The sequence below is a fragment of the Oncorhynchus tshawytscha genome, linkage group LG08 (genome assembly GCF_018296145.1).
Source record: "Oncorhynchus tshawytscha isolate Ot180627B linkage group LG08, Otsh_v2.0, whole genome shotgun sequence".
Lineage (NCBI taxonomy): Eukaryota > Metazoa > Chordata > Actinopteri > Salmoniformes > Salmonidae > Oncorhynchus > Oncorhynchus tshawytscha.
In genome coordinates this window covers 89,915,355-89,985,718 of record NC_056436.1, presented here as the reverse complement: position 1 = coordinate 89,985,718, position 70,364 = coordinate 89,915,355, and the positions used below count along the sequence as shown (strand labels likewise).

General features: G+C 47.9%; 4 protein-coding genes and 1 long non-coding RNA gene across 6 annotated transcripts; all 5 read right to left on the bottom strand.

Annotated features, from left to right (window-relative positions):
* Positions 1-24,673: 24,673 nt before the first annotated feature.
* Positions 24,674-27,722, bottom strand: glod5 (glyoxalase domain containing 5). Its single transcript, XM_024406787.2, has 4 exons — positions 27,605-27,722; positions 27,025-27,213; positions 25,631-25,786; positions 24,674-25,457 (listed from the first exon to the last, which is right to left on the bottom strand). The coding sequence occupies exons 1-4, from the start codon at positions 27,659-27,661 to the stop codon at positions 25,323-25,325; spliced, it is 537 nt and encodes a 178-aa protein (XP_024262555.1). The 5' UTR covers positions 27,662-27,722; the 3' UTR covers positions 24,674-25,322.
* Positions 27,723-31,645: 3,923 nt separating this feature from the next.
* Positions 31,646-32,918, bottom strand: LOC121846964. The gene is made up of 2 exons (XR_006083968.1): positions 32,160-32,918; positions 31,646-32,127 (listed from the first exon to the last, which is right to left on the bottom strand). It is a non-coding gene; the product is annotated as an uncharacterized LOC121846964 (long non-coding RNA).
* Positions 32,919-32,959: 41 nt separating this feature from the next.
* On the bottom strand, positions 32,960-39,304 carry LOC112238214 (E3 ubiquitin-protein ligase RLIM). Of its 2 annotated transcripts, none has more exons than XM_042326179.1 (4): positions 39,155-39,304; positions 37,344-37,578; positions 36,167-36,274; positions 32,960-35,943 (listed from the first exon to the last, which is right to left on the bottom strand). In XM_042326179.1, exons 2-4 carry the CDS (start codon positions 37,510-37,512, stop codon positions 33,878-33,880), a joined length of 2,343 nt encoding a protein of 780 aa, XP_042182113.1. In that variant the 5' UTR covers positions 37,513-37,578; positions 39,155-39,304; the 3' UTR covers positions 32,960-33,877. The 2 variants fall into 2 exon arrangements, with proteins under 2 accessions (XP_042182113.1, XP_042182114.1); XM_042326180.1 differs by having other exon boundaries at positions 37,344-37,575.
* Positions 39,305-61,595: 22,291 nt separating this feature from the next.
* On the bottom strand, positions 61,596-65,182 carry LOC121846963 (neurite extension and migration factor-like). The gene is made up of 2 exons (XM_042326177.1): positions 63,491-65,182; positions 61,596-62,343 (listed from the first exon to the last, which is right to left on the bottom strand). The coding sequence occupies exons 1-2, from the start codon at positions 65,023-65,025 to the stop codon at positions 62,304-62,306; spliced, it is 1,575 nt and encodes a 524-aa protein (XP_042182111.1). The 5' UTR covers positions 65,026-65,182; the 3' UTR covers positions 61,596-62,303.
* Positions 65,170-68,076, bottom strand: LOC112238223 (neurite extension and migration factor-like). The gene has a single exon (XM_042326178.1). It carries the CDS (start codon positions 67,662-67,664, stop codon positions 65,184-65,186), a length of 2,481 nt encoding a protein of 826 aa, XP_042182112.1. The 5' UTR covers positions 67,665-68,076; the 3' UTR covers positions 65,170-65,183.
* Between the last annotated feature and the right edge of the window lie 2,288 nt (positions 68,077-70,364).

The window sequence follows — 70,364 nt, the reverse complement described above, 5'->3', positions numbered from 1 at the left end:
GGATGGGGAGTAAGAACAGGAAGTCATGGACCTAAGCCTGATGGATGGGCAGTAAGAACAGGAAGTTAGGACCTAAGCCTGATGGATGGGCAGTAAGAACAGGAAGTTAGGACCTAGGCCTGATGGATGGGCAGTAAGAACAGGAAGTTAGGACCTAAGCCTGATGGATGGGCAGTAAGAACAGGAAGTTAGGACCTAAGCCTGATGGATGGGCAGTAAGAACAGGAAGTTAGGACCTAAGCCTGATGGATGGGCAGTAAGAACAGGAAGTTAGGACCTAAGCCTGATGGATGGGCAGTAAGAACAGGAAGTTAGGACCTAAGCCTGATGGATGGGCAGTAAGAACAGGAAGTCAGGACCTAAGCCTGATGGATGGGCAGTAAGAACAGGAAGTTAGGACCTAAGCCTGATGGATGGGCAGTAAGAACAGGAAGTCAGGACCTAAGCCTGATGGATGGGCAGAAAGAACAGGAAGTTAGGACCTAAGCCTGATGGATGGGCAGTAAGAACAGGAAGTTAGGACCTAGGCCTGATGGATGGGCAGTAAGAACAGGAAGTTAGGACCTAAGCCTGATGGATGGGCAGTAAGAACAGGAAGTTAGGACCTAAGCCTGATGGATGGGTAGGCAGTAAGAACAGGAAGTTAGGGACCTAAGCCTGATGGATGGGTAGGCAGTAAGAACAGGAAGTTAGGACCTATGCCTGATGGATGGGCAGTAAGAACAGGAAGTTAGGACCTAGGCCTGATGGATGGGCAGTAAGAACAGGAAGTTAGGACCTAAGCCTGATGGATGGGCAGTAAGAACAGGAAGTTAGGACCTAAGCCTGATGGATGGGCAGTAAGAACAGGAAGTTAGGACCTAAGCCTGATGGATGGGTAGGCAGTAAGAACAGGAAGTTAGGACCTAAGCCTGATGGATGGGTAGGCAGTAAGAACAGGAAGTTAGGACCTAAGCCTGATGGATGGGTAGGCAGTAAGAACAGGAAGTTAGGACCTAAGCCTGATGGATGGGTAAGAACAGGAAGTAAGAATGGGTAAGAACAGGAAGTTAGGACCTATGGATGCCTGACCTGGATGGGGTAGGCAGTAAGAACAGGAAGTTAGGACCTAAGCCTGATGGATGGGTAAGAACAGGAAGTTAGGACCTAAGCCTGATGGATGGGTAGGCAGTAAGAACAGGAAGTTAGGACCTAAGCCTGATGGATGGGTAGGCAGTAAGAACAGGAAGTTAGGACCTAAGCCTGATGGATGGGTAAGAACAGGAAGTTAGGACCTAAGCCTGATGGATGGGTAGGCAGTAAGAACAGGAAGTTAGGACCTAAGCCTGATGGATGGGTAAGAACAGGAAGTTAGGACCTAAGCCTGATGGATGGGTAGGCAGTAAGAACAGGAAGTTAGGACCTAAGCCTGATGGATGGGCAGTAAGAACAGGAAGTTAGGACCTAGGCCTGATGGATGGGCAGTAAGAACAGGAAGTTAGGACCTAGGCCTGATGCCAGTAAGCCTGATGGATGGGGGAAGTAAGAACAGGAAGTTAGGACCTAAGCCTGATGGATGGGTAGGCAGTAAGAACAGGAAGTTAGGACCTAAGCCTGATGGATGGGTAAGAACAGGAAGTTAGGGACCTAAGCCTGAATGGGTAAGAACAGGAAGTTAGGGACCTAAGCCTGATGGATGGGTAAGAACAGGAAGTTAGGGACCTAAGCCTGATGGATGGGTAAGAACAGGAAGTTAGGACCTAAGCCTGATGGATGGGTAAGAAACAGGAAGTTAGGACCTAAGCCTGATGGATGGGTAGGCAGTAAGAACAGGAAGTTAGGACCTAAGCCTGATGGATGGGTAAGAACAGGAAGTCAGGACCTAAGCCTGATGGATGGGCAGGAACAGGAAGTTAGGACCTAAGCCTGATGGATGGGCAGTAAGAACAGGAAGTTAGGACCAAGGCCTGATGGATGGGCAAAGAACAGGAAGTTAGGACCTAAGCCTGATGGATGGGTAAGAACAGGAAGTTAGGACCTAGACCTGATGGATGGGTAGGCAGTAAGAACAGGAAGTTAGGACCTAAGCCTGATGGATGGGTAGGCAGTAAGAACAGGAAGTTAGGACCTAAGCCTGATGGATGGGCTGATGGATGGGATGGATGGGCAGTAAGAACAGGAAGTTAGGACCTAAGCCTGATGATGGGCAGTAAGAACAGGAAGTTAGGACCTAAGCCTGATGGATGGGCAGTAAGAACAGGAAGTTAGGACCTAAGCCTGATGGATGGGTAGGCAGTAAGAACAGGAAGTTAGGACCTAAGCCTGATGGATGGGTAAGAACAGGAAGTTAGGACCTAAGCCTGATGGATGGGTAGGCAGTAAGAACAGGAAGTTAGGACCTAAGCCTGATGGATGGGTAGGCAGTAAGAACAGGAAGTTAGGACCTAAGCCTGATGGATGGGTAAGAACAGGAAGTTAGGACCTAAGCCTGATGGATGGGTAGGCAGTAAGAACAGGAAGTTAGGACCTAAGCCTGATGGATGGGTAAGAACAGGAAGTTAGGACCTAAGCCTGATGGATGGGTAACAGGAAGTTAGGACCTAAGCCTGATGGATGGGTAAGAACAGGAAGTTAGGACCTAGCCTGATGGATGGGCAGTAAGAACAGGAAGTTAGGACCTAAGCCTGAGGAGGCAGTAAGAACAGGAAGTTAGGACCTAGGCCTGATGGATGGGTAGGCAGTAAGAACAGGAAGTTAGGACCTAAGCCTGATGGATGGGCAGTAAGAACAGGAAGTTAGGACCTAAGCCTGATGGATGGGCAGTAAGAACAGGAAGTTAGGACCTAAGCCTGATGGATGGGTAGGCTAGATGGAGGGAAGGAACAGGAAGTCAGGACCTAAGCCTGATGGATGGGTAGGCAGTAAGAACAGGAAGTTAGGACCTAAGCCTGATGGATGGGTAGGCAGTAAGAACAGGAAGTTAGGACCTAAGCCTGATGGATGGGTAGGGAGTAAGAACAGGAAGTTAGGACCTAAGCCTGATGGATGGGTAGGCAGTAAGAACAGGAAGTTAGGACCTAAGCCTGATGGATGGGTAGGCAGTAAGAACAGGAAGTTAGGACCTAAGCCTGATGGATGGGCAGTAAGAACAGGAAGTTAGGACCTAAGCCTGATGGATGGGCAGTAAGAACTTAGGCAGGATGGTTGGGAAGAACAGGAAGTTAGGACCTAGCCTGATGGATGGGTAGGCAGTAAGAACAGGAAGTTAGGACCTAAGCCTGATGGATGGGTAGGCAGTAAGAACAGGAAGTTAGGACCTAAGCCTGATGGATGGGTAGGCAGTAAGAACAGGAAGTTAGGACCTAAGCCTGATGGATGGGTAAGAACAGGAAGAACAGGAAGTTAGGACCTAAGCCTGATGGATGGGTAAGAACAGGAAGTTAGGACCTAAGCCTGATGGATGGGTAAGAACAGGAAGTTAGGACCTAGGCCTGATGGATGGGTAGGCAGTAAGAACAGGAAGTTAGGACCTAGACCTGATGGATGGGTAGGCAGTAAGAACAGGAAGTTAGGACCTAAGCCTGATGGATGGGTAGGCAGTAAGAACAGGAAGTTAGGACCTAAGCCTGATGGATGGGTAGGCAGTAAGAACAGCAAGTTAGGACCTAAGCCTGATGGATGGGTAGGCAGTAAGAACAGGAAGTTAGGACCTAAGCCTGATGGATGGGTAAGAACAGGAAGTTAGGACCTAAGCCTGATGGATGGGCAGTAAGAACAGGAAGTTAGGACCTAAGCCTGATGGATGGGTAAGAACAGGAAGTTAGGACCTAAGCCTGATGGATGGGCAGTAAGAACAGGAAGTTAGGACCTAAGCCTGATGGATGGGCAGTAAGAACAGGAAGTCAGGACCTAAGCCTGATGGATGGGTAAGAACAGGAAGTCAGGACCTAAGCCTGATGGATGGGCAGTAAGAACAGGAAGTAGGACCTAAGCCTGATGGATGGGCAGTAAGAACAGGAAGTTAGGACCTAAGCCTGATGGATGGGCAGTAAGAACAGGAAGTCAGGACCTAAGCCTGATGGATGGGCAGAAAGAACAGGAAGTTAGGACCTAAGCCTGATGGATGGGCAGTAAGAACAGGAAGTTAGGAACAAGGCCTGATGGATGGGCAGTAAGAACAGGAAGTTAGGACCTAAGCCTGATGGATGGGCAGTAAGAACAGGAAGTTAGGACCTAGACCTGATGGATGGGTAGGCAGTAAGAACAGGAAGTTAGGACCTAGACCTGATGGATGGGTAGGCAGTAAGAACAGGAAGTTAGGACCTAAGCCTGATGGATGGGTAGGCAGTAAGAACAGGAAGTTAGGACCTAAGCCTGATGGATGGGTAAGAACAGGAAGTTAGGACCTAAGCCTGATGGATGGGCAGTAAGAACAGGAAGTTAGGACCTAAGCCTGATGGATGGGCAGTAAGAACAGGAAGTTAGGACCTAAGCCTGATGGATGGGTAGGCAGTAAGAACAGGAAGTTAGGACCTAAGCCTGATGGATGGGTAAGAACAGGAAGTTAGGGACCTAAGCCTGATGGATGGGTAGGCAGTAAGAACAGGAAGTTAGGACCTAAGCCTGATGGATGGGTAGGCAGTAAGAACAGGAGGACCTAAGCCTGATGGATGGGTAAGAACAGGAAGTTAGGACCTAAGCCTGATGGATGGGTAGGCAGTAAGAACAGCAAGTTAGGACCTAAGCCTGCTGGATGGGTAAGAACAGGAAGTTAGGACCTAAGCCTTATGGATGGGTAGGCAGTAAGAACAGCAAGTTAGGGACCTAAGCCTGATGGATGGGTAAGAACAGGAAGTTAGGGTCCTAAGCCTGATGGATGGGTAAGAACAGGAAGTTAGGGACCTAAGCCTGATGGATGGGCAGTAAGAACAGGAAGTTAGGACCTAGGCTTGATGGATGGGTAGGCAGTAAGAACAGGAAGTCAGGACCTAAGCCTGATGGATGGGCAGTAAGAACAGGAAGTTAGGACCTAGGCCTGATGGATGGGCAGTAAGAACAGGAAGTTAGGACCTAAGCCTGATGGATGGGCAAAGAACTAGGATGGATGGTTGGGAAGTAAGAACAGGAAGTCAGGACCTAGGCCTGATGGATGGGTAGGCAGTAAGAACAGGAAGTTAGGACCTAAGCCTGATGGATGGGTAGACAGTAAGAACAGGAAGTTAGGACCTAAGCCTTATGGATGGGTAGGCAGTAAGAACAGGAAGTTAGGACCTAAGCCTGATGGATGGGTAAGAACAGGAAGTTGGGTAGGCAGTAAGAACAGGAAGTTAGGACCTAAGCCTGATGGATGGGTAGGCAGTAAGAACAGGAAGTTAGGACCTAAGCCTGATGGATGGGCAGTAAGAACAGGAAGTTAGGACCTAGGCCTGATGGATGGGCTGAACTGGATGGATGGTTGGGAAGTAAGAACAGGAAGTTAGGACCTAGGCCTGATGGATGGGTAGGCAGTAAGAACAGGAAGTTAGGACCTAAGCCTGATGGATGGGTAGACAGTAAGAACAGGAAGTTAGGACCTAAGCCTTATGGATGGGTAGGCAGTAAGAACAGGAAGTTAGGACCTAAGCCTGATGGATGGGTAAGAACAGGAAGTTGGGTAGGCAGTAAGAACAGGAAGTTAGGACCTAAGCCTGATGGATGGGTAGGCAGTAAGAACAGGAAGTTAGGACCTAAGCCTGATGGATGGGTAAGAACAGGAAGTTAGGGACCTAGACCTGATGGATGGGTAGGCAGTAAGAACAGGAAGTTAGGACCTAGACCTGATGGATGGGTAGGCAGTAAGAACAGGAAGTTAGGACCTAAGCCTGATGGATGGGTAGGCAGTAAGAACAGGAAGTTAGGACCTAAGCCTGATGGATGGGTAGGCAGTAAGAACAGGAAGTTAGGACCTAAGCCTGATGGATGGGTAGGCAGTAAGAACAGGAAGTTAGGACCTAAGCCTGATGGATGGGTCAGTAAGAACAGGAAGTTAGGACCTAAGCCTGATGGATGGGCAGTAAGAACAGGAAGTTAGGACCTAAGCCTGATGGATGGGCAGTAAGAACAGGAAGTTAGGACCTAAGCCTGATGGATGGGCAGTAAGAACAGGAAGTTAGGACCTAAGCCTGATGGATGGGCAGTAAGAACAGGAAGTTAGGACCTAAGCCTGATGGATGGGCAGTAAGAACAGGAAGTTAGGACCTAAGCCTGATGGATGGGCAGTAAGAACAGGAAGTTAGGACCTAAGCCTGATGGATGGGCAGTAAGAACAGGAAGTTAGGACCTAAGCCTGATGGATGGGCAGTAAGAACAGGAAGTTAGGACCTAAGCCTGATGGATGGGCAGTAAGAACAGGAAGTTAGGACCTAAGCCTGATGGATGGGCAGAAGAACAGGAAGTTAGGACCTAAGCCTGATGGATGGGCAGTAAGAACAGGAAGTTAGGAACAAGGCCTGATGGATGGGCAGTAAGAACAGGAAGTTAGGACCTAAGCCTGATGGATGGGCAGTAAGAACAGGAAGTTAGGACCTAGACCTGATGGATGGGTAGGCAGTAAGAACAGGAAGTTAGGACCTAGACCTGATGGATGGGTAGGCAGTAAGAACAGGAAGTTAGGACCTAAGCCTGATGGATGGGTAGGCAGTAAGAACAGGAAGTTAGGGACCTAAGCCTGATGGATGGGTAGGCAGTAAGAACAGGAAGTTAGGACCTAAGCCTGATGGATGGGTAGGCAGTAAGAACAGGAAGTTAGGACCTAAGCCTGATGGATGGGTAAGAACAGGAAGTTAGGACCTAAGCCTGATGGATGGGTAGGCAGTAAGAACAGGAAGTTAGGACCTAAGCCTGATGGATGGGTAAGAACAGGAAGTTAGGACCTAAGCCTGATGGATGGGTAGGCAGTAAGAACAGGAAGTTAGGACCTAAGCCTGATGGATGGGTAAGAACAGGAAGTTAGGACCTAAGCCTGATGGATGGGTAGGCAGTAAGAACAGGAAGTTAGGGACCTAAGCCTGATGGATGGGTAAGAACAGGAAGTCAGGACCTAGGCCTGATGGATGGGCAGTAAGAACAGGAAGTTAGGACCTAAGCCTGATGGATGGGCAGTAAGAACAGGAAGTTAGGACCTAAGCCTGATGGATGGGTAGGCAGTAAGAACAGGAAGTTAGGACCTAAGCCTGATGGATGGGCAGTAAGAACAGGAAGTTAGGACCTAAGCCTGATGGATGGGCAGTAAGAACAGGAAGTTAGGACCTAGGCCTGATGGATGGGCAGTAAGAACAGGAAGTAAGAACAGGAAGTCAGGACCTAAGCCTGATGGATGGGTAGGCAGTAAGAACAGGAAGTTAGGACCTAAGCCTGATGGATGGGTAGGCAGTAAGAACAGGAAGTTAGGACCTAAGCCTGATGGATGGGTAGGCAGTAAGAACAGGAAGTTAGGACCTAAGCCTGATGGATGGGTAGGCAGTAAGAACAGGAAGTTAGGACCTAAGCCTGATGGATGGGTAGGCAGTAAGAACAGGAAGTTAGGACCTAAGCCTGATGGATGGGTAAGAACAGGAAGTTAGGACCTAGACCTGATGGATGGGTAGGCAGTAAGAACAGGAAGTTAGGACCTAAGCCTGATGGATGGGTAGGCAGTAAGAACAGGAAGTTAGGACCTAAGCCTGATGGATGGGTAGGCAGTAAGAACAGGAAGTTAGGACCTAAGCCTGATGGATGGGTAGGCAGTAAGAACAGGAAGTTAGGACCTAAGCCTGATGGATGGGTAGGCAGTAAGAACAGGAAGTTAGGACCTAAGCCTGATGGATGGGTAAGAACAGGAAGTTAGGACCTAAGCCTGATGGATGGGTAGGCAGTAAGAACAGGAAGTTAGGGACCTAAGCCTGATGGATGGGTAGGCAGTAAGAACAGGAAGTTAGGACCTAAGCCTGATGGATGGGTAGGCAGTAAGAACAGGAAGTTAGGACCTAAGCCTGATGGATGGGCAGTAAGAACAGGAAGTTAGGACCTAAGCCTGATGGATGGGTAGGCAGTAAGAACAGGAAGTTAGGACCTAAGCCTGATGGATGGTTTAGGACCTAAGCCTGATGGATGGGCAGTAAGAACAGGAAGTTAGGACCTAAGCCTGATGGATGGGTAGTAAGAACAGGAAGTTAGGACCTAAGCCTGATGGATGGGCAGTAAGAACAGGAAGTTAGGACCTAAGCCTGATGGATGGGCAGGCAAGAACAGGAAGTTAGGACCTAAGCCTGATGGATGGGCAGTAAGAACAGGAAGTTAGGACCTAAGCCTGATGGATGGGCAGTAAGAACAGGAAGTTAGGACCTAAGCCTGATGGATGGGCAGTAAGAACAGGAAGTTAGGACCTAAGCCTGATGGATGGGCAGTAAGAACAGGAAGTTAGGACCTAAGCCTGATGGATGGGCAGTAAGAACAGGAAGTTAGGACCTAAGCCTGATGGATGGGTAGTAAGAACAGGAAGTTAGGACCTAAGCCTGATGGATGGGCAGTAAGAACAGGAAGTTAGGACCTAAGCCTGATGGATGGGCAGTAAGAACAGGAAGTTAGGACCTAAGCCTGATGGATGGGCAGTAAGAACAGGAAGTTAGGACCAAGGCCTGATGGATGGGTAGGCAGTAAGAACAGGAAGTTAGGACCTAAGCCTGATGGATGGGCAGTAAGAACAGGAAGTTAGGACCTAAGCCTGATGGATGGGTAGGCAGTAAGAACAGGAAGTTAGGACCTAAGCCTGATGGATGGGTAGGCAGTAAGAACAGGAAGTTAGGACCTAAGCCTGATGGATGGGTAGGCAGTAAGAACAGGAAGTTAGGACCTAAGCCTGATGGATGGGTAGGCAGTAAGAACAGGAAGTTAGGGACCTAAGCCTGATGGATGGGTAAGAACAGGAAGTTAGGACCTAAGCCTGATGGATGGGTAAGAACAGGAAGTTAGGACCTAAGCCTGATGGATGGGTAAGAACAGGAAGTTAGGACCTAAGCCTGATGGATGGGTAAGAACAGGAAGTTGGGTAGGCAGTAAGAACAGGAAGTTAGGACCTAAGCCTGATGGATGGGTAGGCAGTAAGAACAGGAAGTTAGGACCTAGACCTGATGGATGGGTAGGCAGTAAGAACAGGAAGTTAGGACCTAAGCCTGATGGATGGGTAGGCAGTAAGAACAGGAAGTTAGGACCTAAGCCTGATGGATGGGTAAGAACAGGAAGTTAGGACCTAAGCCTGATGGATGGGTAACAAGAACAGGAAGTTAGGACCTAAGCCTGATGGATGGGTAAGAACAGGAAGTTAGGACCTAAGCCTGATGGATGGGTAAGAACAGGAAGTTAGGACCTAAGCCTGATGGATGGGTAGGCAGTAAGAACAGGAAGTTAGGACCTAAGCCTGATGGATGGGTAGGCAGTAAGAACAGGAAGTTAAGACCTAAGCCTGATGGATGGGTAGGCAGTAAGAACAGGAAGTTAGGACCTAAGCCTGATGGATGGGTAAGAACAGGAAGTCAGGACCTAAGCCTGATGGATGGGCAGTAAGAACAGGAAGTTAGGACCTAAGCCTGATGGATGGGTAAGAACAGGAAGTTAGGACCTAGGCCTGATGGATGGGCAGTAAGAACAGGAAGTTAGGACCTAGGCCTGATGGATGGGTAGGCAGTAAGAACAGGAAGTTAGGACCTAAGCCTGATGGATGGGCAGTAAGAACAGGAAGTTAGGACCTAGGCCTGATGGATGGGCAGTAGGAACAGGAAGTTAGGACCTAAGCCTGATGGATGGGCAGTAAGAACAGAAAGTCAGGACCTAAGCCTGATGGATGGGCAGTAAGAACAGGAAGTTAGGACCTAAGCCTGATGGATGGGCAGGCAGTAAGAACAGGAAGTTAGGACCTAAGCCTGATGGATGGGCAGTAAGAACAGGAAGTTAGGACCTAGGCTTGATGGATGGGCAGTAAGAACAGGAAGTTAGGACCTAAGCCTGATGCGTGGGCAGTAAGTACAGGAAGTTAGGACCTAGGCTTGATGGATGGGTAGGCAGTAAGAACAGGAAGTCAGGACCTAAGCCTGATGGATGGGTAAGAACAGGAAGTTAGGACCTAAGCCTGATGGATGGGTAGGCAGTAAGAACAGGAAGTTAGGACCTAAGCCTGATGGATGGGTAAGAACAGGAAGTTAGGGACCTAAGCCTGATGGATGGGTAAGAACAGGAAGTTAGGACCTAAGCCTGATGGATGGGTAAGAACAGGAAGTTAGGACCTAAGCCTGATGGATGGGCAGTAAGAACAGGAAGTTAGGACCTAGGCCTGATGGATGGGCAGTAAGAACAGGAAGTTAGGACCTAAGCCTGATGGATGGGCAGTAAGAACAGGAAGTTAGGACCTAAGCCTGATGGATGGGCAGTAAGAACAGGAAGTTAGGACCTAAGCCTGATGGATGGGTAGGCAGTAAGAACAGGAAGTTAGGACCTAAGCCTGATGGATGGGTAGGCAGTAAGAACAGGAAGTTAGGACCTAAGCCTGATGGATGGGTAAGAACAGGAAGTTGGGTAGGCAGTAAGAACAGGAAGTTAGGACCTAAGCCTGATGGATGGGTAGGCAGTAAGAACAGGAAGTTAGGACCTAAGCCTGATGGATGGGTAGGCAGTAAGAACAGGAAGTTAGGACCTAAGCCTGATGGATGGGTAGGCAGTAAGAACAGGAAGTTAGGACCTAAGCCTGATGGATGGGTAGGCAGTAAGAACAGGAAGTTAGGGACCTAAGCCTGATGGATGGTCAGTAGAACAGGAAGTTAGGACCTAAGCCTGATGGATGGGCAGTAAGAACAGGAAGTTAGGACCTAAGCCTGATGGATGGGCAGTAAGAACAGGAAGTTAGGACCTAAGCCTGATGGATGGGCAGTAAGAACAGGAAGTTAGGACCTAAGCCGATGGATGGGCAGTAAGAACAGGAAGTCAGGACCTAAGCCTGATGGATGGGCAGTAAGAACAGGAAGTCAGGACCTAAGCCTGATGGATGGGCAGTAAGAACAGGAAGTTAGGACCTAAGCCTGATGGATGGGCAGTAAGAACAGGAAGTTAGGACCTAAGCCTGATGGATGGGCAGTAAGAACAGGAAGTTAGGACCTAAGCCTGATGGATGGGCAGTAAGAACAGGAAGTCAGGACCTAAGCCTGATGGATGGGCAGTAAGAACAGGAAGTTAGGACCTAGGCCTGATGGATGGGCAGTAAGAACAGGAAGTCAGGACCTAAGCCTGATGGATGGGCAGTAAGAACAGGAAGTTAGGACCTAAGCCTGATGGATGGGCAGTAAGAACAGGAAGTTAGGACCTAGGCCTGATGGATGGGCAGTAAGAACAGGAAGTTAGGACCTAAGCCTGATGGATGGGCAGTAAGAACAGGAAGTTAGGACCTAGAGCCTGATGGATGGGTAGGCAGTAAGAACAGGAAGTTAGGACCTAAGCCTGATGGATGGGTAGGCAGTAAGAACAGGAAGTTAGGACCTAAGCCTGATGGATGGGTAGGCAGTAAGAACAGGAAGTTAGGACCTAAGCCTGATGGATGGGTAGGCAGTAAGAACAGGAAGTTAGGGACCTAAGCCTGATGGATGGGTAAGAACAGGAAGTTAGGACCTAAGCCTGATGGATGGGTAGACAGTAAGAACAGGAAGTTAGGGACCTAAGCCTGATGGATGGGTAAGAACAGGAAGTTAGGACCTAAGCCTGATGGATGGGTAAGAACAGGAAGTTAGGACCTAAGCCTGATGGATGGGTAAGAACAGGAAGTTAGGGACCTAGACCTGATGGATGGGTAGGCAGTAAGAACAGGAAGTTAGGACCTAAGCCTGATGGATGGGTAGGCAGTAAGAACAGGAAGTTAGGACCTAAGCCTGATGGATGGGTAGGCAGTAAGAACAGGAAGTTAGGGACCTAAGCCTGATGGATGGGTAAGAACAGGAAGTTAGGACCTAAGCCTGATGGATGGGTAGGCAGTAAGAACAGGAAGTTAGGACCTAAGCCTGATGGATGGGTAAGAACAGGAAGTTAGGGACCTAAGCATGATGGATGGGTAGACAGTAAGAACAGGAAGTTAGGGACCTAAGCCTGATGGATGGGTAAGAACAGGAAGTTAGGGACCTAAGCCTGATGGATGGGTAAGAACAGGAAGTTAGGACCTAAGCCTGATGGATGGGTAAGAACAGGAAGTTAGGACCTAGGCCTGATGGATGGGCAGTAAGAACAGGAAGTTAGGACCTAAGCCTGATGGATGGGTGGTAAGAACAGGAAATTAGGACCTAGGCCTGATGGATGGGTAGGCAGTAAGAACAGGAAGTTAGGACCTAAGCCTGATGGATGGGCAGTAAGAACAGGAAGTTAGGACCTAAGCCTGATGGATGGGTAAGAACAGGAAGTTAGGACCTAAGCCTGATGGATGGGCAGTAAGAACAGGAAGTCAGGACCTAAGCCTGATGGATGGGCAGTAAGAACAGGAAGTTAGGACCTAAGCCTGATGGATGGGCAGTAAGAACAGGAAGTTAGGACCTAAGCCTGATGGATGGGCAGTAAGAACAGGAAGTTAGGACCTAAGCCTGATGGATGGGCAGTAAGAACAGGAAGTCAGGACCTAAGCCTGATGGATGGGCAGTAAGAACAGGAAGTTAGGACCTAAGCCTGATGGATGGGCAGTAAGAACAGGAAGTTAGGACCTAGGCCTGATGGATGGGCAGTAGGAACAGGAAGTTAGGACCTAAGCCTGATGGATGGGCAGTAAGAACAGAAAGTCAGGACCCAAGCCTGATGGATGGGCGGTAAGAACAGGAAATTAGGACCTAGGCCTGATGGATGGGCGGTAAGAACAGGAAGTTAGGACCTAGGCCTGATGGATGGGTAGGCAGTAAGAACAGGAAGTTAGGACCTAAGCCTGATGGATGGGTAGGCAGTAAGAACAGGAAGTTAGGGACCTAGACCTGATGGATGGGTAAGAACAGGAAGTTAGGACCTAAGCCTGATGGATGGGTAAGAACAGGAAGTTAGGACCTAAGCCTGATGGATGGGTAGGCAGTAAGAACAGGAAGTTAGGACCTAAGCCTGATGGATGGGTAAGAACAGGAAGTTAGGACCTAAGCCTGATGGATGGGCAGTAAGAACAGGAAGTTAGGACCTAAGCCTGATGGATGGGCAGTAAGAACAGGAAGTTAGGACCTAAGCCTGATGGATGGGTCAGTAAGAACAGGAAGTTAGGACCTAAGCCTGATGGATGGGTAGGCAGTAAGAACAGGTTAGGACCTAAGCCTGATGGATGGGTAAGAACAGGAAGTTAGGACCTAAGCCTGATGGATGGGTAGGCAGTAAGAACAGGAAGTTAGGACCTAAGCCTGATGGATGGGTAAGAACAGGAAGTTAGGACCTAAGCCTGATGGATGGGTAAGAACAGGAAGTTAGGGACCTAGAGCCTGATGGATGGGTAGGCAGTAAGAACAGGAAGTTAGGACCTAAGCCTGATGGATGGGTAGGCAGTAAGAACAGGAAGTTAGGACCTAAGCCTGATGGATGGGTAGGCAGTAAGAACAGGAAGTTAGGACCTAAGCCTGATGGATGGGTAAGAACAGGAAGTTAGGACCTAAGCCTGATGGATGGGTAAGAACAGGAAGTTAGGACCTAAGCCTGATGGATGGGTAAGAACAGGAAGTTAGGACCTAAGCCTGATGGATGGGTAAGAACAGGAAGTTAGGACCTAAGCCTGATGGATGGGTAAGAACAGGAAGTTAGGACCTAAGCCTGATGGATGGGTAGGCAGTAAGAACAGGAAGTTAGGGACCTAAGCCTGATGGATGGGTAGGCAGTAAGAACAGGAAGTTAGGACCTAAGCCTGATGGATGGGTAGGCAGTAAGAACAGGAAGTTAGGACCTAAGCCTGATGGATGGGTAAGAACAGGAAGTTAGGACCTAAGCCTGATGGATGGGTAAGAACAGGAAGTTAGGACCTAAGCCTGATGGATGGGTAGGCAGTAAGAACAGGAAGTTAGGACCTAAGCCTGATGGATGGGTAGGCAGTAAGAACAGGAAGTTAGGACCTAGACCTGATGGATGGGTAGGCAGTAAGAACAGGAAGTTAGGACCTAAGCCTGATGGATGGGTAGGCAGTAAGAACAGGAAGTTAGGACCTAAGCCTGATGGATGGGTAGGCAGTAAGAACAGGAAGTTAGGACCTAAGCCTGATGGATGGGTAGGCAGTAAGAACAGCAAGTTAGGACCTAAGCCTGATGGATGGGTAAGAACAGGAAGTTAGGACCTAAGCCTGATGGATGGGTAGGCAGTAAGAACAGGAAGTTAGGACCTAAGCCTGATGGATGGGTAAGAACAGGAAGTTAGCCTAAGCCTGATGGATGGGTAAGAACAGGAAGTTAGGACCTAAGCCTGATGGATGGGTAGGCAGTAAGAACAGCAAGTTAGGACCTAAGCCTGCTGGATGGGTAAGAACAGGAAGTTAGGACCTAAGCCTTATGGATGGGTAGGCAGTAAGAACAGCAAGTTAGGGACCTAAGCCTGATGGATGGGTAAGAACAGGAAGTTAGGGACCTAAGCCTGATGGATGGGTAAGAACAGGAAGTTAGGGACCTAAGCCTGATGGATGGGTAAGAACAGGAAGTTAGGACCTAAGCCTGATGGATGGGTAAGAACAGGAAGTTAGGGACCTAAGCCTGATGGATGGGTAGGCAGTAAGAACAGGAAGTTAGGACCTAAGCCTGATGGATGGGTAGGCAGTAAGAACAGGAAGTTAGGACCTAAGCCTGATGGATGGGTAGGCAGTAAGAACAGGAAGTTAGGACCTAAGCCTGATGGATGGGTAAGAACAGGAAGTTAGGACCTAAGCCTGATGGATGGGTAAGAACAGGAAGTTAGGACCTAAGCCTTATGGATGGGTAGGCAGTAAGAACAGGAAGTTAGGACCTAAGCCTGATGGATGGGTAGGCAGTAAGAACAGGAAGTTAGGACCTAAGCCTGATGGATGGGTAGGCAGTAAGAACAGGAAGTTAGGGACCTAAGCCTGATGGATGATGGATGGAAGTTAGGATCTAAGCCTGATGGATGGGTAAGAACAGGAAGTTAGGACCTAAGCCTGATGGATGGGTAAGAACAGGAAGTTGGGTAGGCAGTAAGAACAGGAAGTTAGGGTCCTAAGCCTGATGGATGGGTAAGAACAGGAAGTTAGGGACCTAAGCCTGATGGATGGGCAGTAAGAACAGGAAGTTAGGACCTAGGCTTGATGGATGGGTAGGCAGTAAGAACAGGAAGTCAGGACCTAAGCCTGATGGATGGGCAGTAAGAACAGGAAGTTAGGACCTAGGCCTGATGGATGGGCAGTAAGAACAGGAAGTTAGGACCTAGGCCTGATGCATGGGCAGTAAGAACAGGAAGTTAGGACCTAAGCCTGATGGATGGGTAAGAACTTAGGCTATGGATGGTTGGGAGTAAGAACAGGAAGTCAGGACCTAGGCCTGATGGATGGGTAGGCAGTAAGAACAGGAAGTTAGGACCTAAGCCTGATGGATGGGTAGACAGTAAGAACAGGAAGTTAGGACCTAAGCCTGATGGATGGGTAGGCAGTAAGAACAGGAAGTTAGGACCTAAGCCTGATGGATGGGTAGGCAGTAAGAACAGGAAGTTAGGACCTAAGCCTGATGGATGGGTAAGAACAGGAAGTTAGGACCTAACCTGATGGATGGGTAGGCAGTAAGAACAGGAAGTTAGGACCTAAGCCTGATGGATGGGTAGGCAGTAAGAACAGGAAGTTAGGACCTAAGCCTGATGGATGGGCAGTAAGAACAGGAAGTTAGGACCTAAGCCTATGGATGGGCAGTAAGAACAGGAAGTTAGGACCTAAGCCTGATGGATGGGCAGTAAGAACAGGAAGTTAGGACCTAAGCCTGATGGATGGGCAAAGAACAGGAAGTTAGGACCTAAGCCTGATGGATGGGCAGTAAGAACAGGAAGTTAGGACCTAAGCCTGATGGATGGGCAGTAAGAACAGGAAGTTAGGACCTAAGCCTGATGGATGGGCAGTAAGAACAGGAAGTCAGGACCTAAGCCTGATGGATGGGCAGTAAGAACAGGAAGTTAGGACCTAAGCCTGATGGATGGGTCAGTAAGAACAGGAAGTTAGGACCTAAGCCTGATGGATGGGCAGTAAGAACAGGAAGTTAGGACCTAAGCCTGATGGATGGGCAGTAAGAACAGAAAGTCAGGACCCAAGCCTGATGGATGGGCGGTAAGAACAGGAAATTAGGACCTAGGCCTGATGGATGGGCGGTAAGAACAGGAAGTTAGGACCTAGGCCTGATGGATGGGTAGGCAGTAAGAACAGGAAGTTAGGACCTAGGCCTGATGGATGGGTAGGCAGTAAGAACAGGAAGTTAGGGACCTAGACCTGATGGATGGGTAGGCAGTAAGAACAGGAAGTTAGGACCTAAGCCTGATGGATGGGTAGGCAGTAAGAACAGGAAGTTAGGACCTAAGCCTGATGGATGGGTAGGCAGTAAGAACAGGAAGTTAGGACCTAAGCCTGATGGATGGGTAGGCAGTAAGAACAGGAAGTTAGGACCTAAGCCTGATGGATGGGTAGGCAGTAAGAACAGGAAGTTAGGACCTAAGCCTGATGGATGGGCAGTAAGAACAGGAAGTTAGGACCTAAGCCTGATGGATGGGCAGTAAGAACAGGAAGTTAGGACCTAAGCCTGATGGATGGGTAGGCAGTAAGAACAGGAAATTAGGACCTAAGGCCTGATGGATGGGGGTAAGAACAGGAAGTTAGGACCTAGGCCTGATGGATGGGTAGGCAGAAAGAAGGGAAGTTAGGACCTAGACCTGATGGATGGGTAGGCAGTAAGAACAGGAAGTTAGGGACCTAAGCCTGATGGATGGGTAGGCAGTAAGAACAGGAAGTTAGGACCTAAGCCTGATGGATGGGTAGGCAGTAAGAACAGGAAGTTAGGACCTAAGCCTGATGGATGGGTAGGCAGTAAGAACAGGAAGTTAGGACCTAAGCCTGATGGATGGGTAGGCAGTAAGAACAGGAAGTTAGGACCTAGACCTGATGGATGGGTAGGCAGTAAGAACAGGAAGTTAGGACCTAAGCCTGATGGATGGGTAGGCAGTAAGAACAGGAAGTTAGGACCTAAGCCTTATGGATGGGTAGGCAGTAAGAACAGGAAGTTAGGACCTAAGCCTGATGGATGGGTAGGCAGTAAGAACAGGAAGTTAGGACCTAGACCTGATGGATGGGTAGGCAGTAAGAAGAGGAAGTTAGGGACCTAAGCCTGAGTGATGGGTAGGCAGTAAGAACAGGAAGTTAGGGACCTAAGCCTGATGGATGGGTAAGAACAGGAAGTTAGGACCTAAGCCTGATGGATGGGTAAGAACAGGAAGTTAGGACCTAAGCCTGATGGATGGGTAGACAGTAAGAACAGGAAGTTAGGACCTAAGCCTGATGGATGGGTAGGCAGTAAGAACAGGAAGTTAGGACCTAAGCCTGATGGATGGGTAGGCAGTAAGAACAGGAAGTTAGGACCTAAGCCTGATGGATGGGTAGGCAGTAAGAACAGGAAGTTAGGACCTAAGCCTGATGGATGGGTAGGCAGTAAGAACAGGAAGTTAGGACCTAAGCCTGATGGATGGGTAGGCAGTAAGAACAGGAAGTTAGGACCTAAGCCTGATGGATGGGTAGGCAGTAAGAACAGGAAGTTAGGACCTAAGCCTGATGGATGGGTAGGCAGTAAGAACAGGAAGTTAGGACCTAAGCCTGATGGATGGGTAGGCAGTAAGAACAGGAAGTTAGGACCTAAGCCTGATGGATGGGTAGGCAGTAAGAAGAGGAAGTTAGGGACCTAAGCCTGATGGATGGGTAGGCAGTAAGAAGAGGAAGTTAGGGACCTAAGCCTGATGGATGGGTAGGCAGTAAGAAGAGGAAGTTAGGGACCTAAGCCTGATGGATGGGTAGGCAGTAAGAACAGGAAGTTAGGACCTAAGCCTGATGGATGGGTAGGCAGTAAGAACAGGAAGTTAGGACCTAAGCCTGATGGATGGGTAAGAACAGGAAGTTAGGGACCTAAGCCTGATGGATGGGTAAGAACAGGAAGAACCTAAGCCTGATGGATGGGTAAGAACAGGAAGTAGGACCTAAGCCTGATGGATGGGTAGGCAGTAAGAACAGGAAGTTAGGACCTAAGCCTGATGGATGGGTAGGCAGTAAGAACAGGAAGTTAGGGACCTAAGCCTGATGGATGGGTAGGCAGTAAGAACAGGAAGTTAGGACCTAAGCCTGATGGATGGGTAGGCAGTAAGAACAGCAAGTTAGGACCTAAGCCTGATGGATGGGTAAGAACAGGAAGTTAGGACCTAAGCCTGATGGATGGGTAAGAACAGGAAGTTAGGACCTAAGCCTGATGGATGGGTAGGCAGTAAGAACAGGAAGTTAGGACCTAAGCCTGATGGATGGGTAGGCAGTAAGAACAGGAAGTTAGGACCTAAGCCTGATGGATGGGTAAGAACAGGAAGTTAGGGACCTAAGCCTGATGGATGGGTAGGCAAAGAACAGGAAGTTAGGACCTAAGCCTGATGGATGGGTAGAGTAAGAACAGGAAGTTAGGGACCTAAGCCTGATGGATGGGCAGTAAGAACAGGAAGTTAGGACCTAAGCCTGATGGATGGGTAAGAACAGGAAGTTAGGACCTAAGCCTGATGGATGGGTAAGAACAGGAAGTTAGGACCTAGGCCTGATGGATGGGCAGTAAGAACAGGAAGTCAGGACCTAAGCCTGATGGATGGGTGGTAAGAACAGGAAATTAGGACCTAGGCCTGATGGATGGGTAGGCAGTAAGAACAGGAAGTTAGGGACCTAGACCTGATGGATGGGTAGGCAGTAAGAACAGGAAGTTAGGACCTAAGCCTGATGGATGGGTAAGAACAGGAAGTTAGGACCTAAGCCTGATGGATGGGTAGGCAGTAAGAACAGGAAGTTAGGACCTAAGCCTGATGGATGGGTAAGAACAGGAAGTTAGGGACCTAAGCATGATGGATGGGTAGACAGTAAGAACAGGAAGTTAGGGACCTAAGCCTGATGGATGGGTAAGAACAGGAAGTTAGGGACCTAAGCCTGATGGATGGGTAAGAACAGGAAGTTAGGACCTAAGCCTGATGGATGGGTAAGAACAGGAAGTTAGGACCTAAGCCTGATGGATGGGTAGGCAGTAAGAACAGGAAGTTAGGGACCTAAGCCTGATGGATGGGTAGGCAGTAAGAACAGGAAGTTAGGACCTAAGCCTGATGGATGGGTAGGCAGTAAGAACAGGAAGTTAGGACCTAAGCCTGATGGATGGGTAGGCAGTAAGAACAGGAAGTTAGGACCTAAGCCTGATGGATGGGTAGGCAGTAAGAACAGGAAGTTAGGACCTAAGCCTGATGGATGGGTAGGCAGTAAGAACAGCAAGTTAGGACCTAAGCCTGATGGATGGGTAAGAACAGGAAGTTAGGACCTAAGCCTGATGGATGGGTAAGAACAGGAAGTTAGGACCTAAGCCTGATGGATGGGTAGGCAGTAAGAACAGGAAGTTAGGACCTAAGCCTGATGGATGGGTAAGAACAGGAAGTTAGGGACCTAAGCCTGATGGATGGGTAGGCAGTAAGAACAGGAAGTTAGGACCTAAGCCTGATGGATGGGTAGGCAGTAAGAACAGGAAGTTAGGGACCTAAGCCTGATGGATGGGTAAGAACAGGAAGTTAGGACCTAAGCCTGATGGATGGGTAAGAACAGGAAGTTAGGACCTAAGCCTGATGGATGGGTAAGAACAGGAAGTTAGGGACCTAGACCTGATGGATGGGTAGGCAGTAAGAACAGGAAGTTAGGACCTAAGCCTGATGGATGGGTAGGCAGTAAGAACAGGAAGTTAGGGACCTAAGCCTGATGGATGGGTAGGCAGTAAGAACAGGAAGTTAGGACCTAAGCCTGATGGATGGGTAGGCAGTAAGAACAGGAAGTTAGGGACCTAAGCCTGATGGATGGGTAAGAACAGGAAGTTAGGACCTAAGCCTGATGGATGGGTAAGAACAGGAAGTTAGGACCTAAGCCTTATGGATGGGTAGGCAGTAAGAACAGGAAGTTAGGACCTAAGCCTGATGGATGGGTAGGCAGTAAGAACAGGAAGTTAGGGACCTAAGCCTGATGGATGGGTAAGAACAGGAAGTTAGGACCTAAGCCTGATGGATGGGTAAGAACAGGAAGTTAGGACCTAAGCCTGATGGATGGGTAGGCAGTAAGAACAGGAAGTTATGACCTAAGCCTGATGGATGGGTAAGAACAGGAAGTTAGGATCTAAGCCTGATGGATGGGTAAGAACAGGAAGTTAGGACCTAAGCCTGATGGATGGGTAAGAACAGGAAGTTGGGTAGGCAGTAAGAACAGGAAGTTAGGACCTAAGCCTGATGGATGGGTAGGCAGTAAGAACAGGAAGTTAGGACCTAGACCTGATGGATGGGTAGGCAGTAAGAACAGGAAGTTAGGACCTAAGCCTGATGGATGGGTAGGCAGTAAGAACAGGAAGTTAGGACCTAAGCCTGATGGATGGGTAGGCAGTAAGAACAGCAAGTTAGGACCTAAGCCTGATGGATGGGTAAGAACAGGAAGTTAGGACCTAAGCCTTATGGATGGGTAGGCAGTAAGAACAGCAAGTTAGGGACCTAAGCCTGATGGATGGGTAAGAACAGGAAGTTAGGGACCTAAGCCTGATGGATGGGTAGGCAGTAAGAACAGGAAGTTAGGACCTAAGCCTGATGGATGGGTAGACAGTAAGAACAGGAAGTTAGGGACCTAAGCCTGATGGATGGGTAAGAACAGGAAGTTAGGGACCTAAGCCTGATGGATGGGTAAGAACAGGAAGTTAGGACCTAAGCCTGATGGATGGGTAAGAACAGGAAGTTAGGGACCTAGACCTGATGGATGGGTAGGCAGTAAGAACAGGAAGTTAGGACCTAAGCCTGATGGACGGGTAGGCAGTAAGAACAGGAAGTTAGGACCTAAGCCTGATGGATGGGTAGGCAGTAAGAACAGCAAGTTAGGACCTAAGCCTGATGGATGGGTAAGAACAGGAAGTCAGGACCTAAGCCTGATGGATGGGTGGTAAGAACAGGAAATTAGGACCTAGGACTGATGGATGGGTAGGCAGTAAGAACAGGAAGTTAGGGACCTAGACCTGATGGATGGGTAGGCAGTAAGAACAGGAAGTTAGGACCTAAGCCTGATGGATGGGTAAGAACAGGAAGTTAGGGACCTAAGCCTGATGGATGGGTAAGAACAGGAAGTTAGGACCTAAGCCTGATGGATGGGTAAGAACAGGAAGTTAGGACCTAGGCCTGATGGATGGGCAGTAAGAACAGGAAGTCAGGACCTAAGCCTGATGGATGGGTAGGCAGTAAGAACAGGAAGTTAGACCTAAGCCTGATGGATGGGTAGGCAGTAAGAACAGGAAGTTAGGACCTAAGCCTGATGGATGGGTAAGAACAGGAAGTTAGGACCTAAGCCTGATGGATGGGTAAGAACAGGAAGTTAGGACCTAAGCCTGATGGATGGGTAGGCAGTAAGAACAGGAAGTTAGGACCTAAGCCTGATGGATGGGTAGGCAGTAAGAACAGGAAGTTAGGACCTAAGCCTGATGGATGGGTAAGAACAGGAAGTTAGGGACCTAAGCATGATGGATGGGTAGACAGTAAGAACAGGAAGTTAGGGACCTAAGCCTGATGGATGGGTAAGAACAGGAAGTTAGGGACCTAAGCCTGATGGATAAGAACAGGAAGTTAGGATCTAAGCCTGATGGATGAAGAACAGGAAGTTAGGACCTAAGCCTGATGGATGGGTAAGAACAGGAAGTTGGGTAGGCAGTAAGAACAGGAAGTTAGGACCTAAGCCTGATGGATGGGTAGACAGTAAGAACAGGAAGTTAGGGACCTAAGCCTGATGGATGGGCAGTAAGAACAGGAAGTTAGGATCTAAGCCTGATGGATGGGTAAGAACAGGAAGTTAGGACCTAAGCCTGATGGATGGCAGTAAGAACAGGAAGTCAGGACCTAAGCCTGATGGATGGGCAGTAAGAACAGGAAGTTAGGACCTAAGCCTGATGGATGGGTAGGCAGTAAGAACAGGAAGTTAGGACCTAAGCCTTATGGATGGGCAGTAAGAACAGGAAGTCAGGACCTAAGCCTGATGGATGGGCAGTAGAACAGGAAGTTAGGACCTAGGCCTGATGGATGGGCAGTAAGAACAGGAAGTTAGGACCTAGGCCTGATGCATGGGCCTGATGGATGGTTGGGAATTAAGAACAGGAAGTCAGGACCTAGGCCTGATGGATGGGTAGGCAGTAAGAACAGGAAGTTAGGACCTAAGCCTGATGGATGGGTAGGCAGTAAGAACAGGAAGTTAGGACCTAAGCCTGATGGATGGGTAGGCAGTAAGAACAGGAAGTTAGGACCTAAGCCTGATGGATGGGTAAGAACAGGAAGTTAGGGACCTAGACCTGATGGATGGGTAGGCAGTAAGAACAGGAAGTTAGGACCTAAGCCTGATGGATGGGTAGGCAGTAAGAACAGGAAGTTAGGACCTAAGCCTGATGGATGGGTAGGCAGTAAGAACAGGAAGTTAGGATCTAAGCCTGATGAATGGGTAGGCAGTAAGAACAGCAAGTTAGGACCTAAGCCTGATGGATGGGTAAGAACAGGAAGTTAGGACCTAAGCCTTATGGATGGGTAGGCAGTAAGAACAGCAAGTTAGGACCTAAGCCTGATGGATGGGTAGGCAGTAAGAACAGCAAGTTAGGACCTAAGCCTGATGGATGGGTAAGAACAGGAAGTTAGGACCTAAGCCTGATGGATGGGTAAGAACAGGAAGTTAGGACCTAAGCCTGATGGATGGGTAAGAAGAACAGGAAGTTAGGGACCTAAGCCTGATGGATGGGTAAGAACAGGAAGTTAGGACCTAAGCCTGATGGATGGGTAAGAACAGGAAGTTAGGACCTAAGCCTGATGCATGGGTAAGAACCGGAAGTTGGGTAGGCAGTAAAAACAGGAAGTTAGGACCTAAGCCTGATGGATGGGTAAGAACAGGAAGTTGGGTAGGCAGTAAGAACAGGAAGTTAGGACCTAAGCCTGATGGATGGGCACTAACAGGAAGATTGTTTCCCTCCTCCAGCACCATGCCTGTCAGTGTTTTGTGTGTGTGTCAATGTGTATCCTGTTGGTTTTCCATGGATCAGTTCACAGTAATGTGAAGACCAGTATGGAGAAGACCAACATCCCCCATAATGTTTTACAGTTAAATAACCAAATCTCTGAGCCAACCTCTACACTCACAGTAACAAGTTACGTGACACATTTACATTGGGAACACCCCAGTTACACATAGAAGGGCTTGTTTTATGTATTGCATTCAGCCATAATACAGACCTAAACACAAGCAGCTAGACCAGGGGGACAGGATGTTCAGAAAGCTATAATGCCTCTTAATTGCCATAATATTTAGTTTTTCACATCTTACTATTTCAGGGCACTTTAAGTAGCTGAGCTTAGCCAGCCAAAATGAAATGGAGACTTTGTTCCAGCAGGTTTTGTAGTGAGACTGCCAGAGCAGGAGAATAGTTGGAGAGAAAACAGAGTGCCTCCTAAATAGACCCATATCTACTCCTAAATAGACCCATATCTACTTTTGATCAGTGCCCCATAAGGAGAAGGGTACTGTGTCCCACACTATATTGCACTTACCCTCTGACTGTTAGTTTAGATATGTCCCACGTGGAACAATATTCCCTACACAGTGTACTACTGTAGATCCCAATGGACCCTGGTCAAGACTAATGAGCTATATAGTTATTAGGGTGTCATTTGTGATGCATACAGTGTGTAATAAGGCCCTGGGGTAGCCTGCCCGCTGAAGCTATCTGACCAGTCAACCCTGCTAACTGAAACAACAAGCTGTGTTGTTGGGACTAGCCTGCCTGCTGATGCTCTCTGACCAGTCAGCCCTGCTAGCTGAAACAACAAGCTGTGTTGTTGGGACTAGCCTGCCTGCTGATGCTCTCTGACCAGTCAACCCTGCTAGCTGAAACAACAAGCTGTGTTGTTGGGACTAGCCTGCCTGCTGATGCTCTCTGACCAGTCAGCCCTGCTAGCTGAAACAACAAGCTGTGTTGTTGGGACTAGCCTGCCTGCTGATGCTCTCTGACCAGTCAACCCTGCTAGCTGAAACAACAAGCTGTGTTGTTGGGACTAGCCTGCCTGCTGACGCTATCTGACCAGTCAGCCCTGCTAACTGAAACAACAAGCTGTGGCTACATGACGTCAATATGAACTGAACAGCCTCTGTAACAGAGTGGACTGGCCAGAGCCATTGATAAACAGGTCTAAACAGGGCCAGCTGGAGTTAGAGTTACAGCATTTAGTTATGATAGTATCTGTAATGCTACATTTACATCGTAAAAATGGACTTTGGTTTTTGTTGAATCAACGCTGACTGACCAGAAAGTTGAAAATACTCCATGTAGATACTGAATCGACGCAGACTGACCAGAAAGTGAATCGATGCAGACTGACCTACTGTAGATATGGTTCTGCTTCAAACAACTATTTTGCCTCTTTCATTTTTTTATTTAACAAGGCAAGTCATCACCCCAAACAACAAGGAATTGGCTAACATACAGATCTGGCTAGGCCAAAACATGACACGTAGGAACTACGTTGTTGTCCTCATAAAGGTTACCTTAGCACTAACTCTTCAGTCTAACTACTGTTATCTTTCTGACAAAAGACAAATAAGTTGGCTGAGCAAAAACACACAAAATATAAGAATGCCCTTTGTTCTTCTGTTGCAGTTAAATGGTTGTTCTAAGGCTGTTGAAGGTAGATGTTTAGCTAAAGGCTGTTGAAGGTAGATGTTTAGCTAAAGGCTGTTGAAGGTAGATGTTTAGCTAAAGGCTGTTGAAGGTAGATGTTTAGCTAAAGGCTGTGGAAGGTAGATGTTTAGCTAAAGGCTGTTGAAGGTAGATGTTTAGCTAAAGGCTGTTGAAGGTAGATGTTTAGCTAAAGGCTGTTGAAGGTAGATGTTTAGCTAAAGGCTGTTGAAGGTAGATGTTTAGCTAAAGGCTGTTGAAGGTAGATGTTTAGCTAAAGGCTGTTGAAGGTAGATGTTTAGCTAAAGGCTGTTGGTCTGTTGAAGGTAGCTGTTTAGCTAAAGGATGTTGGTTGTACATGTAGTTAGAGGTTGACATAAGGCCTCAGTCCTTTGTTGGTTGGTTGTAGTTAGAGACCTCTATCAGGTTGTGGTCTGGGTCTCTGAAGTAGAGAGATGTGATGGGTCCAACAGCGCCACTCCTCTCCACTGGACCCTCCTCTATCTCCACACCACACGCCTGCAGGTGACAGATAGATGAGACAGTCACACAGGGACTTTCAGGACATGGCAGAACAGCATCCTACTAGAAGACAGCATGTCCATCCATATGGTTATGGTGGAGGACTGGAACCATGTAGTAGATAACTTGGAGGTGTAGCGGCTGTGTGTGTGCGTGTGTGTGTGTGTCACCTGTAGGTGTGTAGCTACAGCAGCCAGGGGGGTGAGGGTGATGAGACAGAGGTCAGCTGATCCTGAGGTGGGTCTCAAAGCCTTGGGTTCAAACTCCTGACCCACCTGGTGCAGGTTCAACTTCTGCTTCCCAAAACACAGCGCCTTACGGTTACCCTGGGGTAAAGAAGAAGAGAGACTGGTCAAGGCTACCATCTGCTGGGGTTTTAATAAGAGACTGGTCAAGGCTACCATCTGCTGGGGTTTAATAAGAGACTGGTCAAGGCTACCATCTGCTGGGGTTTAATAAGAGACTGTTCAATGCTACCATCTGCTGTGGGTTTTAATAAGAGACTGGTCAATGCTACCATCTGCTGGGGTTTAATAAGAGACTGGTCAAGCTGCTACCATCTGCTGGGGTTTAATGGGGTTTCTGCTGGGGTTTTAATAAGAGACTGGTCAAGGCTACCATCTGCTGGGGTTTAATAAGAGACTGGTCAATGCTACCATCTGCTGGGGTTTTAATAAGAGACTGGTCAATGCTACCATCTGCTGGGGTTTTAATAAGAGACTGGTCAATGCTACCATCTGCTGGGGTTTAATAAGAGACTGTTATGCTACCATCTGCTGGGGTTTTAATAAGAGAGACTGGTCAAGGCTACCATCTGCTGGGGTTTAATAAGAGAGACCATCTGCTGGGGTTTAATAAGAGACTGGTCAAGGCTACCATCTGCTGGGGTTTTAATAAGAGAGACTGGTCAAGGCTACCATCTGCTGGGGTTTTAATAAGAGACTGGGGGTTTTAATAAGAGACAAGGCTACCATCTGCTGGGGTTTTAATAAGAGACTGGTCAAGGCTACCATCTGCTGGGGTTTAATAAGAGACTGGTCACCATCTGCTGGGGTTTTACCATCTGCTGGGGTTTAATAAGAGACTGGTCAATTACCATCTGCTGGGGTTTAATAAGAGACTGGTCAAGGCTACCATCTGCTGGGGTTTAATAAGAGAGACTGGTCAAGGCTACCATCTGCTGGGGTTTTAATAAGAGAGACTGGTCAAGGCTACCATCTGCTGGGGTTTTAATAAGAGAGACTGGTCAAGGCTACCATCTGCTGGGGTTTTAATAAGAGATTGGTCAAGACTACCATCTGCTGGGGTTTAATAAGAGACTGTTCAATGCTACCATCTGCTGGGGTTTTCCACATAGTTACACAGTCCAGTTGGAGTGTATCTATGATTTATTTAATGACCTTGTTGGTTGTTAGCAAATCTATTGTGGAAACGACCACAGGCAGAACAGTAGAAAACGTTGACAACCTATGTTTTATCCAAAGTAGAATAATTAACGTTTCAGTAAAACTGATCAATAGACTAATCATTGATTATGCAGTCTGTGTCAGTACTCAGAATGTACCTTAAAGGTGATGACCTCCATGCCCAGGACAGAGGAGTAGAAGGTGCAGGTGTCTGGAACACTCTTCACGGTCAACACAAGGTGGTCCAGGTGACTCATCTGTACAGGGCCGGAGCTCTTACATCTCACCCCCAACGACACCACGGGTAGACCCCGCACCCCCAACACAGCCAGCCCACAGGACTGTAGCTGAGACAACATGGCCAGAGACAGATGGGTGAATGTAGGTGTGCAAAAAAATCATGCATGTAAAGAAATATTCACATGAACGTGTAGACAGCGTCCCTACGTGGTCAAATGAAGTAGTACTATGATAAATTCAGCAAAAATCTGGGGTTAACTGTATTCGGGTAATTACGGTAAATCGGTCAACTGTAGCGGTGTTGTTTCTTAAAGTTGTAGAATTCGATATGAATTACACATTCTAAACACAAGTTAGTAGCTTACAATTGAATACATAAGTTGTACTGTAGACGACTACACATGCCCCTCGTTAATAAAAGTGTCTTCCAAAGACAAGGCACTATTCTGTAGCTCCGTTTCAGAACAGGTGACATTCGTTTTATTCTACAGGTCTTACCTGGCGGTAAATCCCTTGAAAACGCCCCAAGTGACAACCTAAAGTCCGGAGCACCATCGTTCCTTTAGTAGAGTTGAAAAGAAATGGATGACATTCCACCCTTCACTTCCTTCTTATTGCCTTGACCATAATACCGTAATTGCTAGAGTTTTTTGCCTACCACATAATTTTCTTTAGCCTTTATTTAACCAGGGAAGTCAGTTAAGAACAAAAACTTATTTTACAATTACGGCCAACCCCGTCCAAATCCTCCAATAACCCGTGCGACGCTGGGCCAATTATGCGCCGCCACTATGGGACTCCCGATCATGGCCGGTTGTGATACAGCCCGGAATCGAACCAGTGTCTGTAGTTACGCCTCTAGCACTGAGACAGTCCATTAGATCGCTGAGACACTCGTGAGCAAAGTTATGGGAATCTTGATGAACTTCCTTCACAACAGCTCTGCGCGGCAAAGCGCAAGTAGAATGAACACAGAACAATTAGACAGATATTTCACGGATCTATATACTTGAGGCATCCGCTCAGCGTTTCTGCTCACAACCAAATATGGTGCTGAGAGGAAGCCCAGTGTCCGGGAGTGAGAGAGGAGAGAACGAGATGGATTTTGGCCGATATTCTGCTAATTTTCTCGTAGATTAAACAGTTGATCTCAATACAGTTTTCAGTTCCCAGAACTAAAATATGTAACGAACAGAGTGGACTAACACGGAACCCAAACCGGCTGCGCGCGTGCATCGTGCATAAATGTATTTTGCCCCGCCCCACACCAAACGCGATCACAACAGGCAGGTTAAAATATCAAAACAAACTCTGAACCAATGACATCAATTTGGGGACAGGTCGAAAAGCATTAAACATGTATGGCTATTTAGCTAGTTAGTGTTTATATCCCAGGACAAAACAGAACAGCTGAGTTGTTATTTTACCTGGAAATGCACAAGGTCCTCTACTCCGACAATTAATCCACACATAAAACGGTCAACCGAATCGTTTCTAGTCATCTCTCCTCCTTCCAGGCTTTTTCATCTTTGAACTTATATGGTGATTGGCATCTAAACTTTCATTGTATTACCACAATGACCGGCAACAATGTTTAACAAAGTTCGTCTTTCAATCACCCACGTGGGTATAACCAATGAGGAGATGACACGTGGGTACCTGCTTCTATAAACCAATGAGGAGAGGACTTTCAGCGCGATCTGCGTCAGAAATAGGAATGAGTTCTATCTTAGCCGTTGGCGTCGCAGACGCTCGTTGGCGCGCGCGAGCAGTGTGGGTGCAATAATTGAATAACATGGATTTCTAAATGTATTTTGCGACGCTCGCGCACGCGACGTGTCCGGTCTGGTCAGCATGTGAGTTGTGTATACTTTACCCTTTGCCAACATTTATAAAAAATGGCATTGTTTAGGAGTGCAGAGGCAAATTGAGTTAATGCACACGCGCATTAGGCGTTCCCTAATGGAAATATGCAAATGTTAGCTAGCTCATGCTTGGCTCTGCCCACTACGAGTAATTAGTTCCCGGGCAGTGGTCTAGTTTAGTTTAGTTATAAACATCTTCGGGGGGAATGCCCTGACACGCATAGGCCATATCACTGTAAATGTCTCACGGCCAATGTAGAATGCCGGTATCTGATTGACCATGCAATGCCTTTCATGCTGCGTTCATAACCAAGTGGGAAGGTGGTATTTATCACATGTATAAAACTGGGGAAAATCCACTTAAAACGCCCCAATATATACAGTGCCTTCAGAAAGTATTCAGACCCCTTGACTTTTTCCTCATTTTGTTCGGTTACAGCCTTATTCTAAAAGACATTCAATTGTCGTCCCCCATCTACACAATACCCCATAACGACAAAGTAAAAACAAGTTCAGAAATATAATTTTATTTTTTTACGAATATATGACATTTACCTATGTATTCAGACCCTTTACGCAGTACTTTGTTGAATCAAGTCTTCTTGGTTATGACGCTATGAGCTTGGCACACCTGTATTTGGGGAGTTTCTCCCATTCTTCTCTGCAGATCCTCTCAAGCTCTTGTCAGGTTGGATGGGGAGCGTTGCTGCACAGCTATTTTCAGGTCTCTCCAGAGATGTTCAATCGGGATCAAGTCCGGGGTCTGGCTGGGCCTCTCAAGGACATACAGAGACAAGTCCCGAAGCCACTCCTGTGTTGTCTTGGCTGCGTGATCAGGGTCATTGTCCTGATGGAAGGTGAACCTTCACCCCAGTCTGAGGTCCGGAGCGATCTGGAGTAGGTTTTCATCAAGGATCTCTCTGTACTTTGTTCCGCTCATCTTTGCCTTGATCCTGACTAGTCTCCCAGTCCCTGCCTCTGAAAAACACCCCCACAGCATGATGCTGCCACCACCACGCTTCACCGTAGGGATGGTGCCACCACCACGCTTCACCGTCGGGATGGTGCCACCACCACGCTTCACCGTCGGGATGCTGCCACCAACACGCTTCACCGTAGGGATGGTGCCACCACCACGCTTCACCGTCGGTGATGCTGCCACCACCACGCTTCACCGTAGGGATGCTGCCACCACCACGCTTCACCGTAGGGATGGTGCCACCACCACGCTTCACCGTCGGGATGCTGCCACCAACACGCTTCACCGTAGGGATGGTGCCACCACCACGCTTCACCGTCGGGATGCTGCCACCACCACGCTTCACCGTAGGGATGGTGCCACGTTTTTTTTAAGAGATGTGCCGCTTAATATTCAGGCCAGAGTTCAATCCTGGTTTCATCAGACCAGAAAATCTTGTTTCTCATGGTCTGAGTCTTTAGGAGCCTTTTGGCAAACTCCAAGTGGGCTGTCATGTGACTTACTGAGGAGTGGCTTCCGTCTGGCCACTCTACCATAAAGGCCTGATTGGTGGAGTGCTGCAGAGATGGTTGCCCTTCTGAAGGTTCTCCCATCTCCACGAGGAACTCTGGAGCTCTGTCAGAGTGACCATCAGGTTCTTGGTCACATCCCTGACCAAGGCCCTTCTCCCCCGATTGCTAAGTTTGGCCTGATGGCCATCTCTAGGAAGTTTTGGTGGTTCCAAACATCTTCCATTTAAGAATGATTGAGGCCACTGTGTTCTTGGGGACCTTCAGTGCTGCAGAATCTTTTTGGTACGCTTCCCCAGATCTGTCTCAACACAATCCTGTCTCGGAGCGCTACAGACAATTCCTTCGACCTCTTGGCTTGGGTTTTGCACTGTCAACTGTGGGAACTTATGTAGACAGGTGTGTGCCTTTCCAAATCATGTCCAATCAATTGAATTTACCACAGGTGGACTCCAATCAAGTTGTAGAAACATCTCAAGGATGATCAATGGAAATATGATGCACCTGAGCTCAATTTCGAGTCTCATAGCAAAGGGTCTGAATACTTGTGAAAAAATGTCTAAAAACCTGTTTTTGCTTTGTCATTACAGGGTATTGTGATGTCATTACGGGGTATTGTGGGGGCAGGGTAGCCTAGTGGTTAGAGCGTTGGACTAGGAACCAGAAGGTTGCCAGTTCAACCCCCCAAGCTGACAAGGTATTTGAAAATAAGAATTTGATCTTAACTGACTTGCCTAGTTAAATAAAGGTAATAAATTATGGGGTATTGTGATGTCATTACAGGGGTATTGTGATGTCATTATGTAGATTGCTGAGGAAATATATTTATTTCATCTATTTTAGAACAAGGCTGTAACGTAACAAAATGTGGAAAAAGTCAAGGGGTCTGAATACTTTCCAAATGCACTGTATTTCATGATAGAGAGGTGCCCTTTGTGAACATACGGATATTAAACTACAGCCTGTTAAAATACAGAACTGGCCTGTGACCCAAACAACCTATTCCCTTTATTGTGCACTTCTTTTCACCAGAGCCCATAGGACTCCGGTCAAAAGTAAGTCACTATAGGGAATAGGGAGCCGTTTGGGACCAATGCAACATAGTGCAGTAGGAGGCCTTGATGAAGACAGCCAGGTTAGTAAGACAGAAAGACACAATACACTTCATTTACAACTGGTCATTATCAACAATAACAGAGCTTCAACCACCCAAAACTTTATTTGTACAGGGAGGAGGTAATGACGGCAACCGTGAGAACACATGGAACCTATAGAATGTGATGTCATCATGGCATGGAACACTCCCTCCCTCTGTGTGAACAGCCAACCTACAGCATCCTACAGGCCCACCGCTCAACAAGAAAGAGCGCTATATCAGAATGTACAGAAAGAACCAAGCTCAAGAAAATAAAAAGATTAACACATTTTTAAAAGGGAACAAGTCTTCGTTTTAACTGTGAATATTCAGTCTACAATATTTTAGAAATAATAATATACAAGTTTAGAATATTACACTTCTTCAGTTTTCCCACTCTATAGTTATTGCACTGGTGTTCCAGATATGAAGATGTCTCTTGGTGGTAGAAGTTCTAGGCCAAAACACAGGACAGAGGCAGCAGCCTGGCCGGCGTCTAACCTGGCCTGGCTTTAACCTGGCCGGGGTCTAACCTGGCCTGGCTTTTACCTGGCCGGGGTCTAACCTGGCAGGGTTCTAACCTGGCCTGGCTTTACCTGGCAGGGGTCTAACCTGGCCTGAGTCTAACCTGGCCTGGCTTTAACCTGGCCAGGGTCTAACCTGGCCGGGGTCTAACCTGGCCTGGCCGGGGTCTAACCTGGCCTGGCCAGGGTTTAACCTGGCCTGGGTTAGACACAGGGCTTAACCCTGGCCCGGCAGGGGTCTAAATCCAGATCCTTCATGCAACACCACATGGAACCCATAAATGTGATTCCCAAACGGCACTATCCCCGATATAGAGCAGTACTTCTGACTAGTCTTATGGGTAGTGCACTATATAGAGATAGGGTGGTGAAGACGGAGCCATAATGCAGCCGTCTGTTCACTTCCTGGTCATATGGTAGCAGAACCAACAGGTTGTCATAGTGACAGGGTTAGGATCATAAGGAGGTTGTCATTATCATTCAGGGCCCGTATCCATAAAGTGTCCCAGAGTAGGAGTGATGATCTAGGATCAGTTGGCCCTTTTAGGTCATAATGAATAAGATTATATGGACATTATATGGACTGACCCCGCCCCCACTGACGGACTGATCCTAGACCCCCACTGACGGACTGATCCTAGACCCCCACTGACGGACTGATCCTAGACCCCCACTGACGGACTGATCCTAGACCGCCCACTGACGGACTGATCCTAGACCCCCCACTGACGGACTGATCCTAGACCCCCACTGACGGACTGATCCTAGAACCCCCACTGACGGACTGATCCTAGAACCCCCACTGAGACCCCCAACCCCCACTGACGGACTGATCCTAGACCCCCAATGACGGACTGATCCTAGACCCCCCCCACTGACGGACTGATCCTAGACCCCCACTGACGGACTGATCCTAGACCCCCACTGACGGACTGATCCTAGACCCCCACTGACGGACTGATCCTTGACCCCCACTGACGGACTGATCCTAGACCCCCACTGATACTGTGATATGCTTTGTGTACACAGGCCAGGTCATGATGAAACACTGTCAGAGGGCAGAAATAGAAACAGGCCAGATCAATGCTTCATGTGATGGGCTAGAGTTAGACTACATACGAGCATCAGTTAACAGATACCCACATCCCATCTCAACGACGGTTCAACACAATTCATAATCAGTACTATTGGTCCGATGTCCTGAATATGATGCAATACGAGTCCAAATAAACTGATAGAATTCCCAACGGAATCCAAGTCCGTCACATCTTGTTCTCCCCATTAAAGCCTGTACAACATTCTACAGTTTTAACTTAAAAACTAATTCAGCAAGCTTTGACACACTGACAGTCTGTGAGCCGTTCCAGAGTATTGATAAATGCAGTTAAGTCTTTCAGGTGGAGAGCAGGGTCAGGTGGGGACAGTGGAGTCCCTTTTGGGGTAAGACAGGTAGGGGAGAGTGGGGTCTGTTAGCCAACAGGGGACAATTGCATCTCTTTCTCACGTCTCTTCCTACAGAGTCTATGAGGACATCACCTTCCTTCCTTCCTGTCAGTCTCTCTGTCTCAGTCTCTCTGTCTTGTCTGTCTGTCCAAACACCAGCATGTCAGTTGGATAAAAGTCAGTGATGGCTTAAGAATGAAAACATGAACAATGTAAATGGTCTGACTAGGAGAAAGGCCTGCAGAACTGACACGGTGTTATATACTGGAGCTGTATGCCTGGAGCACCGCTGACCCCTGACCTCCAGCTCTCCAGGTTAGACCACACTCTCCCGGTTAGCAGACACCAACACGGCCCTGCGGCAGATAGGACAGGTGGAGTTCTCAGACAACCAGCGGTCGATACAGTGAACATGGTACTCATGAGAACAGGGCAACTTCCTCAACTTGTTCCCCTCAGCATACTCTGTGATACACACACTGCAGGTCTTCAGAGCATCACTCTCCCCAAAGTTCCTGGTGGAGAGGTTGTCGATCTGCTCCTTGGTGAGTCCTCTGGGCTGTTCCTCATCCTCATCATTCAGGAGGAAGAAGTGAGCAAGGCGGAGGAAGGGTAGTGACCCTGGTTCCTCCAGACTGATGGGGGCACGGGGCCGAGCTCGCCCCTCCCTGGGGGTGCCCCCTACCCCTAAACCTATCACGGGGGACAGACCTAGACCCATCCCGTCCTCCCCCTCCCTCTCCTCTGTCCTTGCCTCCCCGACTCCTCCAATACTATGCCCGCTCACTGAGACAGGAGGCTCCGCCCCCTCCGCCATGCCGGCTACTCCCCCGTCGGGAGTATTGAGCGCCTCGGCCAGGTCGGCAGCGCCAGTGGGGTTACCACCGCCACGGTTTGAGTCCGAGGAGTCAGAGTCTGAGTCCATGAAGTAGCTGAGCTCTCCGAAGCCGGTCATGATCTGTCGTATCATGGTCTGCAGAGCCATGGAGGTGGCCTCTCCCAACCCTGCATCACTGATCCTCCTGATGGGGATCCTGATGGTGCTGACGTACGTCCTCACACCCGCACGCTCGGACCGGGAGAAGGTCCTGCGGAACCCACCCCTCTCACTCTCGTACAGGAAGGTGTTGTTGGAGTTCTGGGAGCGTGAGCGGGTTCTGTTAGCAATGCTGTCCCTCTGGCGGTACTCACCTGGACGAACACGACGCACCTGCAGGTCCAGCATGATGGTGGGGGGACGTCGTCCTGCTGCTCCCTCCCCGCCCGCGGCCTCTCCCTCCTGGGGTGGGGTGGTACCGGGCTCTGGGGCGTTCCCAGAACCTGTGTCAAACCCTGTTCCGGCTGACTGGGCCTCGTACTCTGCGGTGCTCTGCCGGGACAGAACATGCTGTCGAGTCCGTGAGCTTCCCTCTGCGGGTGCCTGGGTGGCGGGGCTGTGTGAGGTGGCTGAGGTGGGGACGTGGCGGGGGAGTCGGTCCAGGGTGAGGGGGGAACGACTTCGTGTGGTGCGAGCCCTGGTCCGGCGCTGCTCAGGGCTACGGCTGCGGGCTCGTCTCTGGCCCCGTCGCGGAGGCTCCTCGGGGGGCGGGCTAGGAGGGGCAGGGGCGGCTGGAGGGGCCTGCACCAGGGGACTGGCAGGTCTGGAGACAGGAGGGGTGGTGGTGACAGAGCTGGGCGGCTGTGGGACTACCTCTACTACTAACTCTGGGACCATCTCTGCTTCTACTTCAGCCTCTGGCTCAGCTTCTACTTCAGCCTCTGGCTCAGCTTCTACTTCAGCCTCTGGCTCAGCTTCTACTTCAGCCTCTGGCTCAGCTTCTACTTCAGCCTCTGGCTCAGCTTCTACTTCAGCCTCTGGCTCAGCTTCTACTTCAGCCTCTGGCTCAGCTTCTACTTCAGCCTCTGGCTCAGCTTCTACTTCAGCCTCTGGCTCAGCTTCTACTTCAGCCTCTGGCTCAGCTTCTACTTCAGCCTCTGGCTCAGCTTCTACTTCAGCCTCTGGCTCCATCTCCGCTTCTGGTTCCACTATGACAGCCATCTCCTCCACAACTGGTTCCTCCAGCACCTCTCCTGTCTCCATGGGCACCTCCGTCCCCGCCTCAGGCTGGACCTCCACCCCATTGCCAGGTGCTCTAGTTGGGGCCTCCTCCTGCGCCTCGGCCTCCCCCTCTGCGCGGGCCTGCTGCTCAGCCAGGTTACGGTTAACGTTGATCTCCAGACTGAACCGGAAGTCTCCGCTGTTTGGGTTGGTCCGGCTCACCGCCCGCCATGACTGGTTGCCTCGGTGACCACTGCGGGTGGTGTTGCCTGTCCGCCTGACGGTGTTCAGCCAATCCAAGAGGGTGTCGCCGTTAGACGGGTCCTCTGGACCTTCTGCCAGTTCTAATGGAAGACAGAACATAACATTCTAATGGAAGACAGAACATATCAACATTCTAATGGAAGACAGAACATATCAACATTCTAATGGAAGACAGAACATATCAACATTCTAATGGTTTGCAGTGACGGTCATAATGTCACCATTAAGGACTCCATCTTTAAAAGTTGATGAACTTTTAATTTCGGCTTGAAAGACATAATGAAAAGTACAGAGGAGCCTTACCACCTGTAGCTTCTCCAGTCTCACTGGTGTTGATGCTAGGCTGCTGCTGCTCTGGTCCATCCTTAATCTGCTGCAGCCGACTCAACAACTCCTCTGCTGTGATCTCACCTAGGAGGGATGAAACTACAACTCAGTACACCAACACTGGCTCTAACTGCCTTCATTTACTACTGGAAATACCCAGGTATTTGCCCATAAAGCTGTAGTTTGTCTCCTGGTTACACAGCAACAGGACAGTACTGAGAACCACCAGACTTACCAGGACAGGCCCTGTCCTCTCACTGCTCTCCCCAGGAAAGGTGTTCCACTAGCGGATGCTCCAAACATACTGCCCACCCCACTGACCTGGATGTGGCATGATAAGAAAAACTCAAACCTGAGACAACAACTTTCGATAGCCAATCTAAAAAACTGACCGAAAATGTAATTCAACCCAGTCTGCAGGAGAGAAATAAAGCCCTAAATCAAAAAGAACGCAAAGACATTAACTTTTTAAATGAGATAGAAAACTCATGTCTACAATGCTGTTAACCCCCATATGTATTACAGTTACCTGGGGTTCACAGCAGGTTGTTGTCTAATGAGGTGTGTTAGTGGTTTATAACAGGTGAATTAAAGGAGAGTCAGTTACCTGGGGTTCACAGCAGGTTGTTGTCTAATGAGGTGTGTTAGTGGTTTATAACAGGTGAATTAAAGGAGAGTCAGTTACCTGGGGTTCACAGCAGGTTGTTGTCTAATGAGGTGTGTTAGTGGTTTATAACAGGTGAATTAAAGGAGAGTCAGTTACCTGGGGTTCACAGCAGGTTGTTGTCTAATGAGGTGTGTTAGTGGTTTATAACAGGTGAATTAAAGGAGAGTCAGTTACCTGGGGTTCACAGCAGGTTGTTGTCTAATGAGGTGTGTTAGTGGTTTATAACAGGTGAATTAAAGGAGAGTCAGTTACCTGGGGTTCACAGCAGGTTGTTGTCTAATGAGGTGTGTTAGTGGTTTATAACAGGTGAATTAAAGGAGAGTCAGTTACCTGGGGTACCCAGCAGGTTGTTGTCTAATGAGGTGTGTTAGTGGTTTATAACAGGTGAATTAAAGGAGAGTCAGTTACCTGGGGTTCACAGCAGGTTTTTGTCTAATGAGGTGTGTTAGTGGTTTATAACAGGTGAATTAAAGGAGAGTCAGTTACCTGGGGTACCCAGCAGGTTGTTGTCTCTCATCAGCCGGTAGTCTGCCTCACTCAGGTTGTTGACAAACTGGTAGAAGGCCTCCTCCCGGTCTAGCCGGTCCCGTTGCCGCCTGCGCTGGGCCTCTGGTTGGTCACTGGCGCCCGGCTCGGAACTGTCGGAGCCCTCCATCGGGTGTCGAAGGGAGAGAAGCTGGAGATAAACGCTGTCTATCGCTGAGTCACCACGATCCAGCTGCTAGGGATAATCAATCAAATGTGATCAATCAAAATGTATTTATACATGAGCAGTTGTCAAAATGTGCCTTTACAGTAGCCTGGCCTAGAACCCAATGAGAAGCCAGGTAGAGCCAGGAAAAAGTCCCTAGAAGGAAGAAACCTCGAGAGGAAGCAGGCTGAGAGAAGCAGGCCATCGCCATCCTCTTCTGGCTGTACCGGGTCGACAATAGAAATGCCTAGCTGCATCTTCGACACACTGACACAGTCAGCAGGTGGGGAAGTCCACAGACAGGTGATCTGATTTATGACATGCAGCACATTAATAAAACACACATATTTTGATGTTATTGACCAGGACTAAATGACATCAACAAATAGCAGAAAGCAGGTTAACTAGCCAGCTAATTAGCTACTAAGTTAGCTAGCGTTCAATAAACTATAGTTCTTAATAAGGACGTTTCCGATATCAAGGAAAATCTTTCCTGGCTTGGTGGGCATCGTGTACTCTGATGCAACAATGTCTCCTCCTTTAAAAAAGCAGTCCTAACGGAGTCCCGTGTTTTGATAATAATAATAATAATAATAATAATAATAATAATCAGCAGCAGCAGCAGCAGCTAACCAGTCAGACCAAAGTCGACAAAAACAAAATGGAATCTGGGGAGCTAACCATTAGCATGCTAGCTAACACCCTTAGCATCTGGCTGGAAATGGCATCTGAAATATGGAGAAAACAGCTCGTGTTAACTCAGCGAGCTAACGATATACTAACATCATTATTATTTTATGATTTCAAGTTGTCAAGACTAAATGTAGCTATCTAGTTAAGACATTCGTCTGGCCAACAGACCATTTAATAACATTGGCTAACAGGCTAAGGAGAAACCGTTTAAACTTGCAGTCATCAGCTCTTCGGATGCCTTTTGTGTAAAAGGTTAAATATAGACATCCACTTACACACAAAATTATATGATTAAGTTGTTCTTCTATACACGAAACGTTTTTAGCGACTTTACGTTGTTTTTGCTGTTCATAACTGGCTAGCCAACTATTAAGTAAATGAATGAATACCTGGAAACAATGTTAACTACCTACCTGACATATTGTCATCAACACGAAACGAAGCCAGTAAATCAACGCTCATCTAACCTACCCACCTATCTATCTAGGTGGCGAAGCTAGTCAGTTAGCTAGGTGGCGAAGCTAGTCAGTTAGCTAGGTGATGAAGCTAGTCAGTTAGCTAGGTGTTGAAGCTAGTCAGTTAGCTAGGTGATGAAGCTAGTCAGTTAGCTAGGTGTTGAAGCTAGTCAGTTAGCTAGGTGATGAAGCTAGTCAGTTAGCTAGGTGTTGAAGCTAGTCAGTTAGCTAGGTGATGAAGCTAGTCAGTTAGCTAGGTGTTGAAGCTAGTCAGTTAGCTAGGTGTTGAAGCTAGTCAGTTAGCTAGGTGTTGAAGCTAGTCAGTTAGCCAACACCTTCCCGAAGTTAAGAGTTTTAGCTGCTTGCTAAAGCGCCAGCTAGCTAACAGGTTAGCACAATTTAACAGCCCACTTTATATCTAGTTAACAACATTTAAATATGTCATACATTCACAGTACCTGTCTTGTATTTGTGTCGTTATTCGTTATCTTGGACTTTGGTCGTTTTATTCTAACAAATCCGCTTGAATATTTGGGTACGGTCTTAGGATTCCATTTTCTCCATCATTGTACAGAGATCTTCCGGAAACTGGGGGAGCATGAAACGGAAGTTTGTTTTTGGTCTGGTACTTTGACTGCAGCGCAATGCTGTGGTGAGAGGTGGAATTGTCAAAAAGCAGATCAATTATTGCATGCAACATTAAAGGTGTAATAATGAATGTAAAATCAATATGACCAATGTAGCCACTACTACTACAATTAGTCTGGGTGGCCGTTTGATTAGATGTTCAGGAGTCTTATGGCTTGAGGGGTAGAAGCTGTTTAGAAACCTCTTGGACCTAGACTTGGCGCTCCGGTACTGCTTGCCGTGCGTTAGCAGAGAGAACAGTCTATGACTGGGGTGGCTGGGTTGGTTATGTAGGCTTCTTCTAACCCATCACTTTCTACTACATATAAGAATGCGATTAAATGATATCTTTACATAAAAAAATCAAAGTCTATCACAATTACAGTCATTACAATAAATGTTATACCCCTTGATCTTCAAAAATAGGCCTTGGAAGTATGGATGTATAGATTAGCTAAATTGTTTTATCTTATTAGCCAGCCCTACTGTGTTGTTTATGATTTTATTGTCATGGAGGACTGATGTGGCTCATTGATTTGAGTTGAAAAATAAATGCTGCACTCATGGAATGGCATGCTTTGATCACTACTGAAAAGGGCTATTTACATGTGAAAAATGAATGTCATATTCTGCATTTGCTACAGGCCTATTGTTTACCTTTTAGTTGGTGGCACATTGATATCTTGATAATATGCAGCTGTTTAAAGGGCAAGTCCACAGATGAAATAATAACAAAACGGTCGCCCCGCCTCTGTTTTGGTAAAACGCTGAGGGATGGGCCTGGAGAAATGTAACCACTCTCAGATTAATAGACAGAGCTGTGGATGCAAGGACTGACCATCCATGATATCAACATATTATTTTAACCATGTTATGAGGCTATACATTGTTTATATTTACAATGTTTAAAACATTAGAGAAAAACAAGCTGATATGTTGGGTTCTCATGGAGTGTGACAGTTGAACTAAGCTCATGGGGCATTTATAAGTTATATTCTTCAACAATCAATGAATATATATAATTTATAAGTCCATAAATGGATGTAGCAACTACAGATTTCCCCTTTAATTAATCCTCTACGGGATCGGTGTCCCGGGACGGTTGAACTAACGAGCACTAATGTGATTAACATGATGTTGTAAAAGGACATAGACATGTCTTATATGGGCAGAAAGCTTCAATTCCTGTTAATCTGCACTGTCCAATTAACAGTAACTATTACAGTGAACAAATACCATGGTATTGTTTGAGGAGAGTGCACAACAACAAAACACTTCTATCACGGTAACTGGTTTGATACATTCACCTCTGAAGGTAAATAATGTACTTACATTCAGTAATCTGGCTCTGATCTGTCATCCTGAGGGTCCCATAGATAAATTGTAGCATAGTTTTGTTTGATAAAATCCATTTTTATATATCAAATGTAGGAACTGGGTTCTACAGTTTGACCCCACTGCTATCTCTGGCTACACACACACCCCACCTGGCCATCTAGATGTGTGAAGGTTGGTGTAATTTATGTAGTGATGCTAATGATCCATCATGTATGACATTCCTGGGAGTGTGTTTTTATTATTATTTTTTTAACTAGGCAAGTCAGTTAATAACAAATTCTTATTTTCAATAACAGCCTAGGTACGGTGGGTTAACACCTAGGTACGGTGGGTTAACACCTAGGTACCGGTGGATTAACACCTAGGTACGGTGGGTTAACACCTAGGTACGGTGGGTTAACACCTAGGTACGGTGGGTTAACACCTAGGTACGGTGGGTTAACACCTAGGTACGGTGGGTTAACACCTAGTTAACACCTAGGTACGGTGGGTTAACACCTAGGTACGGTGGGTTAACACCTAGGTACCGGTGGATTAACACCTAGGTACGGTGGGTTAACACCTAGGTACGGTGGGTTAACACCTAGGTACGGTGGATTAACACCTAGGTACGGTGGGTTAACACCTAGGTACGGTGGATTAACACCTAGGTACGGTGGGTTAACACCTAGGTACGGTGGATTAACACCTAGGTAACACCTAGGTACGGTGGATTAACACCTAGGTACGGTGGGTTAACACCTAGGTACGGTGGGTTTAACACCTAGGTACGGTGGAACACCTTAACACCTAGGTACGGTGGGTTAACACCTAGGTACGGTGGATTAACACCTAGGTACGGTGGGTTAACACCTAGGTACGGTGGGTTAACACCTAGGTACGGTGGGTTAACACCTAGGTACGGTGGGTTAACACCTAGGTACGGTGGGTTAACACCTAGGTACGGTGGGTGGATTAACACCTAGGTACGGTGGGTTAACACCTAGGTACGGTGGGTTAACACCTAGGTACGGTGGGTTAACACCTAGGTACGGTGGATTAACACCTAGGTACCGGTGGATTAACACCTAGGTACGGTGGATTAACACCTAGGTACGGTGGATTAACACCTAGGTACGGTGGGTTAACACCTAGGTACGGTGGATTAACACCTAGGTACGGTGGATTAACACCTAGGTACGGTGGATTAACACCTAGGTACCGGTGGATTAACACCTAGGTACCGGTGGATTAACACCTAGGTACGGTGGGTTAACACCTAGGTACGGTGGATTAACACCTAGGTACGGTGGGTTAACACCTAGGTACGGTGGATTAACACCTAGGTACCGGTGGATTAACACCTAGGTACGGTGGATTAACACCTAGGTACCGGTGGATTAACACCTAGGTACCGGTGGATTAACACCTAGGTACGGTGGGTTAACACCTAGGTACGGTGGATTAACACCTAGGTACGGTGGATTAACACCTAGGTACGGTGGATTAACACCTAGGTACGGTGGATTAACACCTAGGTACCGGTGGATTAACACCTAGGTACCGGTGGATTAACACCTAGGTACGGTGGGTTAACACCTAGGTACGGTGGATTAACACCTAGGTGGATTAACACCTAGGTACGGTGGGTTAACACCTAGGTACGGTGGATTAACACCTAGGTACGGTGGGTTAACACCTAGGTACGGTGGGTTAACACCTAGGTACGGTGGATTAACACCTAGGTACGGTGGATTAACACCTAGGTACCGGTGGATGGATTAACACCTAGGTACACCTAGGTGGATTAACACCTAGGTAGGTGGGTTACCTAGGTACGGTGGGTTAACACCTAGGTGGATTAACACCTAGGTACGGTGGATTAACACCTAGGTACCGGTGGATTAACACCTAGGTACGGTGGGTTAACACCTAGGTACGGTGGATTAACACCTAGGTACGGTGGGTTAACACCTAGGTACGGTGGATTAACACCTAGGTACGGTGGGTTAACACCTAGGTACGGTGGATTAACACCTAGGTACGGTGGGTTAACACCTAGGTACGGTGGGTTAACACCTAGGTACCGGTGGATTAACACCTAGGTACGGTGTGTTAACACCTAGGTACGGTGGGTTAACAGGTAGGTACACATGGGTTAACACCTAGGTACGGTGGGTTAACACCTAGGTACGGTGGGTTAACACCTAGGTACGGTGGATTAACACCTAGGTACGGTGGATTAACACCTAGGTACGGTGGGTTAACACCTAGGTACGGTGGGTTAACACCTCGGTACGGTGGGTTAACACCTAGGTACGGTGGGTTAACACCTAGGTACGGTGGGTTAACACCTAGGTACGGTGGATTAACACCTAGGTACGGTGGATTAACACCTAGGTACGGTGGATTAACACCTAGGTACGGTGGATTAACACCTAGGTACGGTGGGGGTTAACACCTAGGTACGGTGGGTTAACACCTAGGTACGGTGGGTTAACACCTAGGTTACGGTGGATTAACACCTAGGTACGGTGGGTTAACACCTAGGTACGGTGGATTAACACCTAGGTACGGTGGATTAACACCTAGGTACGGTGGGTTAACAGCTAGGTACGGTGGGTTAACACCTAGGTACGGTGGGTTAACAGCTAGGTACGGTGGGTTAACACCTAGGTACGGTGGATTAACACCTAGGTTACGGTGGATTAACACCTCGGTACGGTGGATTAACACCTAGGTACGGTGGATTAACACCTAGGTACGGTGGGTTAACAGCTAGGTTAACACGGTGGGTTAACACCTAGGTACGGTGGGTTAACAGCTAGGTACGGTGGGTTAACACCTAGGTACGGTGGATTAACACCTAGGTACGGTGGATTAACACCTAGGTACGGTGGATTAACACCTAGGTACGGTGGATTAACACCTAGGTACGGTGGGTTAACACCTAGGTACGGTGGATTAACACCTAGGTACGGTGGATTAACACCTAGGTACGGTGGGTTAACACCTAGGTACGGTGGATTAACACCTAGGTACGGTGGGTTAACACCTAGGTACGGTGGGTTAACACCTAGGTACGGTGGATTAACACCTAGGTACGGTGGGTTTAACACCTAGGTACGGTGGATTAACACCTAGGTACGGTGGATTAACACCTAGGTACGGTGGGTTAACACCTCGGTACGGTGGGTTAACACCTAGGTACGGTGGATTAACAGCTAGGTACCGGTGGATTAACACCTAGGTACGGTGGATTAACACCTAGGTACGGTGGGTTAACACCTAGGTACGGTGGATTAACACCTAGGTACGGTGGATTAACACCTAGGTACGGTGGATTAACACCTAGGTACAGTGGATTAACACCTAGGTACCGGTGGATTAACACCTAGGTACCGGTGGATTAACACCTAGGTACGGTGGGTTAACACCTAGGTACGGTGGATTAACACCTAGGTACGGTGGGTTAACACCTAGGTACGGTGGATTAACACCTAGGTACGGTGGATTAACACCTAGGTACGGTGGAACACCTTAACACCTAGGTACCGGTGGATTAACACCTAGGTACGGTGGATTAACACCTAGGTACGGTGGGTTAACACCTAGGTACGGTGGATTAACACCTAGGTACGGTGGATTAACACCTAGGTACGGTGGATTAACACCTAGGTACGGTGGATTAACACCTAGGTACCTAGGTGGATTAACACCTAGGTACCGGTGGATTAACACCTAGGTACGGTGGGTTAACACCTAGGTACGGTGGATTAACACCTAGGTACGGTGGGTTAACACCTAGGTACGGTGGATTAACACCTAGGTACGGTGGATTAACACCTAGGTACGGTGGGTTAACACCTAGGTACGGTGGATTAACACCTAGGTACGGTGGATTAACACCTAGGTACCGGTGGATTAACACCTAGGTACCGGTGGATTAACACCTAGGTACGGTGGATTAACACCTAGGTACGGTGGATTAACACCTAGGTACCGGTGGATTAACAGCTAGGTACGGTGGGTTAACACCTAGGTACCGGTGGATTAACAGCTAGGTACGGTGGGTTAACACCTAGGTACGGTGGATTAACAGCTAGGTACGGTGGGTTAACACCTAGGTACGGTGGATTAACACCTAGGTACGGTGGGTTAACACCTAGGTACGGTGGGTTAACACCTAGGTACCGGTGGATTAACACCTAGGTACGGTGTGTTAACACCTCGGTACGGTGGGTTAACACCTAGGTACCATGGGTTAACACCTAGGTACGGTGGGTTAACACCTAGGTACGGTGGGTTAACACCTAGGTACGGTGGATTAACACCTAGGTACGGTGGATTAACACCTAGGTACGGTGGGTTAACACCTAGGTACGGTGGATTAACACCTAGGTACGGTGGGTTAACACCTCGGTACGGTGGGTTAACACCTAGGTTTAACACCTAGGTACGGTGGATTAACACCTAGGTACGGTGGATTAACACCTAGGTACGGTGGATTAACACCTAGGTACGGTGGGTTAACACCTAGGTACGGTGGGTTAACACCTAGGTACGGTGGGTTAACACCTAGGTACGGTGGGTTAACAACACCTAGGTACGGTGGGTTAACACCTAGGTACGGTGGATTAACACCTAGGTACGGTGGGTTAACACCTAGGTACGGTGGATTAACACCTAGGTACGGTGGGTTAACAGCTAGGTACGGTGGGTTAACACCTAGGTACGGTGGGTTAACAGCTGGGTTAACACCTAGGTACGGTGGGTTAACACCTAGGTACGGTGGATTAACACCTAGGTACGGTGGATTAACACCTCGGTACGGTGGATTAACACCTAGGTACGGTGGATTAACACCTAGGTACGGTGGGTTAACAGCTAGGTACGGTGGGTTAACACCTAGGTACGGTGGGTTAACAGCTAGGTACGGTGGGTTAACACCTAGGTACGGTGGATTAACACCTAGGTACGGTGGATTAACACCTGGATTAACACCTAGGTGGTGGATTAACACCTAGGTACGGTGGATTAACACCTAGGTACGGTGGATTAACACCTAGGTACGGTGGATTAACACCTCGGTATGGTGGGTTAACACCTCGGTATGGTGGGTTAACACCTCGGTACGGTGGGTTAACACCTCGGTACGGTGGGTTAACACCTAGGTACGGTGGATTAACACCTAGGTACGGTGGGTTAACACCTAGGTACGGTGGATTAACACCTCGGTATGGTGGGTTAACACCTAGGTATGGTGGGTTAACACCTCGGTACGGTGGGTTAACACCTAGGTATGGTGGATATGCATATTGTTGATAGCATTTGAAAGGAGAGACTTTGAAGTGTGTGGAAATGTGAAATTTATGTCTGCCTTGTTTAGGGGCAGAAGGACAGATTTTTACCTCATCAGCTCAGGGATTCGATCTGGCATCCTTTCAGTTTTTAGTCCAATGCTCTAACCACTAGGCTACCTGCCACCCCAAAATGTGTAAACTTACATTTTTTATTACCATATCATTTTTGTATGTTCTCTGTGGTTATGTACTTGAAAAGGTATCAATTGACCAATTTGGCACATTTGGGCAGACTTGATACAAAATATTGTCCAGTATTGCAATGCTTCACTGGATCAATCTGAAACTTTGCACACACAGTGCTGCCATCTAGTGGCCGAAATCTAAATTGCGCCTAAACTGCAACATTATATTATGGCCTTTCTCTTGAATTTCAAAGATTGAAAATCCATGTTTTTTGTTTGTAGTATCTTTTACCAGATCTAATGTGTTATATTCTTCTACATTAATTTCACATTTCCACAAACTTCAAAGTGTTTCCTTTCAAATGGTATCAAGAATATGCATATCCTTGCTTCAGGTCCTGAGCTACAGGCAGTTAGATTTGGGTATGTCATTTTAGGTGAAAATTGAAGAAAAAAAGTGTTCGATTTTAAAGTGTGTGAATTTGAGCATGTCTCCATTAGGCCTATGGATATTTTTTTTTATCAGCATGAATTAGATTGAGCAATAAAAGCCCCACTTTTATTCCATAGTCTGGGATCCACACAATGCAGCTGTTGCAACAACGCATTTTTCACTGGCTGTCCATTAGTTTCAAAAACAAGGATTGATAGGCAGCTTAAACTTCTTGATTTCAACCATTATTGTGTTCAAATACACATTTAGATTTGTGAACATCCATCCACAATAACCACAACATCCACAACAACCACAACATCCACAACAACCACAGTCCATAAGGAGCAAACAGCTCAATGAGAGAGCAGCAGTGTGATTCACATCAATGCTCTATGTAGATATAAATAGTAAGTGATATCCGTATCGCCGTAGACTACATCACTGCTGTCATCCTCGGGCGGCAGGGTAGCCTAGTGGTTAAAGCGTTGGACTAGTAACCGGAAGTTTGCAAGTTCAAACCCCCGAGTTGACAAAGTACAAATCTGTCGTTCTGCCCCTGAACAGGCAGTTAACCCATCATTGAAAATAAGATTTTTTTCATAACTGACTTGCCTAAAGGTAAAATAAATAATAAATCCTTATCTCAAAGCGTTTATTCGAGTTGGATAATATTTGGATGCTGACAGCAGTCGCACCATTGGAAGACAGTAGCCTATGAAAAGCCTGTTCCCTTTTCCCGCGGTCCATTAAACACATTTGGTGTGTCATCATAGTGGAAGAAACTTAAACTCTCGCCTTTTTTCAATGCTGATTTGAATGTCAATCAGAAAACAGAGTAGTGTCTCAGATTTTTTTTTCTGAATTTGAAAGTAATCCTCAAAGTAAATCATCTAGTTTTTCAAAAGTAAAACATAACAACAGCAGGGCCAGCAGTAGATCAATGTCAGCCAGCTAGCAGCAGGGCCAGCAGTAGATCAATGTCAGCCAGCTAGCAGCAGGGCCAGCAGTAGAGCAATGTCAGCCAGCTAGCAGCAGGGCCACAGTAGAGCAATGTCAGCCAGCTAGCAGCAGGGCCAGCAGTAGATCAATGTCAGCCAGCTAGCAGCAGGGCCAGCAGTAGAGCAATGTCAGCCAGCCAGCAGCAGGGCCAGCAGTAGAGCAATGTCAGCCAGCTAGCAGCAGGGCCAGCAGTTTGTCAATGTCAGCCAGCTAGCAGCAGGGCCAGCAGTAGATCAATGTCAGCCAGCTAGCAGCAGGGCCAGCAGTAGAGCAATGTCAGCCAGCTAGCAGCAGGGCCAGCAGTAGATCAATGTCAGCCAGCTAGCAGCAGGGCCAGCAGTAGAGCAATGTCAGCCAGCTAGCAGCAGGGCCAGCAGTAGAGCAATGTCAGCCAGCTAGCAGCAGGGCCAGCAGTAGAGCAATGTCAGCCAGCTAGCAGCAGGGCCAGCAGTAGATCAATGTCAGCCAGCTAGCAGCAGGATCACAGTAGATCAATGTCAGCCAGCTAGCAGCAGGATCACAGTAGATCAATGTCAGCCAGCTAGCAGCAGGGCCAGCAGTAGATCAATGTCAGCCAGCTAGCAGCAGGGCCAGCAGTAGATCAATGTCAGCCAGCTAGCAGCAGGGCCAGCAGTAGATCAATGTCAGCCAGCTAGCAGCAGGGCCAGCAGTAGATCAATGTCAGCCAGCTAGCAGCAGGGCCAGCAGTAGATCAATGTCAGCCAGCTAGCAGCAGGGCCAGCAGTAGAGCAATGTCAGCCAGCTAGCAGCAGGGCCAGCAGTAGATCAATGTCAGCCAGCTAGCAGCAGGGCCAGCAGTAGATCAATGTCAGCCAGCTAGCAGCAGGGCCAGCAGTAGAGCAATGTCAGCCAGCTAGCAGCAGGGCCAGCAGTAGAGCAATGTCAGCCAGCTAGCAGCAGGGCCAGCAGTAGATCAATGTCAGCCAGCTAGCAGGAGGATCACAGTAGATCAATGTCAGCCAGCTAGCAGCAGGATCACAGTAGAGCAACGGCAGCCAGCTAGCAGCAGGGCCACAGTAGAGCAACATCAGCCAGCTAGCAGAAGGACCAGCAGTAGAGCAATGTCAGCCAGCTAGCAGCAGGGCCAGCCCCAACTATGAATGAGCAGTCTTTCTGGCCATACAGTGAGGGAAAAAAGCCTTGTCTCAGGATGGTAAATTGGTGGCTGAAGATATCCCTCTAGTGGTGTGGGGGCTGTGCTTTGGCAAAGTGGGTGGGGTTATATCCTTCCTTTTTGGCCCTGTCCGGGGGTGTCCTCGGATGGGGCCACAGTGTCTACTGACCCCTCCTGTCTCAGCCTCCAGTATTTATGCTGCAGTAGTTTGTGTGTCGGGGGGCTAGAGTCAGTTTGTTATATCTGGAGTACTTCTCCTGTCCTATTCGGTGTCCTGTGTGAATTTAAGTGTGCTCTCTCTAATTCTCTCTTTCTTTCTTTCTCTCTCTCGGAGGACCTGAGCCCTAGGACCATGCCTCAGGACTACCTGACATGATGACTCCTTGCTGTCCCCAGTCCACCTGGCCATGCTGCTGCTCCAGTTTCAACTGTTCTGCCTTATTATTATTGGACCATGCTGGTCATTTATGAACATTTGAACATCTTGGCCATGTTCTGTTATAATCTCCACCCGGCACAGCCAGAAGAGGACTGGCCACCCCACATAGCCTGGTTCCTCTCTAGGTTTCTTCCTAGGTTTTGGCCTTTCTAGGGAGTTTTTCCTAGCCACCGTGCTTCTACACCTGCATTGCTTGCTGTTTGGGGTTTTAGGCTGGGTTTCTGTACAGCACTTTGAGATATCAGCTGATGTACGAAGGGCTATATAAATAAATTGGATTTGACTTGATTAGCATTTTAATGAGGGAAATAAGTATTTGACCCCTCTGCAAAACATGACTTAGTATGACTTAGACGTTTCTTGTAGTTGGCCACCAGGTTTGCACACATCTCAGGAGGGATTTTGTCCCACTCCTCTTTGCAGATCTTCTCCAAGTTATTAAGGTTTCGAGGCTGACGTTTGGCAACTCGAACCTCCAGCTCCCTCCACAGATTTTCTATGGGATTAAGGTCTGGAGACTGGCTAGGCAGCTCCAGGACCTTAATGTGCTTCTTCTTGAGCCACTCCTTTGTTGCCTTGGCCGTGTGTTTTGGGTCATTGTCATGCTGGAATACCCATCCACGACCCATTTCAATGCCCTGGCTGAGGGAAGGAGGTTCTCACCCAAGATTTGACGGTACATGGCCCCATCCATCGTCCCTTTGATGCAGTGAAGTTGTCCAGTCCCCTTAGCAGAAAAACACCCCCAAAGCATTATGTTTCCACCATGTTTGACGATGTGGATGGTGTTCTTGGGGTCATAGGCAGCATTCCTCCTCCTCCTCCAAACACGGCGAGTTGAGTTGATGCCAAAGAGCTCCATTTTGGTCTCATCTGACCACAACACTTTCACCCAGTTGTCCTCTGAATCATTCAGATGTTCATTGGCAAACTTCAGACAGGCATGTATATGTGCTTTCTTGAGTAGAGGGACCTTGCGGGCGCTGCAGGATTTCAGTCCTTCACAGCGTATTGTGTTACCAATTGTTTTCTTGGTGACTATGGTCCCAGCTGCCTTGAGATCATTAACAAGATCCTCCCGTGTAGTTCTGGGCTGATTCCTCACCGTTCTCATGATCATTGCAACTCCACGAGGTGAGATCTTGCACGGAGCCCCAGGCCGAGGGAGATTGACAGTTCCTTTGTGTTTCTTCCCTTTGCGAATAATCACACCAACTGTTGTCACCTTCTCACCAAGCTGCTTGGCAATGGTCTTGTAGCCCATTCCAGCCTTGTGTAGGTCTACAATCTTGTCCCTGACATCCTTGAAGAGTTCTTTGGTCTTGGCCATGGTGGAGAGTTTGGAATCTGATTGATTGATTGTGGACTGTGGACAGGGGTCTTTTAAGAGTGTGCTCCTAATCTCAGCTCATTACCTGTATAAAAGACACCTGGGAGCCAGAAATCTTTCTGATTGAGGGGGGGTGAAATACTTATTTCCCTCATTAAAATGCAAATCAATTTATAACATTTTTGACATGCGTTTTTCTGGATTTTTTTGTTGTTATTCTGTCTCTCTGTTCAAATAAACCTACCATTAAAATTATAGACTGATCATTTCTTTGTCAGTGGGCAAACATACAAAATCAGCAGGGGATCAAATACTTTATCCCTCACTGTACCTCCATGCCTGAGCCTGTACGCTAATTAAAACAGACGTTAAAATAACATGAGGAGCCAAACTAGGAGAGCAGAGACGAGGAGGAGGCTGTACGCTAATTAAAACGGATGTTAAAATAACATGAGGAGGAGAGCAGAGACGAGGAGGAGGCTGTACGCTAATTAAAACGGACATTAAAATAACATGAGGAGGAGAGCAGAGATGAGGAGGAGGCTGTACGCTAATTAAAACGGACATTAAAATAACATGAGGAGGAGAGCAGAGACGAGGAGGAGGCTGTACGCTAATTAAAAAAATAACGGATGTTAAAATAACATGAGGAGGAGAGCAGAGACGAGGAGGAGGCTGTACGCTAATTAAAACGGATGTTAAAATAACATGAGGAGGAGAGCAGAGACGAGGAGGAGGCTGTACGCTAATTAAAACGGACATTAAAATAACATGAGGAGGAGAGCAGAGACGAGGAGGAGGCTGTACGCTAATTAAAACGGATGTTAAAATAACATGAGGAGGAGAGCAGAGACGAGGAGGAGGCTGCATGCTAATTAAAACGGATGTTAAAATAACATGAGGAGGAGAGCAGAGACGAGGAGGAGGCTGCATGCTAATTAAAACGGACATTAAAATACCATGAGGAGGAGAGCAGAGACGAGGAGGAGGCTGTACGCTAATTAAAACGGATGTTAAAATAACATGAGAAGGAGAGCAGAGACGAGGAGGAGGCTGTACGCTAATTAAAACGGACGTTAAAATAACATGAGGAGGAGAGCAGAGACGAGGAGGAGGCTGTACGCTAATTAAAACGGATGTTAAAATAACATGAGGAGCCAAACTAGGAGAGCAGAGACGAGGAGGAGGCTGTACGCTAATTAAAACGGATGTTAAAATAACATGAGGAGCCAAACTAGGAGAGCAGAGACGAGGAGGAGGCTGCACGCTAATTAAAACGGATGTTAAAATAACATGAGGAGGAGAGCAGAGACGAGGAGGAGGCTGCATGCTAATTAAAACGGATGTTAAAATAACATGAGTAGGAGAGCAGAGACGAGGAGGAGGCTGTACGCTAATTAAAACGGACATTAAAATAACATGAGGAGGAGAGCAGAGACGAGGAGGAGGCTGTACGCTAATTAAAACGGACATTAAAATAACATGAGGAGGAGAGCAGAGACGAGGAGGAGGCTGTACGCTAATTAAAACGGATGTTAAAATAACATGAGGAGGAGGCTGTACGCTAATTAAAACGGATGTTAAAATAACATGAGGAGGAGAGCAGACGAGGAGGAGGCTGTACGCTAATTAAAACGGACATTAAAATAACATGAGGAGGAGAGCAGAGACGAGGAGGAGGCTGCACGCTAATTAAAACGGATGTTAAAATAACATGAGGAGGAGAGCAGAGACGAGGAGGAGGCTGTACGCTAATTAAAACGGACATTAAAATAACATGAGGAGGAGAGCAGAGACGAGGAGGAGGCTGTACGCTAATTAAAACGGACATTAAAATAACATGAGGAGGAGAGCAGAGACGAGGAGGAGGCTGTACGCTAATTAAAACGGATGTTAAAATAACATGAGGAGGAGGCTGTACGCTAATTAAAACGGATGTTAAAATAACATGAGGAGGAGAGCAGAGACGAGGAGGAGGCTGTACGCTAATTAAAACGGACATTAAAATAACATGAGGAGGAGAGCAGAGACGAGGAGGAGGCTGCACGCTAATTAAAACGGATGTTAAAATAACATGAGGAGGAGAGCAGAGACGAGGAGGAGGCTGTACGCTAATTAAAACAGATGTTAAAATAACATGAGGAGGAGAGCAGAGACGAGGAGGAGGCTGTACGCTAATTAAAACGGATGTTAAAATAACATGAGGAGGAGAGCAGAGACGAGGAGGAGGCTGTGTACGCTAATTAAAACGGATGTTAAAATAACATGAAAATAACATGAGGAGAGCAGAGACGAGGAGGAGGCTGTACGCTAATTAAAACGGATGTTAAAATAACAGAGACGAGGAGGAGGCTGTACGCTAATTAAAACGGACATTAAAATAACATGAGGAGGAGAGCAGAGACGAGGAGGAGGCTGCATGATAAAATTAAAACGGACGTTAAAATAAGGAGAGCATGAGGAGGAGGCTGTAGCAGAGAAAATAACATGAGGAGGAGGCTGGAGGAGGCTGTACGCTAATTAAAACGGATGTTAAAATAACATGAGGAGGAGAGCAGAGACGAGGAGGAGGCTGTACGCTAATTAAAACGGATGTTAAAATAACATGAGGAGGAGAGCAGAGACGAGGAGGAGGCTGCATGATATTTAAAACGGACGTTAAAATAACATGAGGAGGAGAGCAGAGACGAGGAGGAGGCTGCACGCTAATTAAAACGGATGTTAAAATAACATGAGGAGGAGAGCAGAGACGAGGAGGAGGCTGTACGCTAATTAAAACGGATGTTAAAATAACATGAGGAGGAGAGCAGAGACGAGGAGGAGGCTGTACGCTAATTAAAACGGATGTTAAAATAACATGAGGAGGAGAGCAGAGACGAGGAGGAGGCTGTACGCTAATTAAAACGGATGTTAAAATAACATGAGGAGGAGAGCAGAGACGAGGAGAGGAGGCTGCACGCTAATTAAAACGGATGTTAAAATAACATGAGGAGGAGCGCAGAGACGAGGAGGAGGCTGTACGCTAATTAAAACGGATGTTAAAATAACATGAGGAGGAGAGCAGAGACGAGGAGGAGGCTGTACGCTAATTAAAACGGATGTTAAAATAACATGAGGAGCCAAACTAGGAGAGCAGAGACGAGGAGGAGGCTGCACGCTAATTAAAACGGATGTTAAAATAACATGAGGAGGAGAGCAGAGACGAGGAGGAGGCTGTACGCTAATTAAAACGGACATTAAAATAACATGAGGAGGAGAGCAGAGACGAGGAGGAGGCTGCATGCTAATTAAAACGGATGTTAAAATAACATGAGGAGGAGAGCAGAGACGAGGAGGAGGCTGCATCTGTAAGAGGCTTCAAAACAGTGAAGGGATATCTGAGCATTTTGTTGTGATTGTAGCAGCATATTGCAGAACTTACTTGTCATATCAGTTCTTAGGCCGATTAGAATAATCACTAGTCACAAGCCAACTCTCTTCAGAAAGCAGCGTTCAAAATATTATTTTAATGTTTATATTTACTCCATAAACATTATTACTAAACTCAGCAAGTCACTAATATTACATTGTCACCATACAGGCTGGATCACAAATATGTCAAACCTTTGCAACAGTTACACCATAAAAACGGAATAAAACTCAAATCATTTACATGAAATTCTATAAAACAGCAAACTGCTCACAAATGTTGAATATTTTTTCCAGTCCAGATGTTTTTTTCTTTGCTTATTTGTGTTTTGCACAACAACACAACACTCTCACAACAACACAACACTCTCACAACAAGAGCAATATCTTATTATTTCAAAACTCCCATCAAAATGGAGATATTTCACATTGTTGTTTCTTTCATATTTGGGTTTTTAAACCCAGAAGCATTTTATTGAACATCCTTTCCACTGCCTGTACAGGGGGATAAACGGTTACTCACACACAAATACTTCACAGCACTTTCTAAGAAAAATATACACTTACAAAATATGGTACAAATTGGCAAAAAATATACAAGATTTTGCTGTCAAGAGTCCTTCGAGACCCTTCTGGTAACAACTCTAGGCAGTATCATCATATCATCATATAAAGCTACATATTCTGTCAACCAAATGATCACAAAGTAAAATCCCAATCAAATGTATTTAAATAATGAATAACTACATCAAACATAACAGAATAATAATAATATAATATACATTCATCAAGAGGGTCAGTAGTCTAGTTTGCATTTCTTTCCTGTCATTTCTGGAAGTAACCAAAACCAAAGTCTAAATGATAATGTTGATGCTTCATAGCACCATGAGGAGGAGGCAGCCCAACAGTGGTGGTTTACAAAACAAGAGAGAAGAAGAAACATCAGAAGTTACATTCAATAAGATAGAGGCAGAATGACACAAGGCAAACTAAACGGACGGCCTTGTGGCACAATGTGTGGTTATATCCCATCAGTTGGTTCACCTGCTCCTATACCTGACATAGCTGGTTCACCTGCTCCTACTGTATACCTGACATAGCTGGTTCACCTGCTCCTACTGTATACCTGACATAGCTGGTTCACCTGCTCCTACTGTATACCTGACATAGCTGGTTCACCTGCTCCTACTGTATACCTGACATAGCTGGTTCACCTGCTCCTACTGTATACCTGACATAGCTGGTTCACCTGCTCCTACTGTATACCTGACATAGCTGGTTCACCTGCTCCTACTGTATACCTGACATAGCTGGTTCACCTGCTCCTATACCTGACATAGCTGGTTCACCTGCTCCTACTGTATACCTGACATAGCTGGTTCACCTGCTCCTACTGTATACCTGACATAGCTGGTTCACCTGCTCCTACTGTATACCTGACAGAGCTGGTTCACCTGCTCCTACTGTATACCTGACATAGCTGGTTCACCTGCTCCTACTGTATACCTGACATAGCTGGTTCACCTGCTCCTACTGTATACCTGACATAGCTGGTTCACCTGCTCCTACTGTATACCTGACATAGCTGGTTCACCTGCTCCTACTGTATACCTGACATAGCTGGTTCACCTGCTCCTACTGTATACCTGACATAGCTGGTTCACCTGCTCCTACTGTATACCTGACAGAGCTGGTTCACCTGCTCCTACTGTATACCTGACATAGCTGGTTCACCTGCTCCTACTGTATACCTGACATAGCTGGTTCACCTGCTCCTACTGTATACCTGACATAGCTGGTTCACCTGCTCCTACTGTATACCTGACATAGCTGGTTCACCTGCTCCTACTGTATACCTGACATAGCTGGTTCACCTGCTCCTACTGTATACCTGACATAGCTGGTTCACCTGCTCCTATACCTGGCATGATAGAGAGAATAAAACAGAAAGAGAGAGAGAGAGGCAGGAAAGAGAGGGGCAGACAAAGAGAGAGAGATAGAAGGAGAGAGAGGAGAGAGAGAGAGAGAGAGAGAGAGAGAGAGAGAGGAAAGAGAGGGGAGACAAAGAGAGAGAGATAGAAGGAGAGAGAGGAGAGAGAGAGACGAGAGAGAGAGAGAGAGAGAGAGAGAAAGAGAGATAGAAGGAGAGAGGAGAGAGAGAGAGAGAGAGAGAGAGAGAGAGAGAGAGAGAGAGAGAGAGAGAGAGAGAGAGAGAGAGAGAGAGAGAGAGAGAGAGAGAGAGAGAGACAGAGAGAGAGAGAGAGAGAGAGAGAGAGAGAGAGGAAAGAGAGGGGCAGACAAAGAGAGAGAGATAGAAGGAGAGAGAGGAGAGAGAGAGAGACGAGAGAGAGAGAGAGAGAGGAGAGAGAGAGAGAGGGGGGAGAAAGAGGAGAGAGAGGGATATAGGGAATTTGATTATGCTTGATGAAGTTTCCTGTAGCATGTGACGTAATCAATTCCCAATATCACCTGTACTGTAATATCAATCAGGTAGACCATGTGATCATGCAGAGCAAAGTAGTTTGTTTTGTCAGTGTGTTGACAATAACTCTCCAACTATCTGACAGAGAGAGGGGGAGGAGAGAAAGATGAGAGAGAGAGATAGAGAGAGAGAGTGAGAGAGAGTGGGAGAGAGAGATGGAGAGAGAGAGAGATGGAGAGGGATGGAGAGGGAAATGGAGAGAGAAAGAGAGAGAGGGGGATTGAGAGAGAGAGAGAGAGAGATAGGGGGGGACAGAAGATGAAGAGATTCACATCTCTATCTGGATGTGTTAATGTGTTTGTTTATCAGTTCCACAAATACACAAGTTGTTTATAAAGAAATCAGTGAAGCAAAGGATTGCAATGACATACAGTATACTGCAGTGTTCTGCAGATGACATACAGTATACTGCAGTGTTCTGCAGATGACATACAGTATACTGCAGTGTTCTGCAGATGACATACAGTATACTGCAGTGTTCTGCAGATGACATACAGTATACTGCAGTGTTCTGCAGATGACATACAGTATACTGCAGTGTTCTGCAGATGACATACAGTATACTGCAGTGTTCTGCAGATGACATACAGTATACTGCAGTGTTCTGCAGATGACATACAGTATACTGCAGTGTTCTGCAGATGACATAACCACCAGCTATACTGTCTGTCAGTGTTCTGCAGATGACATACCCATCTATACTGCAGTCTGTTCTGTTAGATCTTTCTCAGACTTCAGACTAGTTAGTTACCCATCTTTCTCAGTAGTCTGCCTCTACTTCAGACTAGTTAGTTACCCATCTTTCTCAGTCTGCCTCTTCAGACTAGTTAGACTTTACCCATCTTTCTCAGCAGTCTGCCTCTACTTCAGACTAGTTAGTTACCCATCTTTCTCAGTAGTCTGCCTCTACTTCAGACTAGTTAGTTACCCATCTTTCTCAGCAGTCTGCCTCTACTTCAGACTAGTTAGTTACCCATCTTTCTCAGCAGTCTGCCTCTACTTCAGACTAGTTAGTTACCCATCTTTCTCAGCAGTCTGCCTCTACTTCAGACTAGTTAGTTACCCATCTTTCTCAGTAGTCTGCCTCTAGACTAGTTAGTTACCCATCTTTCTCAGCAGTCTGCCTCTACTTCAGACTAGTTAGTTACCCATCTTTCTCAGACTACTTCAGGCTAGTTAGTTACCCATCTTTCTCAGCAGTCTGCCTCTACTTCAGACTAGTTAGTTACCCATCTTTCTCAGCAGTCTGCCTCTACTTCAGACTAGTTAGTTACCCATCTTTCTCAGCAGTCTGCCTCTACTTCAGACTAGTTAGTTACCCATCTTTCTCAGTAGTCTGCCTCTACTTCAGACTAGTTAGTTACCCATCTTTCTCAGCAGTCTGCCTCTACTTCAGACTAGTTAGTTACCCATCTTTCTCAGCACCAGGCTCAAAACAGTTCTTATCAGACTGAGTAAGTGATTCAGATCTGTATATGTTAATTGATTTATCAGTAGATTAAAAAACATGAGCTGGCGAACGCCCAGATTTATTTTGTGTGGAGGTGCTGACTAACGGCGAATAAAGTATAAACTACCACAATAAAGAGAGTCGCATTCCATATATAACCTCCCAGTCATTTATTGGGTTTTTACCAACATTTCGGCATCACTATAGTGTATCAGTACCTGAAGTCAAGGACAGGAAATCACTGAAAGAATGGATCGCAATGACATATATTCCCGTCATGTAAACTTCAGTAAATATTTGTAAACACAGTCTGACAAAGAGATGAAGAGAGAGAAAGAGAGAATGAGAGAGAGAGAGAGAGAGAGGTAGAGAGAGGGGGATCTCTACTATTAGTTGATTATCTTGTAACCTATCTGTCTTGTGTAGATTTAAGGTGTACATTCAATGTACAGATTTAAGGAGTACCCTTCCTGTAATAGTTACACCAGGTGTTGTTCCTGCTAGATTAGAGTTGGAGGAATAACCTACAGGACGGTAACTCTCCAGGAACAAGGGTAAAGCGCCCTGAGCTACAGAGAATAATGGAGAAACAGAGAGATTTAACTGGGACGTTGTTTCTGCTTTCCAGAGAATCTAACCAATACATATAAATACGAGCCAGGTTCCATTTTGAGAGTGATTTCTGAATGTTCTTCACCATGCAATGAGGTGTAAAGGCAGCTAATGACTCCATAGAGTAGAATGTAATTAGTCTGAATGGTCCTGAGTAACAGAGGCAATGTCCCAAATGACACCCTGCTCCCTGTTTACTACCAAGGTCCTTTGGGCCCTGGTCAAATGACACCCTGTTCCCTGTATACTACCAAGGTCCTATGGGCTCTGGTCAAATGACACCCTGTTCCCTGTTTACTACCAAGGTCCTATGGGCCCTGGTCAAATGGCACCCTGTTCCCTGTATACTACCAAGGTCCTATGGGCCCTGGTCAAATGGCACCCTGTTCCCTGTTTGCTACCAAGGTCCTATGGGCCCTGGCCAGAAGTAGTGCACTATAGAGAAGAGGCTGAGGGCCATTTGTGACGCACCCAGCCAGAGAGAGACACTGGGACGCACAGAGCTTCTTCTGTCCATAACAGTGTCATTAAATAACATTCCAACAGTTCAACCTGATAATGTGATCACTGTGACAGGAAGGAAGTGATCTGATCTCACTACTAACAGACTCAGCAAATATGTCAGAAATAAATCCCATGTACCCCTGGCATAGCACATCACTGTCCAACGAATGAAAACATCTTATCTCCAAAACAGAATTTTTTCAGGAAATGGAAAACCCTCTGAAACTTCAGAAGCTATTTAAATAATAATAATGGTCCTGTAGTTCTGAAATGTTCAGAGAACACTGAGGGGAGTTACTGCTTTCAATACGTTCAGAGAACACTGAGGGGAGTTACTGCTTTCAATACGTTCAGAGAACACTGAGGGGAGTTACTGCTTTCAATACGTTCAGAGAACACTGAGGGGGGTTACTGCTTTCAATACGTTCAGAGAACACTGAGGGGGGTTACTGCTTTCAATACGTTCAGAGAACACTGAGGGGAGTTACTGCTTTCAATACGTTCAGAGAACACTGAGGGGGGTTCCTGCTTTCAATACATGTACAAAAATGAAAAGTTCCAAGATTCATATCTGACAGAGAAGTGGAGTTAACTATATGTGATTACAACCTAATTCCTATATAGTGCACTACTTTTGACCAGGGCCATTGGGCTATATAGGGAATAGCGTGCCATTTGGGACTCATCCAGTGTCTGAGATATCATTGTTTTGATAGAGAATGTTCATATCTGACAGAGAAGTGGAGTATCAAATAACTAATGTTATTAATAAATGGTATAATGAAGTGGTACTTTTGACCCCATTTAACAGCTCATATGGAATGGTAGAATAAGTGTGCTGACCCCTTTGGGACTCATCCAGTGTCTGAGATATCATTGTTTTGATAGAGAATGTTTAAGAGTCAAATACAACGCAATGTTATGTAATAAATGGTATAATGAAGTGGTGCTGACCCCCTTTAACATCTCATATGGAATGGTAGAATGAAGTGGTGCTGACCCCCTTTAACAGCTCATATGGAATGGTAGAATGAAGTGGTGCTGACCCCCTTTAACATCTCATATGGAATGGTGGAATGAAGTGGTGCTGACCCCCTTTAACATCTCATATGGAATGGTAGAATGAAGTGGTGCTGACCCCTTTTAACATCTCATATGGAATGGTAGAATGAAGTGGTGCTGACCCCCTTTAACATCTCATATGGAATGGTAGAATGAAGTGGTGCTGACCCCTTTAACATCTCATATGGAATGGTAGAATGAAGTGGTGCTGACCCCTTTAACAGCTCATATGGAATGAAGTGGTGCTGACCCCTTTAACATCTCATATGGAATGGTGGAATGAAGTGGTGCTGACCCCTTTAACAGCTCATATGGAATGGTAGAATGAAGTGGTGCTGACCCCTTTAACAGCTCATATGGAATGAAGTGGTGCTGACCCCCTTTAACAGCTCATATGGAATGGTGGAATGAAGTGGTGCTGACCCCCTTTAACAGCTCATATGGAATGGTGGAATGAAGTGGTGCTGACCCCCTTTAACAGCTCATATGGAATGGAGTGGTGCTGACCCCCTTTAACAGCTCATATGGAATGAAGTGGTGCTGACCCCTTTAACAGCTCATATGGAATGGAATGGTGGACCCCCTTTAACAGCTCATATGGAATGAAGTGGTGCTGACCCCTTTAACAGCTCATATGGAATGAAGTGGTGCTGACCCCTTTAACAGCTCATATGGAATGAAGTGGTGCTGACCCCTTTAACAGCTCATATGGAATGAAGTGGTGCTGACCCCTTTAACAGCTCATATGGAATGAAGTGGTGCTGACCCCTTTAACAGCTCATATGGAATGAAGTGGTGCTGACCCCCTTTAACAGCTCATATGGAATGAAGTGGTGCTGACCCCCTTTAACAGCTCATATGGAATGAAGTGGTGCTGACCCCTTTAACAGCTCATATGGAATGAAGTGGTGCTGACCCCCTTTAACAGCTCATATGGAATGAAGTGGTGCTGACCCCCTTTAACAGCTCATATGGAATGAAGTGGTGCTGACCCCCTTTAACAGCTCATATGGAATGGCAATAGGAGTCGTAGCTGCTGGAAATGCTTTCATTGATTTCTACTAGTGTATATCCCAATAGTTTATTTCCTTCCTAAATGCTTTACATTGTGATGAGGTCGTGCCCTCTGAATCGATGCATGGCTGCAACACAACTCACTGCTGTCAGTAATACAACAACTTGAACGTCCTGATACAACATGACTATGGAATGAAGCACTCTGCTGTCTATCTGACATGATTACCTCTGTGAGCAGCCAGCCAACCAGAGCATTCGATATTCACAATGGATAAAGAAAACGAAACAGCCAATATCCGCTCTGTATTCTATACATCTATACTCTGTAGTTTCTGTATTCTATACATCTATACTCTATAGTCTCTGTATTCTACACAGAATAAAAATATAAACTCAACATGTACAGTTTTGATCCCATGTTTTATGAGCTGAAATAAAAGATCCCAGAAATGTTCCAGACACACAAAAAGCTAATTTCTCTAAATGTTGTGCACACATTTGTTTACATCCCTGTTAGTGAACATTTCTCATTTGCCAAGATAAACCATCCTCCTGACAGGTGTGGCATATCAAGAAGCTAATTAAACAGCATGATCATTACACAGGTGCACCTTGTGCTGGGGACAATAAAAGTCCACCCTAAAATGTGCAGTTTTTTCACACAACAAAATTCCACAGATGTCTGTGGGGAGCATACAACCCTTTTGTGGGAAAATCTTATTCTGATTGGCTGGGCATGCCTCCCCAGTGGGTGGGCCTATAGCTGTGCCCCCGCCCAGTCATGTGAAATACCTAGATTAGAGCCTAATGAATCGATTTCAACTGACTGATTTCCTTCTATGAACTGTAACTCAGTAAAATATTTGAGAATATTGCATGTTGCGTTTATATTGTTGGTCAGTATAAATATAAGACATCATCTTTACCTTTTGGCACATTGATTTTGAAGATTAAAATAATTATCATTTTTTTGCAGATAGTGCATGGAGCTGTACAACAACATAGACAAAAATACTCTGATAGTGGACGGAGCAGTGAACATCTATAAATGTCTCGTTAGAACGACCAGCTCCTTTTAAAAACCTCCAGGAGAAACAGAACAGTAAAGAACAGGAGAATTACAAGCTCATTCCAAAATTAAGAAAATTAAGACAAAATGCTAATTTGATATGTTATCGATACAAAAATGGTCCCATCTTGTGTTGAAGATGTCTTGGGTTTATACAAGGGGAGGGGCTCAGAAGAGAGAGGGGTGTTATGGGGGGTTGTAGTTTTTCCTCTTGAACTGAGCCAGGCAGTGTTTATCTGAAGGACAGCGCCAACAAGACGGCCATATTCTGCCTACGAAACAGAGGGGCGGGGGGAGGTTGAAGGTCACTGAAAGCATGTATTTACCTTCCTTCAGAAGGGAGATAATACACAACTCGGGCCAGCAAGGTTCACTGAGATAATACACAACTTAGTCCAGCAAGGTTCACTGAGATAATACACAACTTAGTCCAGCAAAGTTCACTGAGAAAATACACAAACAAAACACAGTTCCTACAAAAGATAAAACTGTTTTAAAGGCTTCATATTTTTTCTGACAAAAACTGAAACAACCAGGAAAGAAAAAACAAAGCAGAAACAAACAGCCATGGTAGTTTGTTTCAAACCTCAATAAAGCTGGACACAATCACTCAATACGTAGTTTGTAAAGAAGAACTACAAGAATGTTTCTCATGCAGATATTACGGTCCTCTTCAGGGGGATAAAGGAAGTGGGGGAGTCTGGGTAATGTAGTCATCATGCAGCTCTAGCATTGCAGCATCAGTGGTGCTGGGAGAAGAGTGGGCGCTGAGCAGGTAGTGGGGGGACGGGAGGCTGAGCAGGTAGTGAGGGGAGATAGGGGGTGGGAGGAGGAAGGGGGCTGAGAAGGTAGTGAGAGGAGATAGGGGGTGGGAGGAGGAAGGGGGCTGAGAGGTAGTGGGGGGACGGGAGGCTGAGCAGGTAGTGGGGGGACGGGAGGCTGAGCAGGTAGTGAGGGGAGATAGGGGGTGACAGGAGGAAGGGGGCTGGTAGGTAGTGAGGGGAGATAGGGGTGGGAGGAGGAAGGGGGCTGATCTAGTATTGGGGGACGGGAGGCTAAGCAGAGGGGAGATAGGGGGTGGGGGGAGGAAGGGGGCTAAGTAGGTAGTGAGGGGAGATAGGGGGTGACAGGAGGAAGGGGGCTGAGTAGGTAGTGAGGGGAGATAGGGGGTGAGAGGAGGAAGGGGGCTGATCTAGTATTGGGGGACTTGAGGCTGAGCAGGTTGTGAGGGGAGATAGGGGGTGGGGGAGGAAGGGGGCTGAGTAGGTAGTGAGGGGAAATAGGGGGTGGGAGGAGGAAGGGGGCTGAGTAGGTAGTGAGGGGAAATAGGGGGTGGGAGGAGGAAGGGGAGCTGAGTAGGTAGTGGACGGAGATAGGGGGTGGTAGGGAGGGCAACAGCATCAGATAACAAAATATTACCTCAGTTTCTCAAAAGAGACCATGAGGGCCAAGTCCTTGTTTGGGTTCCTCTCCGCTCCCCCTCGCTTGCCCTTCACAGTCTCCATGTTTGGGAACTTGGCACTGGTCTTGTGACGGTACAGTTTTTTGTGCGTGGGGCCTGGGCTAATAGAGTTGGGTTTGTCGAACATGTTGCAGCCCAGAGCGAGCTGGGGGAAGATGGGGTGGGAGGTGTTAAACTTGGCCTGGTTCTTCCCCACCTTGCCCCTGGCCTTCCTGCCCCGTCCGACCCCCACGGAGCCTGCTCCCTTCTTGCCCCCCCTCCCCTGGAGGATGTGGAGGGTCTTCATGTTGAGGCTGTTGGTGTCGGGCGGCAGGTCGCCCTCCAGCGGGTCCCACTGAGGCTCCATGGACTCCATCATGAACCTCTGGACCTCCGCCATGCCGGACACAATGTTGGACAGGATGTTGGATGGCTCCTCAAACTCCTGCTGCTCCTCCCCTTCCCCCAGGCTGGTGTTCCCCTCCGACCAGCCCCTAGGCCCGGTGCTGCTACCAGACCAGTCCCCAGTGCTACCGTGGCTGTGGGGCTGAAGGTTCCCCCCTGCCTGCGCCTGGCCCTTGGCAGCCTTCCCCTCCAGCATGGCTTTGATCTTCTTAGAAGAGCGGCTCTGTCTAGGCATCTTCACCTTCTCTGTCTTGGATGCTCTGGGGGCCCGGCCTCTCTTAGGCCCCTGCTGTCCCCCTGCCGCCGCTGCAGCCTGTTTATAACCTGCTTTCCTCTTAGAGCGGGTGTTCTTCCCCCCCTCTCCGTTGAATGAGGGCCGCCCCTCCAACCCGTGCTGCTCCGCCTGCTGCATGATGTCACAGTTCCACTTCGCCTCCCTGCTGATGTCACATCCTGTCACATGATCCTGGTACTCCGGGGCTTTGCCTCCTGTCCTCATCTCCCACCCCGTCACCTGGGGGGAGAGGTTGGGGGTCTCCGGGGGCGACAGCTCGGACAGGGAGGAGTGTCTGAACTTGTCGGGGGTGAAGTTTGAAATGTCGAGGAGGTCTGAGGACTCTCTGAGGGGGGTGATGGGGTGACCCATGTTCTCCAGGCTCTGCTGGAACAACACCGTGGGGCTGCAGTGCTGCAGGTAGCTGTCTCTCCTCTCCTCCATCTCCCCTCCTCCCTTACGCTGTTCCCCAAAGCTCTGAGAGCTGTAGTTGGAGGAGCAGGCAGACAAGGAGCCCACAGAGTCATAGCTGATCAGACACCCATGGTCTGAGCAGAGAGAGCCTCGCTGGTACTGCACCTGCCCCAGACAGACACCTGACTGACACACCTGCAGCTCCTGCAGCCCCATCCCGTCCCCCTCCACAAGGTAACTCTTCTCGTACAGCAGTCTGTCAGTCTCTGATCCCTGCTGGCTGTAGTCCGACCCAGACCCCGACCCAGGCAGGCCGTCCGTCAAGGGCAGGAACCCGCTGGAAAGGAGAGTGGTGTCGGGGCCAAAGCCCCCCTGGCTGTGGGGGTAGCTGGGGCAGAGATGGGGCTGGTGGTTCCACATGGAGGGGGGGAAGCTGGGACAGTTTTGGGGGGACTGTTGGAGCTCTGACTCGGAGGGAGGGGAGAGGACACAGCTCTGGACTAGCTGCAGGGAGGAAAACGGTTTCTCCTCTAGAGAGAGACCTGGGGGATAGTTCTGCCTGGGGTGCTGTTTCTCCTCTAGAGAGAGGCCCGGGGGATAGTTCTGCCTGGGGGCTGTTTCTCCTCTAGAGAGAGACCTGGGGGATAGTTCTGCCTGGGGTGCTGTTTCTCCTCTAGAGAGAGACCCGGGGGATAGTTCTGCGTGGGGGGATGCTGGGGGTAGTAGGTGATACCTACCCTCCTGGAGGAGTCTGAGTAATCTAGTAGGGTCTGCAGGTACCCCCCTGGGATCACGGACACCTCTTCCTCCCTCTCCCCAGAAGGTACAGCTTGGTCAGAAGAGATGAGGACAGAGGCACAGGAGGAGGAGGTGAAGGGGAATGTCTGCTGGTTGGTGGGATCCAGGAAGGAGAAAGGGGGGCTGGGTGTGTTAGAGCTGATGTCTGCCACTCGTACGCTGCCAGCAGGCTCCTGGTTGGTTAACACCCCAGCATCAGCAGCAGTACAGGCATCCACCGCTCCATTCATCACGCTCCCCCCCTCCGCTCTTCCACCTGCTCCTCCCTCTTTCATGGTCTTGTTACTGCTCAGCCTGGCTTGGCTCTTGAATTTCCTTATCCTCCCTGTTTTCCCTCCTCCCGTCCTCCTCCCATCCCTCTCCTCTCTCTCCTGGGTGCGGCTCCTCTTGGCTGTTCCGGTGTGTGTGATGTCCTGTGGTTCTAATGATGCTCTTCCCCCTCCCCCCTCCTCTGTAGTAACAGCCTGATCAGAGACAGAGGGGGTAGAACCGGAGTCCTGAGCTGCTGCTGATCCCTCCCCTGTCTGGGGGATCCTCTGGACACACAGCCTGTTGGCTATCTTGTATTTCCGTTTGGGGTGCATGGAACTAAAGGGGCGGTGGCGGCGCCTGTTCAGATGCTGTTTATCTCTGGACGCCAGCCGTAGCTGCTCCTCCCACTCCCTCCTCCTCTCCTGCCAGAAGTCTTTCAGTGGAGACAGAGAGGAGTAGTGGTTCTCCCCGGCAGGGTCCAGGCTCACGGCAGCGTCCCCGGCAGGGTCCAGCCTGCCCAGATTCACAGACATGCGTCTCTGTCCTTTGAAGCGGTTGATGATTATGTACTTGGTGATGACTGGCGGCTCCTTCCGGGAGAATTTCCGTCTCTTCTTGGGGCACCAGTCCACATCCTCCTCCCTCTGTTCCGCCGGAACCTTCTCTCTCTTCTCCGTGGCGATTCTCTCGGTCTTGTCGTGGCTGTCGATGGAGTCGACGTCGTACAGGTAGTCGTCACTGTAGTGGACCTTCCTTTTGGAGCGCAGGCCGTAGTCCAGAGGGTCAGAGGGTCTCCTGGAACCCCTGGGCGCACCTCCTCCTCCCCTCCTCTGGCCCGGCTGCACCTCCTGCAGGGTGTCCGAGGAGGTGCAGGAGGACTCATCGCTGTACTCCGCATCCTCCTCGACTGAATTTCTGAACTCCAGCAAGTAGTTGACAGAGGAGGGGGAGGAGAGGGATGAACCCTGGGACCCCTGAGACCCCACTAGGGGACTAACATCCCCCACCTTCCCACCCTCCTCCCCCACCACAAGGCTCAGCTCCTCAGCTTTACCCTCCTCACCTATCCTCCTCCCCCCTCCTCCTCCTTCCTCCCTCTTGGCACAGTTGACCAGGACAGAGGGGAAGAAGTTGAACTGTGTGTCCTCCTGCAGGACGTTGGTCTTCTCTCTCATGTTGTCCTGGAAGGACTCGTAGCGGATCTTTAGAGAACACATTTCGCTGCTCAGAGCTGAGTCCTCGTCGTCGTCGTCAAACAGGTTGTCAACGTCGTCTTCGGAGAACAGGTTGACTGACAGGTCGGTCTTAGAGCACAGGTCCAGCAGCTCCATCTTGGACTCACTGATAAACGACTCGAAGTAACCCCAGTCCTGACCCGGATTGGCCAGAAGGACCTCCTCACCGCTGACCTTGTCCGATAACAGAACCTCCTCCCCTTTCACTTTGTCCAATAAGAGGACCTCCTCTCTGTTCACTTTGTCCAATAGCAACACTTCCCCCCTGCTGACCTTGTCCAATAGCAGCACCTCCTCCCCTTTCACTTTGTCCAATAAGAGGACCTCCTCTCTGTTCATCTTGTCCAATAGCAACACTTCCTCCCTGGGGACCTTGTCCAATAGCAGCACCTCCTCCCCGTTCACTTTGTCCAATAAGAGGACCTCCTCTCTGTTCATCTTGTCCAATAGCAACACTTCCTCCCTGGGGACCTTGTCCAATAGCAGCACCTTCTCCCCATTCACTTTGTCCAATAGCAACACTCCCCCCCCGTTGACCTTGTCCAATAGCAGCATTTCCTCCACATTCACTTTGTCCAATAGGAGGCCCTCCTCTCTGTTCATCTTGTCCAATAGGAGGTCCTCCTCTCTGTTCATCTTGTCCAATAGGAGGCCCTCATACAGAATCTTGGTCGTGGGATCCTCTGCTTCTGTCTTCTCTCTGTTGTCTCCTGTCTTGTCGTTAGTGGTAACGAGGGCGGTAGTGAGGGCGGTGGCGTGGCAGGTTTTGGTCATGGAGAAGCTGAGAAGCTGGTCTGGCAGGAGCGGCTCCCCGAGGACCTCTATGACCTCCCCAGCCTGGCTCAGACATGGGATATTGATGCTGCGGATGTCAGAGATAGGACAGGAAGTGGCCTCCAAGTCCTGGTGGCTTACCAGCCCTGCCTCGCGGTCAAGGTCAGGAGTCGTGGGGCCGGGGTCATGGATAGGAGCGGGGTCATGGATAGGGGCGGGGTCATGGATAGGGATGGGGTCATGGATAGGGGCGGGGTCCCGGGTCTCAATGAAGCACCCAAGGCAGGTGGGCGTGGCCTGTAGAAGACACTCCTCTGTCAGATAGGACACACCCCCAACTCCATCATGGTGGGGGAGGTGAGTGGTGAGGCAGGGGCAGGGGGAGGCAGGGACAGGCAGGGGCAGGGGGAGGCAGGGACAGGCAGGGGCAGGGGGAGGCAGGGACAGGCAGGGGCAGGGGGAGGCAGGGGCAGGGGGAGGCAGGGACAGGGGGGCAGGGGGAGGCAGGGACAGGCAGGGGCAGGGGGAGGCAGGGACAGGCAGAGGCAGGGGGAGGCAGGGACAGGCAGGGGCAGGGGGAGGCAGGGACAGGCAGGGGCAGGGGGAGGCAGGGCAGGAGGAGGCAGGGGTCAGGCAGGGGCAGGGGGAGGCAGGGACAGGAGGGGGCAGGGGGAGGCAGGGCAGGAGGGCAGGCAGGGACAGGCAGGGCAGGGGGAGGCAGGAGTCAGGCAGGGCAGGGGCTCAGAAATGCACGACTGCAGGGGGAGAGAGGGAGCTGGGCCACTCTCTGCAGCAGGCGGAGGAAGAGGAGGAAGAGGGGAGGAGGATAGGATGGTAGAGATAAAGGGAGGACGGCAACATGGATGGCCACACCACACAGCCTCAGGTCTCCTCTCTGCTGACACAACACTCCTGGGGGACAGAACAGAAACAACAGTCTCAGAATCAGTAACCAGAAGGACACAGTCAGACAGAACAGAAAACATCAGGGAGACAACATCAGTCTGCAGATAGATTCAGACAGAACAGAAAACATCAGGGAGACAACATCAGTCTGCAGATAGATTCAGACAGAACAGAAAACATCAGGGAGACAACATCAGTCTGCAGATAGATTCAGACAGAACAGAAAACATCAGGGAGACAACATCAGTCTGCAGATAGATTCAGACAGAACAGAAAACATCAGGGAGACAACATCAGTCTGCAGATAGATTCAGACAGAACAGAAAACATCAGGGAGACAACATCAGTCTGCAGATAGATTCAGACAGAACAGAAAACATCAGGGAGACAACATCAATCTTCTGCTCTCTGGTAACAATATTCACATCAGCCTGGTTGACTCAAGCCTCACTGTTACTTCTGCAATCATCACCAAGCTAACAACAAATGTTCCTACTACTTTAAAGAACGCATTAGGTCATTAAATAGCCTTAAGATAGGAATGATGTGCAAGGAATGTTTCCAAGATACCATCCCCTTAATGTCAAATAGGTCTTAGCCAAAACATGGTTAAAACAATTTAAAATATTAACGGTGAATACACGTTTCATGGGAAAGATTCATGTGGCCAACATCCCACGAAACAGAAGATGGTAACCACTGTCCCAATAAGGGACATCTCTAGACATGCTTAATGGGCCATTGAGTTAGGAGGGAATGAAATTAAAGGACATCTAGTCAGCAGGAGATGTGAGAGGGCAGTGAGTCAGGAGGAGATGAGAGGAGATTGAGTCAGGAGGAGATGAGATGAGAGGCGATTGAGTCATGAGGAGATGAGATGAGAGGAGATTGAGTCATGAGGAGATGAGATGAGAGGAGATTGAGTCATGAGGAGATGAGATGAGAGGATATTGAGTCAGGAGGAGATGAGATGAGAGGATATTGAGTCAGGAGGAGATGAGAAGACATTGGGTAAAGAGGAGATGAGATGAGAGGATATTGAGTCATGAGGAGATGTGATGAGATGTCATTGAGTCATGAGAAGATGTGATGAGATGTCATTGAGTCTGTAGAAGATGAGATGAGAAGACATTGAATCAGGGTGAGATGAGAGGACATTGAATCAGGGTGAGATGAGAGGACATTGAATCAGGAGGAGATGAGAGGACATTGAATCAGGGTGAGATGAGAGGACATTGAATCAGGAGGAGATGAGAGGACATTGAATCAGGAGGAGATGAGAGGACATTGAATCAGGGTGAGATGAGAGGACATTGAATCAGGGTGAGATGAGAGGGCATTGAATCAGGAGGAGATGAGAGGACATTGAATCAGGGTGAGATGAGAGGACATTGAATCAGGAGATAAGATAAGATGATATGAGAGGTCATTGAGTCAAGGGAGGGAAGCATGAGTGGGATAGAGCAGGTGGTGGCAACAGCTAATTACCATAACCAATGTGTTCTGTCTTCTGTAAGGTTCCTATAGGAGGAGGAGGAGGGAACAGCTAATTACCATAACCAATGTGTTCTGTCTCCTGTAAGGTTCCTATAGGAGGAGGAGGGAACAGCTAATTACCATAACCAATGTGTTCTGTCCTCCTGTAAGGTTCCTATAGGTTAACAACCACGAGAGAAACTAAATGAGGCTAAAAATAGAATAGTGGCTTTCCGTTTCCATGGTGATCTCTCTCTCTCTCTCTCTCTGTGCTACTCTTTGTGTACTTTATTGGTTGTGTGTGCGTGTGCGTGCGTG

Coding starts and splice junctions, on each gene's coding strand:
- LOC121846963 (XM_042326177.1), bottom strand. CDS start 65,025: ATGTGGAACCACCAGCCCCATCTCTGCCCCAGCTACCCCCACAGCCAG. Junction 62,344..63,490: donor GTCTCTTTTGAGAAACTGAG/GTAATATTTTGT, acceptor TCTGTTTCGTAG/GCAGAATATGGCCGTCTTGT.
- glod5 (XM_024406787.2), bottom strand. CDS start 27,661: ATGGTGCTCCGGACTTTAGGTTGTCACTTGGGGCGTTTTCAAGGGATT. Junction 27,214..27,604: donor TTCAAGGGATTTACCGCCAG/GTAAGACCTGTA, acceptor ATGTTGTCTCAG/CTACAGTCCTGTGGGCTGGC. Junction 25,458..25,630: donor CTGTAGCTACACACCTACAG/GTGACACACACA, acceptor TGTCACCTGCAG/GCGTGTGGTGTGGAGATAGA.
- LOC112238214 (XM_042326179.1), bottom strand. CDS start 37,512: ATGGAGGGCTCCGACAGTTCCGAGCCGGGCGCCAGTGACCAACCAGAG. Junction 36,275..37,343: donor CAACCTGCTGGGTACCCCAG/GTAACTGACTCT, acceptor CATCCCTCCTAG/GTGAGATCACAGCAGAGGAG. Junction 35,944..36,166: donor GACTGGAGAAGCTACAGGTG/GTAAGGCTCCTC, acceptor GTCTTCCATTAG/AACTGGCAGAAGGTCCAGAG.
- LOC112238223 (XM_042326178.1), bottom strand. CDS start 67,664: ATGACCAAAACCTGCCACGCCACCGCCCTCACTACCGCCCTCGTTACC.